General features: G+C 45.8%; 2 protein-coding genes across 5 annotated transcripts; one reads left to right on the top strand and one right to left on the bottom strand.

Moving 5' to 3' along the window:
* Positions 1–11,168: 11,168 nt before the first annotated feature.
* LOC100193666 (uncharacterized) lies at positions 11,169–17,544 on the bottom strand. 3 transcript variants are annotated; one of them, XM_020538798.3, is made up of 8 exons: positions 17,228–17,530; positions 15,639–15,741; positions 15,394–15,507; positions 13,276–13,537; positions 12,928–13,149; positions 12,651–12,799; positions 12,257–12,530; positions 11,169–11,750 (listed from the first exon to the last, which is right to left on the bottom strand). In XM_020538798.3, exons 1-8 carry the CDS (start codon positions 17,356–17,358, stop codon positions 11,524–11,526), a joined length of 1,482 nt encoding a protein of 493 aa, XP_020394387.1. In that variant the 5' UTR covers positions 17,359–17,530; the 3' UTR covers positions 11,169–11,523. The 3 variants fall into 3 exon arrangements, with proteins under 3 accessions (XP_020394387.1, NP_001132231.1, XP_008647410.2); XM_008649188.4 differs by having other exon boundaries at positions 11,274–12,101; positions 17,228–17,544; NM_001138759.1 differs by lacking the exons at positions 15,394–15,507; positions 15,639–15,741; positions 17,228–17,530 and having other exon boundaries at positions 11,263–11,750; positions 13,276–13,561.
* Positions 17,545–56,332: 38,788 nt separating this feature from the next.
* LOC103629849 (uncharacterized) lies at positions 56,333–59,285 on the top strand. Of its 2 annotated transcripts, none has more exons than XR_002263170.3 (2): positions 56,333–56,883; positions 59,089–59,285. XR_002263170.3 is itself a non-coding variant. In XM_008650942.4 (2 exons), the coding sequence occupies exons 1-2, from the start codon at positions 56,600–56,602 to the stop codon at positions 58,102–58,104; spliced, it is 303 nt and encodes a 100-aa protein (XP_008649164.1). In that variant the 5' UTR covers positions 56,395–56,599; the 3' UTR covers positions 58,105–58,146. The 2 variants fall into 2 exon arrangements, 1 of the variants encoding a protein (XP_008649164.1); XM_008650942.4 differs by lacking the exon at positions 59,089–59,285 and adding an exon at positions 58,086–58,146 and having other exon boundaries at positions 56,395–56,883.
* The last annotated feature ends 12,564 nt before the right edge of the window (positions 59,286–71,849 follow it).

Below are 71,849 nucleotides of genomic sequence, written 5' to 3'. Positions count from 1 at the left end.
TATAAAACCCTAGGTCCGCCAGTGGAGTTCGAGTTCACACGTGAGACGACTATGGGCCTATTTTTCAACGGCGACGTGAGGACGCCATGTTTTCTGTTAGGATTTATGGGCTTGGCCCAATTAAGATATTCAAATAAATCACAGAAAATCTCAAAAGCCCATACAAGAGGTTGGCTAGAGGATAGGTGGAACCATTAGCACCATATTGCTAGCTCTAGTGGAGTAGAGCTAGCTTAAATATGGAAGCCACACTCACTCACCAAATCATGGATGAGAGGAGAGAGTGTGGAGAGCCACACGCGCGCGCGCTCGCTCGCCTGGCCGGGCCAGGGCGGGGTGAAGGGCACGGGCGCACGACATGCGCGTGAATGGTCCGCCGAAATCCGGCCCCTCGCCTTGCGGGGGCGCGGCTACCTTTTGCCGTTTGATTTTTTGGTTTCTTGGCTGTTACGCTTATCCTAACCGATCGCTATAAAATCTCAACTGATTGCGAGATTTTCGTGGGCGGATAAGCACGGGGGGTCGCGGACTTGGCCCTATAAAAGGAGCCCGGCAGCCAGCCTCCAAATCATCCCAGATCCCAGTTCGCTTTCGCCTCTCTTCATATCTGAGCCGCCTTTTAGTTCCCTTCGTCCCGACCGCAGAGGTGCATCTGCGATCAGGAGAGCAGGTCTCCGGAACCCTTCGTCTTCTAGATCCTGCACCGGGAGAGGGCGAATAAGGTTTTTGGGAAGCGTCTTCACGCGACTGCTCGTGATCTGCTGACCTCGTCGACCCTGCTGATTTCGCTACTTCGACATCGTCGACCCTGCTGATTCCGGCGCGTGCCATCTATCAGTAAGTCTAATCAGTACGCATCATCTGATTTGGCTTGTTATTTCAGTTCTTCTGATTTGGTCATGATTTATATTCGGAATTTAAACTGGAATTTGTCTAATTATTCAACAATCCAAAAACCTTATTGTAGACAATTTCCTAGTTTTTCTATGGCTGCTTTTGTCGATGCGCTCAAGCCAGAAAAGTTCAATGGTATGCACTTTAAGAGATGGCAAGTCAAGGCCACGCTCTGGCTTACTGCTATGAATGTCTTCCATGTTAGTAAAGGCAGACCTGAGGGTCCACTGACTCCTGAACAGGAGAAAGAGTACGACCATGCCAATACTATGTTCATGGGAGCCGTTCTTAGCGCCCTTGTTGACCGTCTGGTTGATGCGAATATGCAGTATACAGACGAGAAAGAGTTGTGGGATGCACTTACTACTAAGTATGGTGCATCAGATGCTGGCAGTGACCTGTATATCATGGAGAGCTTTCATGATTATAAGATGGTTGATAATCGCTCTATTGTAGAGCAAGCTCATGAAATACAGTGTATAGCCAAGGAGCTCGACCACCTTAAGATAGTCCTTCCTGACCGATTTGTGGCTGGGTGCATTATTGCAAAGTTGCCTTCTACATGGAGGAACTTCGCCACAGCTCTGAAACATAAGAGACAGGAGATATCAGTTGAAAATTTGATAGCGTCTCTGGATGTTGAGGAGAAAGCTCGGGCTAAGGACACGGGATCTAAAGGAGGCGAGGGCCACTCCAGCGCCAACATGGTTCAGAAGAACCACAACAAGGGCAAAGGAAAGCCAAAATCTAACAAGCCCAACAAAACTACCAACTTCAAGAAGAAGAAGAACAAGGTTGAATTGACATGTTTCGCATGTGGCGAGACGGGTCATTTTGCCAAGGATTGTCCTGATCGAGCGGATCGCCGTGGCAAAAAGGGCAATGTCAACACAGTGGTCGCTAGCAATGAGGAAGACAAAGGGTATGGTAATTTACCTTTTATCTTCTCAGTATTTCAATCACCTAGCTGGTGGCTTGATACTGGTGCTAATGTTCATGTGTGTTCTGACATTAACTTGTTCTCTTCTTATCAGGGCGCCCGGGATTCTTCCGTGCTAATGGGGAATGGGTCACATGCTTCTGTTCATGGCACTGGCACGGTGGATCTGAAGTTTACTTCGGGAAAGATCGTGCAGCTGAAGAACGTGCATCATGTCCCTTCTATACACAAGAATCTCGTTAGCGGAACCCTTCTATGTAGAGATGGGTTCAAGGTAGTTTTGGAGTCCAATAAATTAGTTGTGTCCAAGTCTGGACAATTTATTGGTAAAGGCTATGATTGCGGAGGCTTGTTCCGCTTTTCTTTGTTAGATTTCAATAATAAGTCTGTGAACCATATTTGTGCTAATGTTGATGATCTTGCGAGTATTTGGCATTCTCGTTTGTGTCATATTAATTTTGGCTCTATGTCTCGACTTGCAACCATGAGTTTAATTCCGAATATCACCATAGTCAAAGGTTCTAAGTGCCATAGTTGTGTGCAGTCGAAGCAACCTCGAAATCCTCATAAGGCTGCTGAGGAGAGACACCTGGCACCACTAGAACTCATACATTCTGATCTTTGTGAGATGAATGGTGTGTTGACAAAAGGTGGTAAGAGATACTTCATGACATTGATTGATGATGCGTCTAGATTTTGCTATGTATACTTGCTAAAAACAAAAGATGAGGTTTTAGACTACTTTAAAATCTATAAGGCTGAAGTTGAAAACCAACTAGAGAGAAAGATCAAACGTCTTAGATCAGATCGTGGTGGCGAGTTCTTTCCCAAAGTCTTTGATGATTTCTGTGCAGAACATGGCATTATTCATGAGAGGACTCCTCCCTATTCACCCGAGTCAAACGGGATTGCTGAAAGGAAAAACCGTACCTTGACTGACCTAGTGAATGTCATGTTAGACACTTGTGGTTTATCTAAGGCATGGTGGGGGGAGGCAGTCCTGACTTCATGTCATGTTCTGAATAGAATTCCTATGGGCAAAGAAGAGAAAACCCCTTATGAGAAGTGGGTTGGGAGAAAACCATCACTTTCATACTTGCGCACTTGGGGGTGCATGGCGAAAGTCAATGTACCAATTAATAAAAAGCGCAAGCTTGGTCCAAGGACAGTGGATTGTGTCTTTCTTGGATATGCTTCGTGTAGCATAGCATATAGATTTTTAGTAGTTAAATCTTAAGTTCCTGATGTGTATGTTGATACTATTATGGAATCACGTGATGCTACTTTCTTTGAACATATATTTCCAATGAAAGACATTCATAGCAATTCTAGATACTCTTCTGAGATAACTCCTGAACATAGTACACCTATTGAGAGTTTTGAACAGCCACATGAAATTGTCCTAGAGGAGGATGACAATGATGCTCCTAAAAGGAGCAAGAGACAAAGGGTTGAAAAATCCTTTGGTAATGATTTCATTGTGTACCTTGTGGACGATACTCCTACTACCATTGCAGAAGCATTTGCATCTCCAGATGCAGATGATTGGAAAGAAGCAGTTCATAATGAGATGGACTCCATTCTTTCAAATGGTACGTGGGAAGTCACTGATCGACCCTATGGATGCAAACCTGTGGGTTGTAAGTGGGTGTTTAAAAAGAAGCTCAAGCCTGATGGTACAACTGAAAAGTACAAGGCTAGGCTTGTGGCTAAAGGCTATACTCAGAAAGAAGGAGAAGACTTCTTTGATACTTACCTGTTGCTAGAATGACCACTATTCGAGTACTACTTTCTTTGGCTGCCTCGTATGGTCTCCTTGTTCATCAGATGGATGTAAAGACAGCTTTTCTTAATGGAGAGCTGGACGAGGAAATCTATATGGAACAGCCTGATGGATTTGTAGTAAAGGGTCAAGAAAGCAAGGTGTGCAAGTTATTGAAATCTTTGTATGGTCTGAAGCAAGCACCAAAGCAGTGGCATGAGAAGTTTGACACGACTCTAACGTCTGCAGGCTTTGCCATCAATGAGGTAGATAGGTGTGTATATTATCGCTGTGGTGGGGGCGAAGGAGTTATATTGTGCTTATATGTTGATGATATATTGATATTTGGCACAAACATTGATGTGATCAATGAAGTCAAGTCTTTTCTATCAAAGAGTTTTGATATGAAAGATCTGGGAGAAGCTGATGTGATTCTAAACATCAAGCTGATTAAGGCAGATGGTGGGATTACTCTCTCGCAATCTCACTATGTTGAAAAGGTTTTGAAGCGATTTGGCTTCTCTGAGTGCAAACCTTCTCCAACACCTTATGATCCCAGTGTGACACTGCGAAAGATCAAGAGAATTGGTTTAGACCAATTGAGATACTCTCAGATTGTCGGTTCACTCATGTATCTTGCTGGTGCAACAAGGCCCGATATCTCGTTTGTTGTGAGCAAATTGAGCAGGTTCATGTCAAACCCCGGGACTGATCATTGGCATGCACTTGAGCGGGTTATGCGCTACCTGCAAGGTACAATGAGTTATGGAATTCACTATTCTGGTCAGCATGCAGTACTTGAAGGATATAGTGATTCGAACTGGATATCTGATGCAGACGAGCTTTATGCCACCAGTGGTTATGTCTTTACTATTGGTGGAGGTGCGGTATCATGGAGGTCATGCAAGCAGACCATTTTGACGAGGTCAACCATGGAAGCCGAGCTAGCTGCACTTGACACAGCAACCGTTGAGGCAGAATGGTTGCGTGAACTCTTGATGGACTTGCCGGTGGTTGAGAAACCAATACCAGCTATCCTTATGAACTGTGACAATCAGACAGTGATTGCTAAAGTGACGAGTTCTAAGGATAATGGAAAGTCATCAAGACATGTCAAAAGACGATTGAAGTCTGTCAGAAAGTTGAGAAACTCCGGAGTTATAAGTGTGACTTATATTTCAACAGATAAAAAATTGGTAGATCCTTTTACCAAGGGACTACCACGTAATGTGATAGAAATCGCATCGAGAGAGATGGGTATGAGACCCGAATAAAGTTGCCATGGTGGAAACCCAGTCTATGTGATCGGAGATCCCGTGAATTAGGTCCTGGGAAGAACAAGCCATTGGTGAACTGAGGAGAGTAGCCTTTGACCCTCTCTAAGTAAAGATGCAATACTCTCAAATGCTGTAAGGCAGGTTGGCTTTGTGCCTTAATGTGTTCTGTTGGCTTGTATTAGCGAAGATGTTGTCCTGCAGAACATTCTTTGAAAGAACACACCTATATGAGTTAGACTGTCTAACGTCGCAGTCTATGAGATCTGGGTGATCTCTAGTAAACTCATGAAGAGACCTTGGAGTACGACGTATATGCTCCACCCGAGAAGGGGACTACTGGTAGCCAAGTACTGGTCATGACTTCAAGTGAAACCCATTCACGCAAAACTTGCAATTCAAGGCATAGTCCATTGTCCAAGTTGTGGGTTGGTGTAGCTTGGAGTTCTAGGCGGAAGTTCAACTTAACAGTCTCTGCTGAAAAAACTAGTATATTAAACAGTAGTGAACAGTGGCGAAAACTGCAGATGAGCATTTGAGATCTGGTGGGGGATTGTTAGGATTTATGGGCTTGGCCCAATTAAGATATTCAAATAAATCCCAGAAAATCTCAAAAGCCCATACAAGAGGTTGGCTAGAGGATAGGTGGAACCATTAGGACCATATTGCTATCTCTAGTGGAGTAGAGCTAGCTTAAATATGGAAGCCACACTCACTCACCAAGTCATGGATGAGAGGAGAGAGTGTGGAGAGCCACACGCGCGCGCGCTCGCCTCGCCTGGCCGGGCCGGGCCAGGGCGAAGGGCGCGGGCGCACGACATGCGCGTGAATGGTCCGCCGAAATCCGGCCCCTCGCCTTGCGGGGGCGCGGCTACCTTTTGCCGTTTGATTTTTTGGTTTCTTGGCTGTTACGCTTATCCTAACCGATCGCTATAAAATCTCAACTGATTGCGAGATTTTCGTGGGCGGATAAGCACGGGGGTCGCGGACTTGGCCCTATAAAAGGAGCCCGACAGCCAGCCTCCAAATCATCCCAGATCCCAGTTCGCTTTCGCCTCTCTTCATATCTGAGCCGCCTTTTAGTTCCCTTCGTCCCGACCGCAGAGGTGCATCTGCGATCAGGAGAGCAGGTCTCCGGAACCCTTCGTCTTCTAGATCCTGCACCGGGAGAGGGCGAATAAGGTTTTTGGGAAGCGTCTTCACGCGACTGCTCGTGGTCTGCTGACCTCGTCGACCCTGCTGATTTCGCTACTTCGACATCGTCGACCCTGCTGATTCCGGCGCGTGCCATCTATCAGTAAGTCTAATCAGTACGCATCATCTGATTTGGCTTGTTATTTCAGTTCTTCTGATTTGGTCATGATTTATATTCGGAATTTAAACTGGAATTTGTCTAATTATTCAACAATCCAAAAACCTTATTGTAGACAATTTCCTAGTTTTTCTATGGCTGCTTTTGCCGATGCGCTCAAGCCAGAAAAGTTCAATGGTATGCACTTTAAGAGATGGCAAGTCAAGGCCACACCCTATATAAAACCCTAGGTCCGCCAGTGGAGTTCGAGTTCACACGTGAGACGACTATGGGCCTATTTTTCAACGGCGACGTGAGGACGCCATGTTTTCTTGGTCCACCTCGCTGGTGACTACACGTGCTCTTGCTTGTTGCTGGCGGTCGCGCTCTCTCTTCCTCTTCACCAACGGCCACGTGCTCGTGCTTGTCGTCGGCGGTCGTGCGCTCTACTGCTCCTCACACACATGTGTCGTCCTCCCCAGCAGATAGAGGATGAACAACAAACTACCAAATGTAGCGGTCGTAGGACAAGCTCTAAGTTTTACCGGACATCATAGCACACATTGTTGAACGGCTAGCGAACGATACGAGGCGCTAAATATACAGTTATGGACCGTTTATAGTCTTTTGTTGGAGACAGTCTAAGTCTCCACGAGTGCGCAGTGTGTGTATCTATTTTTATTCCCCACATCTCGCCTAACGACCAGATAAGATAAGTCTTAGGTGATGTTTGATTCACGAAATGTAACGTAAATGGCAACAGTAACGATTCACGCTCGAGTACCAGCATTAATAAATTTGAATAGGCCGGGTGTGCTATTTGATTATGGTTGGACTTACACAAAAATGGTTTAATGTTATTAATTACACATCACATTACAAATATGTAAACCAAACAACACCTTATTGCTTGCATGCGCAACCAACCATGCATCCAACACAAGCGCGTGAAGCACATATATCTATTTTTATCCCCACGTCTCGTCTAACAACCAGACAAGATAAGCACTATCTCTTGCATGCGTAATCAATCATGCAACCACCTTGTGCGCTAACATTTTATCGAATATTTACGTGTCGTCGCACGCCCGTACATTGTACTAGTTTATTTTTATGAAAGATCGACACAGAGTTAATTCCTGCGATTTGTTTTCTTGTTTTATTAGTAAAGTTGCCACACGACTACAGGCTTGCAGTGTGGGATATGTGTGTACCAAAACAACATAGCAGAGTATGAAGCCATGATCCTTAGGCTAAATTGAGATCTTTGGGAGTCAAAACATGCATCATAAAAACAACTCTAAGATTGTGGTAGGCCAAGTAGAAAAAAGATTGCATCGCTAGGGGACCAAGACTGGTCAAGCATCTCTTTGTTGTGTGAAGCCTAGAAAACACTCTCGAGGCTTTACCGTATAATTCAAAAACAATGGCACAAGGTGGAGTCTTTACCCTATGACTTTTTTACTAGGTGTTAGAAACTCCTTCAGTGAAACACCTCAATTATCAACGACATTCAGTCTGAAGACTAGAGACCTCTAATCATATCTTATCTGTGTGGCCACTACATCCCAAAAGATGAGGCAGAAGCTACCAAACTAAAACATAGAACCAGAGGATACATTATAATCGAAGGCGGGATGCACAAAAAGGGAGTCGTGCAATCCCTCATCAAGTGCATCATACCAAACGAAGGCAAACAAGTACTACTCGAAGTCCAGAAGGATTGTTGCGAGAATCACATTGGAGCTAGAGCCCTAGCAGTGAAGCCATAAGGCAGGGATTTTTCTGGTCCAATATCATCAAAGATGCTCACAATGTTACGCAAACCTACAAAGTCTACCAGAAGTTTTCTCCAAAAAAGAGCCCTCTCTCCCAATAGATAAAGTTGATAGTACCCACATGGTTTCTATATCGATGGGGCATCAACATTGTTAGACCATTTCCAACAGTCCAAGGAAACCTGATGCCCAAGTGGCAGTCGAGTACTTCACCATGTGGATGAAAGAGAAGACACCCACCAACATCACATCGAAGATAGTCCAAAAAATATTCTTACAAAATATAATATGTTGCTTTGGAGTCCCTATAGAAATCATCGTAGACAATGACAAACAATTTGATAACCAAAAATTGAGAGAATTCTGCCTCCCAGCCGCACAAAAGTTAATTTCACCTTTGTTTATCACTCTTGGTCAAAAAGGGCTATCAAAAGAGCTAACGGAATTGTATTTAGTACCATTAAGAAAAGACTTATCAACAACAAAATGGGAAATGGGCCAAACAACTGCTTGAAGCCCTATAGGGATTTAACACAACGAAGTCATATCAATAGGCTTCACTCCATTCAAAGCTCATGTATGGCGCGAAGGCTATGACTCAATAAGAACTGAAGGATGAAGCTCAAATGGCAAACCTAGAATCTATCTAGGAACCAGACAAAAGAAGATATGCTCGAAGTCCATAGAGCTGAAGCACGGAACAACTCAACAAAATACTAGCAAGAGACAAGATAGTAGTCTCCAAAAAAACTCCGCGTGGGCGATTTAGTCCTACTCATAACAATGAAAACAGAGGGCCAAGGCAAGCTTGAGCTAAAGTGGGAAGGCTCATTCATCATCTCCAAAAAAGACCTCGCCAAGATCATATGCCCCGATGACCCAAACAAGGAGCGAGCATGAGCACAGCTGTAACATCGACAATCTCAAGAGATTTTATATTTGATCAATTATTAGTTATTCAAGGCCTTCAAGGCCTTTAGTAGCCCTTTACTTTTCAATTTTCAAACAATAATTTGGGCCCACATTTTTTTCCTCATGGGGGAGTCTTAATGTGCGTGAGCTTTTTAATGAGGTGGAGCTATGAATATTTCAACTCTTCACTTTTTAAAAAATCCCTCACATCACCAAAACTTTTCGAGGTCAAAAGGCTCAAATACGAGCCTAACATTCGACACTTACGCCATTTAGTCACCACACCCGTAGTCTTGCAGGTTTGCGCTAGACCCCCAAAGCTGTCTAAGGGGACAATCGAATCAAAGACCGGTTCAAAATAAAGTCGCTTAAGGGCGTAATAAAATCGAAGATTGATTCAAACTAAGTCGACTAAAGGTGCAAACGAATCGTAGACCGATTAGACCTAAGTTGCCTAAGAACGCAAACGAGTCGAAGATCAATTCAAATCAAGCCGCCTAAGAGCACAAATGAATCGAAGATTGATTCACCTATTAGCATCACACTATCACTCATTCACATGTTACGGCCGGCACGCATAGGGATGGCAATCGGGCGGTTAGTACACGGATATATAGTTCGCGAATCCATACCCGCGAGACAAAATTCAACCCATAACTGTACCTATAAATGTTTGTGGGTATGGGTCTATATCCATCCATACCCGTACCCGCCGGGTATCCGCTATCCGGTGGATACCGTTACCCGCCCACCCACTACAATTTTAGTATTCAACACCACAACAATTTTATCACATTTCAAAATACTTATCGTTCCAGTAGCATCAAATGATCATTTCAGCACCAAACAATATGTCATGGATAAAAATTGAAAAATAAGAATTTATAATAATATATTAAATCCGGATGACCCATGTGTCAAATATCCATTGGGTAACGGGTATGGATACATGATATCAATACACACGAAAAAATTATTCGTGGATATTATATCTATAATCGTACATGCGGATACCAAATTTCACTGTACCCATATCCAATGGATAATTATCCACAGTTATTTACCACATACTCAGTTATTTACCACATACTCGTACCCACTGTCATCCCTAGGCACGCATTACCACCGAAACCTCGTACCCACTGTCATCCCTAGGCACGCATTACCACCGAAACCGATACAGGTATATTGATTATATATCAATGATGCCACATCTCATGTCATATAATATAATAATCTACCGCAATAGTTGGCGTGCATGTATGGTTGTCCACGGGTGCTCAGCTAGGTTGTCCGTGTGCATTGCACGAGCTTATGTTTATGTTTGGTAGCTTGAATGCGGAGGGCGTGGACTGCATCATTGGGGCTAAAAAAAGACACTTTAGCTGCATGCGTGGAGAAGCTTCAGTCCGAACCAATCAATATGTCCCAGTGTTTTGGTCTTCTGCTAACTCACGGCAGTGTTAGCATATACTTAGGAGTGCATTAGAAAATGCCAAGTCAAACTTACGAAATCCCCACCACTGATCCGTGAAAACAAAAGGGCTGTTGCTGTTACTAGATTTTTTAAATAAAAATATAGCATTCAAATTTTATTATGAATGTCCAAGACTTAGCGTTACTGTGGCAGGATATATAGCACATCACGAATGCGTTGTGTTAAGCAAATTGTAAACTGTCAGGGCATCACGTCACGTGTCGCATATGACAAACTTCTGTGCAACTAATGACCAAGCGAAAGACCATGCTAGTCTGCAGTTGAAGGCTTGAAGCTTCTTGTGTCCCCCACTCACTTGGAGCTGTTCCAACATAATATGGCATGCAAGCATGGAACATAATAATAAAGAGACCAATTTCAACTTTCAACGGGACGGCAACCCCGTTGAAGACGCCGCTAATTTTATTTTCTCAGATCAGAAGATTCCGCACGAATCATGCATGTTTACGGAGCTGATACGGCCCTCTTTCTCGTCAGCTTGTTCGATGCGGCTTGCTAGGACTTTTTAATTTGACTACAGAGTATTTTGTCTCTATGGATTACAACTGCAGAACAAACTACATATAATCATACCTACTATCAACAACAACCTGTATTATCGATTGTAAATTATGCAGTGATAATATTTTATAAATAATCTCTTGCTTTAAGTGCATCAGTGTAAATATTTTTCTTTTTCTGTTTATGGCTAGTTTAGGGTTTAGGATTGTTTGGAAACTTAAAACCCGTTCGGGATTCCTGAGGATTGCACTCAATTCCCCGAAATCCCAAATAGGGTTTTAAGTTTCCAAGGCAGCCCTTATTACCGGATTGTGTCGATTGCATGACATACATGGTTGTACATGATATGTCCTATATATATAAAAAATATATAAATAGATACAAAAGTTAGATACAGAAGTTGGAGCAAGCTAACCACCATAGTGATTTCTAACTGGTACTCATATGAATTGTTTTGTGCATTACATTGTACTTATACCACCATCCTGAATGAAAGGAATCAAGCTTTAATTAATAGACCTATCTCAGCTCTTTACCCGACTGCACTGGAACTACTACTACCTTACCTTATCGGATCCAGTTTGGTGTCACGCACGGTGTGTGCTATTGTGGCACACTCACTCTAGAGGTGCAAGAACAGCAGGGAGGAGAGGCTGGGTGTACTGTACTCAACTCAAGATGCTTGTACAACAGGCTGGTCTGCGAACGGTCCATGAAGCCAGCCTCTGGCAATGTGCAGATACGCGGCTTCTGTCAAGTGAATACCATCCCAGCTCCAGTGCGTCTTAGGATCAGCGCAAGCCGAGGCACCAGGCTCACCGCACTTCGCTGTCAGGTTGAAATTGTAAGGACCCCTCCCAGGCGCGCCACAACATGCCCTTGGTGGTTGTTTGTAAAACCCTGCGTCGTTGTGTGGGAGAACTTTTAGGTTCACTTGGGATATAATCATGTGATCATGTCAGTCGCTTGATGTCAATCTTGTTTGCCAGTGGCCACACAAGCTCTATGATCTATGATAGATAGAAAATAATACAGGGATGGCCACGCAGCTCTTGCACCCCCATCATGCACAGATGACAAGGATGGAAGAATTTATACCCATCTCTTGATGATGTCCGGGAGAAAACCAATGCATAGCATGGAAGGAAGATTCTCCTTCTGACACAGATGTTTCAGCAATGCAGTCCCATGCTTCTCTATTTGATTGGTCAGAATGTTGCTAAAAGAGTTATGGGTCCCAGGATGCGATGCCTGAATGAATGGTGGTTAACAGAGTAGAAATAAACAAGACATGTGATCGGCTGCAGTTCTTTCCACGTATGTTCTGTTTAAGATGGCATTTTTGTTTTGTCAGCCGTTCTAGAATAGTGTTCAATGCAATGCAAACAAGAAACCGAGGAGCTCACCGAATTTCTTGGGCTGGAGTATGAACTGGATGATTGGCGTGAAGTAATCGCCATAGATGATCCTCGCGCCAGGGTGCTTCGCTCGGAGCTTCACGAGCGCGCGCTTCAGCATCGCATTGTGCACCCAAGAGAAAGTGTTGAACCGCTTGAGGCAGCCGGTGCGCGAGCCATGCCCTTCCTTGGGGTCAGCGTACATGGTCAGGTAGACCGGAAAGCACCCTGATGGCATCACACCGGGCACGATCAAATCCTTTGCCCCCTCGGCGATCAGTTGCTGCAAGCAGGCCAGGAGCAGAGCAGGGCACATACAATACAAGGGATCGGTGAACAAAATCCCACGGAGCAAGCACGCCGAGCTAGCTAGCTAGTAGCAGAGCGAAGGCGCAGTTCTTACTTCGACTCCATCGGAGATGGCTCGGATCACGTGGGACGTCAGCTTGTATGCCTCCCTGAGGTCCTTGCCGGCGAACAGCGGGGCGTTGTAGTCGTTCCCACCGAATTCGCCTACGACGAACAGGCACTCGGCGAAGAACTCCTTGCATCCTTCACGACCCAAGGATAGCAGCGGGGACAAAAAGGATAGCAGCGTCAACGAAATTGAATTTTTACTTTAAGAAAGAAAGAAAGAGATGGTAAAGGATCGGCGAAAATTTGCGTTCTTGGGTGTGTACGTGTGCCTTGCGCGGAGCTGCAGAGCGATGGCTTGAGGTCTCGCAGCCACTGGATTTGCGTGCGGAGGGAGCCGGAGTTCCACACGGTGCTGCCGAGCCCTCGCTTCCGGAAGAAGTCGGTGTCGAGCGCGGTGGCGCCGGTGATGGCGAAGTTGGCGCCCTGCGCGAAGCTGGCGTTCTTGGCCTTGGACGGCGGCGGCAGCGGGAGGCCCAACTCCTGCGCTGCAGGAGGAGAAGGCCAGAAAGAATCAGACCCATCGAATTCCGTCCGAACAGAGGCGACTCCCAAGAACGCACGCACGCACGCACGCGAAAAGGTTAGGGGAGCCTGGAATCGGCGAAATTTACCGATGAAATCGACGACGAGGCGGCCGTCGGAGCACCTGCCGGTGGGGTAGCCGAAGTAGGTCTGGCCGTAGGGCGGGCGCGCGGTGGCGAGGTAGTCCGGGATGCCCTCCGTGACCAGGTTGCCGGCGTCCACCAGCGAGTCCCCGAAACTGAACACCGCGCGGTACCTTCCCTGGGCCGCCGCCGCTAGAAGCGGGAACACCGAAAGGACCGCGCAAACCCACCTCGCGCTTCCAGCTGCTCCCCCGTCTCCCGGCATGGCCTGTTTCCCGAAATTGGCGCGAGGAGTCAAGCGAGGCATGAGGAGCCAGGAGGAGAAGGGCGGTTTGGCTTGGCCGTGCTTGGGTTCTTGGCCGGGCTCGTGAACTGGCTTGGCATGCCCGTGGCGCTGGCGCTTGTCCGCTCGCTCTTGTAGTTGTAGGCCAGGCAGGCATGGCAGCCACAGGCACAGGCGACCTGCTGCAGTGCAGCGAGTGACGAGCCGGACTGCTATGGACTGTGGAGTTCATTCACTGGTTCGGGTGGGAGAGTTTGGATTCTTCTAGTTCTAGCGCCCACCACCCCAAGCCGTAGCGTAGCTGCGCGTGGACGACCGTCGACCGATTGGACGCCTGCTCTCGGTGCGGCCCGCGCGCGCGGAGGTGGTGCTGCTGCCGGCTGCCGCTGGAGATGGCCTGATGGACGCGTGGAGACGGGGAACACGCGGACGCGAGCTGTGCATTGACTGCGGCCGTGGCCTGGAGGTATTGAATGCGGTTGACTGGGATATGGCGAGGGAGACGCGTCGGGGATGACTGGGATATTTCGCCTCCGATTCGGGAGAGATCATCGCACTTGAGCACACACACAGCAGCAGAGCAGCTGTCCTTGATCTCGGACAGATTGGGCATGGCAAATTGCCGTCATGTCTTAAGCAGCGATGGTGGCTGCGTCGCCTTCTCATCGCCAACTTCTTTTTCTGGCGCGTTTCAGCTATAAAAAAATCCTTTCAGTGAACCGACTAAATAGCTTTACCTTACCATACCCATCACTAGTGCTAGGAATATGGGTCGGTCTTTTAGCACGAGCACGACCCGAAAACAGGAGCCTAAAGCAAAAACACGGCCCGAAGGCGGGTCTGTACCAGCCCTCAAATTCCGTCGCGCCGAGCCCCTGACACGGCCCACACAGACGAGCCAGGCTTAGGCCGGCACGACCCAATTTATTTAATTTCTTTAATTTAGTAAGATAACGAATTTATATTGTTGTGATATTTAGAGTTTATGTAGTCAAATGATGCTAGAATTGTTTAGTATATTTCATTTAGTACGTTGTAGACTTTATGTGGTTATAATATTTTGATTTTATATGGTCAAATATACGGGTCGAGCTTGGGCCGACACGGCCCAACGAAGGCACAACGTGGTTTAGGACTAGGTTGGACCATTATTTTGCACTTCGGACTGGTACGACATGACCTAAAAATTTTTTCGGCTTTTCTGGTCCGAACTTATCTGACACAAAGCACGATAGATTTAGACCAGTCTAGTCCGGTCTGGCTCAATTCCCAACACTACTCCCACGTACTCTCCAGCCGCATCAGCAGCTGCGAGCTGCGGTGTTGCAATGCTACATACAGTTTGGTCGATCATCTCTCTGTCCTACGACTACGACCTGAGCAGGGCGTTGAGCCAGCCGTCGGCGACCTTCCTGTACGCGGCTTGGGTCATGTGGATGCCGTCCCAGCGCACGTACGCCGCCGGGTCGGAGCACACGCTCGCGCCCTGCTCGCCGCACTTCTTCTTCAGGCTATCCGCACTCATACTACTCTAAATTTCTACCCTAAAAAGAATATTCTGTCCTGATCAGCACTCTATACCACAATCCTCCGTACTCATATTTACTCTATATTTCAACCATATACCAACTACCGTATATTATATTATATTTTTTCCCACTCCGAGTGCATGCATGTGCTGTGAACGGCCGCGTGCATGCATGTGGGCCCGCCTCCCCACCTCCGCGTGCATGCATGCATCTGCCTCCGCCGGCTGCTTGCTTGCATGCCTCGTTTAGCGCATGTGCGTCCGAACTCTACATTTGCAGCTCGATCACGCGTAGAGTCTAGCACCCAGTTACCTGCTGCACGTGTTTCTTTACGCTATATGGGATAGAGTCCAGCACCCAGTCCTCCACTGCGGGCAGCCTCAGGTTGAAGTTGTAGCCGCCCTGCCCTCCCGAGCCGCAGCACACCTGCACATCACGGCGTCGTCGATTCAGATCACAGGCAAAAAAGATGGGTTTTCTGAAACACGTTGGGATCCACGAAGGTTTTCATGCAGCAGAGAGAAGAGAAAGGGGAGGGAGGAACCAGAACCACGCACCGAACTTTCCAGGGCTGACGACGAACTGCATCGCGGCCTTGAAGTACTCCTTGCAGTCTGCGGCCAACAGTTGAGTGTCTCGATCGATCCGCCGAAGTACTCCCTGCAATGCTGCTCGGTGAGGAACATGTTCCGATCGAAAGGTGCTTTTACCGGCAGTTTTCTACCGCTCGTTTTCATCCCTTTTTTTTAATAAAGAAAGGTCGAAAAAAAATCACCCCTTTTGTTTTGACCTCACCCTCGTCTGATTAGCATCACAGAGAAATGAGAACTAGGAGCAAAGAAACAACACTTCTACAACTAATTACTTTTTTTCCCAATCACCCCTTTGCTCCACCGATCTTTTTCCTTATTCTTTTTTTTAAGAAGAAGAAGAGAAGAATAGGGGAACGGAGCAAGGGAAACTGAATACTGAACAGGTCAATTTCATCTTGACCACCGAAGCTAGCAGGCCACGGTCTCTCTTGACACTAGAGTCCACGCAAATGCAAAGTTTTTTTTAATGTCGTTGGTAATGGTATGTAAAGTTTGTCAGACTGATAAAAAATGGTTATCAATATTTTTTACACCAAAATAGATACAATATATGGGAGTAATCTAATTGAACATTGATATTTTTTACAAGCTTAGTTAAAGGATTTGAGTCAGTAGTCGTTATATTAGAAAAAATAGCTGTTACAAGTATTATATTCTTGAAAGAGTATACCGAAAGCAACTGAAGGCTAAATTCAAAGCCGGTTTGTGCTGTCGATGTCCGTTGGAAGATTTTTGCATCTTGTCTCAGTCAGTAGTGTTCTTATCGTCCGGCGACGGACCTGAATCACACACAGGTTGTTTGCAATCGCAATTCACTCTAGCCGTGCTGTCAATGTCTGTTAGACCCCAGTTCGTCACAAAGACACTTTCACAAAAACACTTGTTCGCAAAATAAAGTTTAAATATATGTATAGAGATAAGTAAGCTGCTGAAGATAACATAAGATAACATTAGCGGACATAACCATCGACAACTACCAATAGAAAATATCCTAGCACAACTATAGATATTTCGATAGCATAATATATACACAAGAAAAAACAATTCGTGGAAATGGTGGCATAGCTATCTGTATGTCGAAACTACTCGGCAGCCGGTACATGGCATATCCTGGCCGGAATCCACGCGCGCGGGACTAAACCGGCGGCAGCGGCGACGACGACGGATGCACAAGCACAAGCGGCTCGGGCGGTTGTTTGCCGGGCTTGTGCGGCACTACGAGGGACCTGCACACCGGGCACGTCGCGTGCGAGTCGAGCCACATGTCGACGCAGCCGGCGTGGAACGCGTGCGAGCACGCGGGCAGCCGCCGCGCCGCCTCCCCGTCTCTCAACCCCTCGAGGCACACGGCGCACTGCGCGGGCTCGCCGAGCGCGGCCACGTACCGGAACGCCGGCGCGACCGCCGCGATGGCCGCCGCCGAGAGCCCGCCGCGGCTGACCCGCGCCGCCTCTGCGCCGGCGGCGCCGGCAGGCTGGGCGGCGAGGGCGCGAGCGGCGCACGAGAGCACGAACAGGAGCGCGCAGTACATGGCGAGCGCGATCCACAGGTACCTGACGAACGCGGCCAGGACGACGAGGAGCAGCAGCAGCGGGTACGACGCGAGCACCAGCGCGCTGCGCTGCGCGGCCACGGCCTCGCCGAAGACCAGCGAGCGCCACCGGTGCTCCTCCGCTGCCGACATGTCGATGGCGGTTGCGGCTTGTGGGCTGGTGTGGTGGCTTCCGTGCGAGTATTTTGGCTTGGCGCCATCTAGCTGCGAGGGATTTTTAAGCTGTGTCTGGGACAATGGATAAACGGCGTCCAATTCTTGGACAGCGTATGCAGCAGGCAGCTGCAACTAGACAGGCCGCATTCGAGAGACCTTGGAGAGTGGCTTATCCGGGCAGGCAGTTCTGGATTTGTCGTAGCAGTTGTTGACGGAGGATTATGATATTGGTCACTATTATGTGATCCATTCGATGTGATTAGTTTACGCCGAAACATATCTGAAATGATTTTTTGCTGAAGTAAACATGGGGCAATAGATTTCAGAAAACATGCTGTTTGTCCAAACACGACGTCGCTCGGTACCATATGTTAATTCGACGGCATATCCAGACGACGATGCGACGTAAAGAAAGAGTCGTAACAATGTGGGCGGCTGAGAGCATTATTTCAAAGTCTTTTAAGGACATGCTTGTTGAGTTTCGGGTCAGCTTCTCATTGTAACAAGTAACAACTACTTTTTCGGTTTAGCTTCTGGCAAGACAGAAGCTTAGTAAACACTAGTACATAGAAGTTTTATAGTGACGGCTGTAAACATATTTGCACCGGCAATTTGTTTAAACCGTCAGTGCTAGGGGTCATTAAAAACAATCTTTTTTACCGGTGAGCTAAGAACCGTGTTATAAATAAATGCGACACAAATAGGATCAATCACAGAGTAGACACGGATTTAACGTGGAAAACCCCTCCAAAGTGAAGGGGAAAAAACCACGGGCGCCGGCCGGCAACTTCTCACTATTTTTTGGGTGGTTACAGATCGCAGGAGATTTACCATAGAGATAGATATCTCCTGCGGCTTACAAAGATATTTATAGAGGTGAAACCCTAAAACGATCCGTACCGGGGGGGGCTCCGCCCCCCGCACCCCCCCAGGCGTCCCTGGGCCGCGGGAAGGCCAGTTGGCCTCGCTGCGCTCCGGCCCAAGCCTCCCGGCGACGGGCCTCCGCTTCGCTCGCCAACTTGGCCGCCTTCTTCAGAATTTGGATCACAAACTCAACAAACCGTCAGTGGAAATCGATTTTTACAGGTGATTCCTTAAGAAAACCGTCACTGAAAATCATGAGTTTTTAGTGGCAGTTTTCTTAACGAACCACGTATAGAAATATGATTTTTATAGACGCCACAATAGACTTAGAGCTTTTTTCTACTAGTGAAAACTAAGTTTATATCAAAAGCTTAGAAGCATGGTTTTATAGGTTTCATGTAGCTTCCTGATGTTAGAAAGCTAAATAACATCACCAAAAAAGTTATAATTGACTTCTCATGATTAAAAGTCCAGCAACAAATTTTTTTCATAAAAACTCTAAAAGTTACAGCTCAAACAAATAGAGCCTAAATCATTATTCGAAGAGCTATCCACATAAACCTCGTTTTCTGTATCTTTTTTGTTCTCTATCAGTTTTAAGGACATTTTTGTTGAGTTTCCGGTCAGCTTCTCATTGTAACAAGTAACAACTAGTTTTTCGGTTTAGCTTCTGGCAAGACAGAAGCTTAGTAAACACTAGTACACACTAGTACATAGAAGTTTTATAGTGACGGCTGTAAACATATTTGCACTGGTAACTTTTCAGAACCGTCAGCGTTAGGGGTCACTAAAAACAATCTTTTTTTTACATGCGAGCTAAGAACCGTCAGTGGAAATCGATTTCTACAGGTGGTTCTTTAAGAAAACCGCCACTAGAAATCATGGGTTTCTAATGTCGGTTTTCTTAGCGAACCACCTATAGAAATATGATTTTTAATGACGCCACAATAGACTTATAACTTTTTTCTACTAGTGAAAACTAAGTTTATATCAACAGCTTAGAAGCATGGTTTTATAGGTTTCATGTAGCTTCCTCATGTTAGAAAGCTAAATAAAATCACCAAACTGATTTAGCAAGATCTAGTACTGATCCTTGTAAAAAACGAGTCATGACCATATCAGAAAACAGCACCCAGTTCCACTGTCACGAGCCAGGTGGAAGATCTTGTCTTGTCTTGTCGCAACGAAGGATGAACCACGTACAACTCAAAGAACATTTCACGGTGATCACGCCGAAGACGATGATTAGAGCTATCAAGCTTAGGGAACTCCAACTTTGGAAATGGGTGCGAACACAAAACCGAATGAGACACCGAATCACACAAGTTGAGATCCATCCAACACGGGTTCAGTGGGGGCGGATGTGGTGTCGTACGCCTGGTGCAGCTCCTTCGTCTGGGGAGATGACAGTGGTGGCAGCGGCGGCGGTGATGGTGGCGGCCACGCGCCCACGCTGTCGAGCCACGATGAAGCCCGGTCCACCATCCACGTGATCACTGGTCACCACCTCTGTCCGATGAATCAAAAGTGCCGAGCGCCAGGGGTGGACCCAACTCCCAAGTAGGGCCGAGTGAGGGCACAACTCCCGCTCATTTCTTTGTTCTAAGTATTAAAGTCTAGATTTTTACCTCTGCTCAGTTCAATTTAGATGCCCCTGCTCTCCTTACAAGTATGCACTCAGTCATATTTTATCCTAGGTCTGTCCTGCCGAGCGCCTCATCCGAGGCCGTCCTCCATGACTGGACAATAGTGCTCATCTTGTCAAGAATCTCACGCAACACGCATCATGGATGGAAACCCAACGAACTTCTTGGTCGTGTTCTCGAATTGAGCATAGAGTTCTTCAAACGACGTCGCCATGTCATACTGTGACTCCGCTGGTCTCCGCTTCGGTGATCATTGAGCATAGAGTTCTTCAAATCCGTGAGAAAAAAAATTCACACAAATTCAACATTGATCTGATAACCAATGGTCAATTATCAGATTTCGGATCAGAACTCAATGCAAACTGAGTGGAGAAGATGGAGATCTATTTCGTAACCGACAGCTGGTTAAGCATAGTTGTATTTATACAATGGCCTCAGGCCCTAGATGAAGCCGACGTGGCCCAATACTCCACAACCCATTACCCACTGGACTTGTATTATTGGTCCACACACAGTGCTCTCCTTCATGCGATCAGCGTAATGCAAAGTTACTGTGATGGCAACTAAGGGCCTCTTCATAGAACAGGCAAGGTATAAATTCTAGCTGGATATAAATTATTGAAGGCTGTAAAAAAGATAAAAAAAGGTTTCTAATGGGTGGGTGTATCCAACAAACTCTCTAAATTTTGGTGATGACCTGTAAATCTCAACTACCGAACACATCTCGTTCCTTTACGGCGCATGAATTTTCAGTAGTTGCTCTAAGCTGTGGTTGACTTGCACTAGAGAACGACTGCACTGCAAGCGCTGATCTCAATTAGATAGCTAGCTCTAGCTGTTGTTGTGCTGCAGCAGCCAACCATCAACATCTGCAACCCAAACAGCGGCAGCGATAGCATGTTACAAAATTAACAGGTCCTAAGATTAATTTGGTAATACAATATAAAGCGTAATAATCATATCTACTGATAGATAATATCCATAGCGTTAGAACAGAACATATCTGAACTAACTAAACAATATTAACGCAATAAAGAAAATTTGACAACGATCTAGCCATAAGACCGTCATCGCAATAACCTGAAAATGCATATTTACTTACAGTGATTTCTACGAGTGACAGCAAGGAACACAAGCGGACGTGCGTGAAGCACTTTCCAGAAACTTGATTCGCCAGCACCCGTGCATGTCGTCAAGTCATCGGCGTTGGTTCAAAGACACCACTCTCCCTTGATTTGTTGTACGGCAGACGCAAGGACAACAAGGTAGTGAAGCGGCAACGCAGAGTTGAAAAGGCAAGTATGAGATGTGTGCGTGTTATCCCTCGTGCACTGGACATCTGAGAGCACCTAGAGGGGGATGAATAGGTGATTCTGCAAATTTTGCTCAAAACAACACAAACTTTGTCTATAATATGGGATAGAGTAAATAAAAACCAAGTTAAAGAGTAGAGAGAAGAGAGAAGAGAGACGAGAGTCTTCACTTGATTGCTCTCTTGAAATGAGTATTAAAATAGGAGCATTATTCAAGTGAACATGAGAACTCAAGAAGAAAATAATCGCAATAAAGAAAAGAGACAAGAGACACAATGATATTTACCGTGGTTCGGCTAATACCTACTTCACGTTGAGGTGACCTCCTTTGGTCAAGGGTTGCACTCAACCCCTCTCAAGCAGTGCCGGTCCTGATATTTTAGAGGCATAGGACAAGACTTATAAAGGAGGCCCTTTATAATAATAATTATTACACATAAATATAGTGTGTGTATATATACATATATCTGTACTAACTATTAAGACGACAGTGTAGACTGCCCCCGCCAATCCACCTTCGCCGCAAACGCCCGCGCGCGATTCGCGCAAACCCCAACAGCCACCAACCGCAAGCTGCGACCCGTACGCCACGAACCCCGCCCGCCATCCCGCCGCCAACCGCAAGGCGCGACCCCGTTAGCCATCCCGCGGCCAACCGCAAGGCACGACCGCCGCGAACCGCGCCAGCCCGCACTCGTGCCGCGAACGCGAACCCCGGCCGCCGCCGCGAACCCCGCCCAGCGCTATCCGCCCGACCCATACGCCGCGAACCCCGCCATCCGCTGTGAACTCCACCTGCCGCCACGAACCCCGCACGACCGTCGCGATACGCTAGCCACGAACCACACCGCGAATCGCCGCAACCCACCGAAAACCCCGCCGTGAAGTGTGATGAAGAGAGAGGAGAAGAGGAAGAAGCTGGAAGAGGAGCAGAGGCTCAACGAGGAAGAGAAGATGAACAAGGTGAGGAACCCCTACCCTATGCACACCATCTCACGCACCCTCCCCACAACTGACGAGTTTCTCTATGCGTCCGTGCACCTCTCCCCCTCTTCTCCGCCGCGCGTCCTGCACCACATGCCCTCCGTGCAGGCCACCGTCCTCCAGTCCTCATCGACGAGCCGTACGGGCTAGATGGAACCCCAACTCGCTCAACCGAATGTCGTCCATCTTCACCACCGCTGTGCTCACTCACTCCGGCACCACCACCGCCAAGGGCCCCACTGACGTGTTGTTGCACGATTTCCAGTTCGAGCTAGAGCAGGGAGTTTCTGTGCGATAAGAACTGCGTCACCGGTAGCAGCACCCCATTGTTAGGACACTTCGTCATCCGTGGGGCGAGGCCACCGATGCCTTCTACTTGGGCTAGGAGGACGGTTCGTCTGAGTTAGAGGCAGGAGGACGGTTCTAAATCATGACTTCAAAGGGCCATCATATTTGCCTTCATTTCTTGTTGACTCGATGTTACTAAAGCAATAAGCAGCCTTTGCATCTCTGATTCTGTTGTTTTTATTTTAGACTGGTCTTCGGAAAGGTTCTAAATCTTTTGATGAAGCCCAAGCAGCAGGATTCACCAAAGAGAGTTGAACTTTGGGTGATATATGGGAGATTGTACCAAGCAGTGATCCTATTTTGCTACTGAAAGTCGCCTAGAGGGGGGGGGTGAATAGGGCAAAACTGAAATTCTCAAAAATAATCACAACTACAAGCCGGGTTAGCGTTAGAAATATAATAGAGTTCGCGAGAGAGGGTGCAAAACAAATCGCAAACGAATAATGAAGTGAGACACGCGGATTTGTTTTACCGAGGTTCGGTTCTTTCAAACCTACTCCCCGTTGAGGAGGCCACAAAGGCCGGGTCTCTTTCAACCCTTACCCTCTCTCAAACGGACCCTCGGACCGAGTGAGCTTTCTCTTCTCAATCACTTGGAACACAAAGTTCCCACAAGGACCACCACAAGTTTGGTGTCTCTTGCCTCAATTACAAGTGAGTTTTGATCGCAAGAAAGAAATCAAGAAAGAAGAAAGCAATCCAAGCGCAAGAGCTCGAAAGAACACAAGCAAATCTCTCTCTCTAATCGCTAGGGCGTTGTGTGGAATTTGGAGAGGATTTGATCTCTTTGGTGTGTCTAGAATTGAATGCTAGAGCTCTTGTAAGTAGTTGGGAAGTGGAAAACTTGGATGCAATGAATGGTGGGTGGTTGGGGGTATTTATAGCCCCAACCACCAAACTAGCTGTTTGGTGAGGCTGTCTGCTCGATGGCGCACCGGACAGTCCGGTGCACACCGGACATGTCCGGTGCGACCGCCACGTCACCAAAGCCGTTGGATTCCGACCATTGGAGCTTCTGTCTTCTGGGCCTGCCTGGGTGTCCGGTGCACACCAGACATGTACTGTTCAATGTCTGGTGCGCCAGTATGGGCGTGCCTGACTTCTGCGCGCTTCTGGCGCGCATTGAATGCGCCTGCAGGTGTCCGTTGGCGCGAAGTAGCCGTTGCTCCGTGGATGCACCGGACAGTCCGGTGAACACCGGACATGTCCGGTGAATTATAGCGGAGCAGACGTTCCGATTTCCCGAGGCTGACGAGTTCCTGAGGCAGCTCTTCTTTGGAGCACCGGACATGTCCGGTGTACACCGGACAGTCCGGTGAATTATAGCGGAGTCGCCTCTGGAATTTCCCGAAGGTGACGAGTGTGAAGTCGGAGTCCTCTGGTGCACCGGACATGTCCGGTGGCACACCGGACAGTCCGGTGCGCCAGGCCAGAGGTGCCTTCGGTTGTCCCTTTGCTCTTTGGTTGAACCCAATACTTTGTCTTTTTATTGGCTAAGTGTGAACCTTTAGCACCTGTATATCTTATGCACTAGAGTAAACTAGTTAGTCCAAATATTTGTGTTGGGCAATTCAACCACCAAAATAAATTAGGGACTAGGTGTAAGCCTAATTCCCTTTCAATCTCCCCCTTTTTGGTGATTGATGCCAACACAAACCAAAGCAAATGTAAAAGTGCATAATTGAACTAGTTTGCATAATGTAAGTGCAAAGGTTGCTTGGAATTGAGCCAATATAAATACTTACAAGATATGCATGGATTGTTTCTTTATTTTTAACATTTTGGACCACGCTTGCACCACAAGTTTTGTTTTTGCAAATTCTTTTGTAAATTCTTTTCAAGGTCCTTTTGCAAGATAGTCAAAGGTAAATGAATAAGATTTTGAGAAGCATTTTCAAGATTTGAAATTCTCTCCCCTTGTTCCAAATGCTTTTCCTTTGACTAAACAAAACTCCCCCTAAATGAGATCCTCCTCTTAGTGTTCAAGAGGGTTTTGATTTATCATTTTTGAAATACTACTTTCTCCCCCTTTAGAACATAATAAGATACCAATTTGAAATTGACCAATTGAAGATCTCCAAATTTTAAAAATTAGGTGGTGGTGGTGGTGCGGTCCTTTTGCTTTGGGCTCATATTTTCTCCCCCTTTGGCATGAATCGCCAAAAACGGAATCATTAGAGCCCAACGAGTACTTTCTCCTCCTTTGGTCATAAAATAAATGAGTGAAGATTATACCAAAGTTGGAGAGATGCTCGGAGTGATGGCGAAGGATGAGTAGTAGAGTGGAGTGGAAGCCTTTGTCTTCGCCGAAGACTCCAATTCCCTTTCAATAAACCTATGACTTGGTTTGAAATACACTTGAAAACATATTAGTCATAGCATATATAAAAGAGATATGATCAAAGGTATACTTGTGTGCTATGAGTGCAAATTAGCAAAAGAAATTTCTAGAATCAAGAATATTTAGCTCATGCCTAAGTTTGGTAAAAGATTGTTCATCAAGTGGCTTGGTAAAGATATCGGCTAATTGATCTTTAGTGTTAATGTATGAAATCTCGATATCCCCCTTTTGCTGGTGATCCCTAAGAAAATGATACCGAATGGCTATGTGTTTAGTGCGGCTATGCTCAACGGGATTATCCGCCATGCGGATTGCACTCTCATTATCACATAGAAGAGGAACTTTGGTTAGTTTGTAACCGTAGTCCCGCAGGGTTTGCCTCATCCAAAGCAATTGCGCGCAACAATGGCCTGCGGCAATATACTCGGCTTCGGCGGTAGAAAGAGCAACCGAATTTTGCTTCTTTGAAGCCCAAGACACCAAGGATCTTCCCAAGAACTGGCAAGTCCCCGATGTGCTCTTCCTATTAATCTTACACCCCGCCCAATCGGCATCTGAATAACCAATCAAATCAAATGTGGATCCCCGAGGGTACCAAAGCCCAAACTTAGGTGTATAAGCCAAATATCTCAAGATTCGTTTTACGGCCGTTAGGTGTGATTCCTTAGGGTCGGCTTGGAATCTTGCACACATGCATACGGAAAGCATAATGTCCGGTCGAGATGCACATAAATAAAGCAATGAACCAATCATCGACCGGTATACCTTTTGATCGACGGATTTACCTCCCGTATCGAGGTCGAGATGCCCATTGGTTCCCATGGGTGTTTTGATGGGCTTGGCATCCCTCATTCCAAACTTGGTTAGAATGTCTTGAGTGTACTTCGTTTGGCAAACGAAGGTGCCCTCTTGGAGTTGCTTGACTTGGAATCCTAGAAAATACTTCAACTCCCCCATCATCGACATCTCGAATTTGTGTGTCATGATCCTACTAAATTCTTCACATGTAGATTCGTTAGTAGACCCAAATATGATATCATCAACATAAATTTGGCATACAAACAAATCATTGTCAAGAGTTTTAGTGAATAAAGTAGGATCGGCCTTGCCGACTTTGAAGCCATTAGCAATAAGGAAATCTCTAAGGCATTCATACCATGCTCTTGGGGCTTGCTTGAGCCCATAAAGCGCCTTGGAGAGCCTATAAACATGGTTAGGGTACTCACTATCTTCAAAGCCGGGAGGTTGCTCAACATAGACCTCCTCCTTGATTGGTCCATTGAGGAAGGCACTCTTCACGTCCATTTGGTAAAGCTTGAAGCCATGGTAAGTAGCATAGGCTAATAATATGCGAATGGACTCAAGCCTAGCTACGGGTGCATAGGTTTCACCAAAATCCAAACCTTCGACTTGTGAATACCCTTTGGCCACGAGTCGAGCTTTGTTCCTTGTCACCACACCATGCTCGTCTTGTTTGTTGCGGAAGACCCACTTGGTTCCTACAACATTTTGGTTAGGACGTGGAACTAAATGCCATACCTCGTTCCTCGTGAAGTTGTTGAGCTCCTCTTGCATCGCCATCACCCAATCCGAATCTTGGAGTGCTTCCTCTACCCTGTGTGGCTCAATAGAGGAAACAAAAGAGTAATGCTCACAGAAATGTGCAACACGAGATCGAGTGGTTACCCCCTTATGAATGTCGCCGAGGATGGTGTCGACGGGGTGATCTCGTTGTATTGCTTGGTGGACTCTTGGGTGTGGCGGCTTTGGTTGTTCATCCTCCTTGTCTTGATCATTTGCATCTCCCCCTTGATTGTTGCCGTCATCTTGAGGGGGCTCATCTCTTTGATCTTCTCCTTCATCAACTTGAGCCTCGTCCTCATTTTGGGTTGGCGGAGATGCTTGCGTGGAGGAGGATGGTTGATCTTGTGCATGTGGAGGCTCTTCGGATTCCTTAGGACACACATCCCCAATGGACATGTTCCTTAGCGCTATGCATGGAGCCTGTTCTTCACTTATCTCATCAAGATCAACTTGCTCTACTTGAGAGCCGTTAGTCTCATCAAACACAACGTCACAAGAAACTTCAACTAGCCCTGAGGACTTGTTAAAGACTCTATATGCCCTTGTGTTTGAGTCATATCCTAGTAAAAAGCCTTCTACAGTTTTAGGAGCAAATTTAGATTTTCTACCTCTTTTAACAAGAATAAAGCATTTGCTACCAAAAACTCTAAAATATGAAATATTGGGCTTTTTACCGGTTAGGAGTTCATAGGATGTCTTCTTGAGGATTCGGTGTAGATATAACCGGTTGATGGCGTAGCAAGCGGTGTTGACCGCCTCGGCCCAAAACCGATCCGGTGTCTTGTACTCATCAAGCATGGTTCTTGCCATGTCCAATAGAGTTCGATTCTTCCTCTCCACTACACCATTTTGTTGTGGGGTGTAGGGAGAAGAGAACTCATGCTTGATGCCCTCCTCCTCAAGAAAGCTTTCTATTTGTGAGTTCTTGAACTCCGTCCCATTATCGCTTCTAATTTTCTTGATCCTTAAGCCGAACTCATTTTGAACTCGTCTCAAGAATCCCTTTAAGGTCTCTTGGGTATGGGATTTTTCCTGCAAAAAGAACACCCAAGTGAAGCGAGAATAGTCATCCACAATAACTAGACAATACTTACTCCCGCCGATGCTTATGTAAGCGATCGGGCCGAATAAATCCATGTGTAGGAGCTCCAGTGGCTTGTCACTAGTCATGATGTTCTTGTGTGGATGATGGGTGCCAACTTGCTTCCCGGCTTGGCATGCGCTACAAATCCTGTCTTTCTCAAAATGAACATTTGTTAGTCCTAAAATGTGCTCTCCCTTTAGAAGCTTATGAAGATTCTTCATTCCAACATGGGCTAGTCGGCGATGCCAGAGCCAACCCAAGTTAGTCTTAGCAATTAAGCAAGTGTCAAGTTCAGCTCTATCAAAATCTACCAAGTATAGCTGACCCTCTAACACTCCCTTAAATGCTATTGAATCATCACTTCTTCTAAAGACAGTAACACCTACATCAGTAAATAGACAGTTGTAGCCCATTTGACATAATTGGGATACGAAAAGCAAATTGTAATTTAAAGAATCTACAAGAAAAACATTGGAAATAGTATGGTCAGGTGATATAGCAATTTTACCCAATCCTTTGACCAAACCTTGATTTCCATCCCCGAATGTGATAGCTCGTTGGGGATCTTGGTTTTTCTCATATGAGGAGAACATCTTCTTCTCCCCTGTCATGTGGTTTGTGCACCCGCTGTCGAGTATCCAACTTGAGCCCCCGGATGCATAAACCTACAAAACAATTTTAGTTCTTGACTTTAGGTACCCAAACGGTTTTGGGTCCTTTGGCATTAGAAACAAGAACTTTGGGTACCCAAACACAAGTCTTGGAGCCCTTGTGTTTGCCCCCAACAAACTTGGCAACTACCTTGCCGGATTTGTTAGTTAAAACATATGATGCATCAAAAGTTTTAAAAGAAATGTCATGCTCATTTGATGCACTAGGAGTTTTCTTCTTAGGCAACTTAGCACGGGTTGGTTGCCTAGAGCTAGATGTCTCACCCTTATACATAAAAGCATGGTTAGGGCCAGAGTGAGACTTCCTAGAGTGAATTTTCCTAATTTTGCTCTCAGGATAACCGGCAGGGTATAAAATGTAACCCTCGTTATCCTGAGGCATGGGAGCCTTGCCCTTAACAAAATTTGACAATCTTTTAGGAGGGGCACTAAGTTTGACATCGTCTCCCCTTTGGTAGCCAATGCCATCCTTAATGCCAGGGTGTCTCCCATTATAGAGCATACTTCTAGCAAATTTAAACTTTTCATTTTCTAAGTTATGCTCGGCAATTTTTGCATCTAATATTGCTATATGATCATTTTGTTGTTTAATCAAAGTCATGTGATCATGAATAGCATTAATATCAACATCTCTACATCTAGTACAAATGGAAACATGCTCAACACTAGATGTAGAGGGTTTGCATGAATTAAGTTCAACGATCTTAGCACGCAAGATATCATTATTATCTCTAAGATCGGAAATTGTAACATTGCAAACATCTAGTTCTTTAGCCTTAGCAATTAAATTTTCATTTTCTACTCTAAGGCTAGCAAGAGAAATGTTTAATTCTTCAATCTTAGCAAGCAAATCATCATTATCATTTCTAAGATTGGGAATTGAAACATTACAAACATGTGAGTCAACCTTAGCATTTAAACTAGCATTTTCATTTCTAAGGTTGGTAATAGTATCATGGCAAGTACTTAGCTCACTAGATAATCTCTCACATTTTTCTACCTCTAGAGCATAAGCATTTTTAACCTTAACATGCTTTTTATTTTCCTTGATTAGGAAGTCCTCTTGGGAGTCCAAGAGGTCATCCTTTTCATGGATGGCACTAATTAGCTCATTTAGTTTTTCCTTTTGTTCCATGTTAAGGTTGGCAAAAAGAACGCGCAAGTTATCCTCCTCATTGCTAGCATCATCCTCATCACTAGAGGTTTCATATTTAGTGGAGGATCTTGATTTTACCTTCTTACTTTTGCCGTCCTTTGCCATGAGACACTTGTGGCCGACGTTTGGGAAGAGGAGTCCCTTGGTGACGGCGATGTTGGCAGCGTCCTCGTCGGAGGAGGAGTCGGTGGAGCTCTCGTTGGAGTCCCACTCGCGGCACACGTGGGCATCGCCGCCCCTCTTCTTGTGGTACCTCTTCTTTTCTTTCCTCTTTCCCTTCTTGTCGTTATCCCTGTCACTGTCACTTGATAATGGACATTTAGCGATAAAGTGACCGGGCTTACCACACTTGTAGCAAACCTTCTTGGAACGGGATTTGTAATCCTTCCCCTTCCGTTGCTTGAGGATTTGGCGAAAGCTTTTGATGATTAAAGCCATCTCCTCATTGTCGAGCTTGGAGGCGTCAATTGGTTGTCTACTCGGTGTAGACTCCTCCTTCTTCTCCTCCGTTGCCTTAAATGCCACCGGTTGTGCTTCGGACGTGGAGGGTTCATCAAGCTCGTTGATCTTCTTGGAGCCCTTGATCATACATTCAAAGCTCACAAAATTCCCGATAACTTCCTCGGGGGTCATTTGAGTATATCTAGGATTACCACGAATTAATTGAACTTGAGTGGGGTTAAGGAAAATGAGTGATCTAAGAATAACCTTAACCACCTCGTGGTCATCCCACTTCTTGCTCCCGAGGTTGCGCACTTGGTTCACCAAAGTCTTGAGCCGGTTGTACATGTCTTGTGGCTCTTCCCCTTGGCGAAGTCGAAAGCGACCGAGCTCCCCCTCGATCGTTTCCCGCTTGGTGATCTTTGTTAGTTCATCACCCTCGTGCGCGGTCTTGAGGAGGTCCCAAATTTCCTTTGCATTCTTCAACCCTTGCACCTTGTTGTATTCCTCTCTATTTAGAGAGGCCAAGAGTATGGTTGTAGCTTGGGAGTTGAAATGCTCGATTTGGGCCACCTCGTCCTCATCATAATCCTCATCCCCTACGGATGGTACCTGTGCTCCAAACTCAACAACATTCCATATACTTTTGTGGAGTGAGGTTAGATGAAATTTCATTAAATCACTCCACCTAGCATAATCTTCACTGTCAAAGGTTGGCGGTTTGCCTAATGGAATGGAATGTAATGGAGTATGTCTAGATGTACGAGGATAGTGTAAGGGGATCTAACTAAACTTCTTACGCTCTTGGCGTTTAGAAGTTACGGAGGGCGCATCGGAGCCGGAGGTCGATGTTGATGAAGTGTCGGTCTCGTAGTAGACCACTTTCCTCATCCTCTTGTGCTTGTCCCCACTCCGATGTGGCTTGTGAGAGGAAGATCTCTCCTTCTTCTCTTTGTGGTGAGAAGAAGATTTCTTCTCCTTCCCTTTGTTGGAGGAGCTCTTCTTCTTCTCCTTCCTCTTGGTGCGGGACTCTTCCGATGAAGTGCTCCCGTGGCTTGTAGTGGGCTTTTCGCCGGTCTCCATTTCCATCTTGGCGTGATCTCCCGACATCACTTCGAGCGGTTAGGCTCTAATGAAGCATCGGGCTCTGATACCAATTGAAAGTCGCCTAGAGGGGGGGTGAATAGGGCGAAACTGAAATTCTCAAAAATAATCACAACTACAAGCCGGGTTAGCGTTAGAAATATAATAGAGTTCGCGAGAGAGGGTGCAAAACAAATCGCAAACGAATAATGAAGTGAGACACGCGGATTTGTTTTACCGAGGTTCGGTTCTTTCAAACCTACTCCCCGTTGAGGAGGCCACAAAGGCCGGGTCTCTTTCAACCCTTACCCTCTCTCAAACGGACCCTCGGACCGAGTGAGCTTTCTCTTCTCAATCACTTGGAACACAAAGTTCCCACAAGGACCACCACAAGTTTGGTGTCTCTTGCCTCAATTACAAGTGAGTTTTGATCGCAAGAAAGAAATCAAGAACGAAGAAAGCAATCCAAGCGCAAGAGCTCGAAAGAACACAAGCAAATCTCTCTCTCTAATCGCTAGGGCGTTGTGTGGAATTTGGAGAGGATTTGATCTCTTTGGTGTGTCTAGAATTGAATGCTAGAGCTCTTGTAAGTAGTTGGGAAGTGGAAAACTTGGATGCAATGAATGGTGGGTGGTTGGGGGTATTTATAGCCCCAACCACCAAACTAGCTGTTTGGTGAGGCTGTCTGCTCGATGGCGCACCGGACAGTCCGGTGCACACCGGACATGTCCGGTGCGACAGCCACGTCACCAAAGCCGTTGGATTCCGACCGTTGGAGCTTCTGTCTTCTGGGCCCGCCTGGGTGTCCGGTGCACACCAGACATGTACTGTTCAATGTCTGGTGCGCCAGTATGGGCGTGCCTGACTTCTGCGCGCTTTTGGCGCGCATTGAATGCGCCTGCAGGTGTCCGTTGGCGCGAAGTAGCCGTTGCTCCGTGGATGCACCGGACAGTCCGGTGAACACCGGACATGTCCGGTGAATTATAGCGGAGCAGACGTTCCGATTTCCCGAGGCTGACGAGTTCCTGAGGCAGCTCTTCTTTGGAGCACCGGACATGTCCGGTGTACACCGGACAGTCCGGTGAATTATAGCGGAGCCGCCTCTGGAATTTCCCGAAGGTGACGAGTTTGAAGTCGGAGTCCTCTAGTGCACCGGACATGTCCGGTGGCACACCGGACAGTCCGGTGCGCCAGGCCAGAGGTGCCTTCGGTTGTCCCTTTGCTCTTTGGTTGAACCCAATACTTTGTCTTTTTATTGGCTAAGTGTGAACCTTTAGCACCTGTATATCTTATGCACTAGAGTAAACTAGTTAGTCCAAATATTTGTGTTGGGCAATTCAACCACCAAAATAAATTAGGGACTAGGTGTAAGCCTAATTCCCTTTCAGCTACTAATATCTGATTCTGCTCAGGTTTGCTTCTTCATTGATCTATATATGTGTTCATAAGCTTTGCACTTTCTATTGATCATTCCTGTCAAATCCGAGTGAGAAACTTATTTTCATTAAACGAGTCACTTAGCTGTGTAAAGCAAATACAATTTTTCGTTAGGATCAAACTGCAGTGTGTGGTACAGTCCTAAGCATGGGCAGTAAATTCAAGATCTTTAAGATCAGGACGAACTAAAACATATGCATGGTTGAGAAATTCCTGTGAGAAATTAAAATTGCCAATTTTTAAATTCTTGCATCCAAACCAAGCCTAACTAAAACTACTACTTGCTGAAAACATTATCCCTTGTTCTCTTAAGGGATTTTGGATGTTTTTGCTTGTAGGTAAATGCTCATTGTTCCAGTTTGTATGCTTTTAAGTTTCTTCACTTGAATGAGCTAGAGTATACCTTGTTAATTGCTTTTATAGCCTGCTTAAGGAAAAACTATGCAAAGAAAATGCACAAATCTTAAAGCATAAATAATAACCATCACTTACTTTTAGTACGAAGTTGTTACATAATTCCTATAGAATCATAATTCTCTGGTACAAGGCTGAGAATAGTGATCATGTAAGAATCTAAATTCTAAAAGCATTGGAATCCTTATGCCTTGGTTTTATTCTCCCTACTTGTTTGTAACTTGTAATTTTTCTCGATATAATCTCTGTAGCTGAATTGAAGTATCTGTTTTCACCATGCCTAAGCTATTCCTGATCAGTGACCATGCTTTATTTATTGTAGTTGGACGGCCATCACCCAGCTAGCGCACCATGGAATGCTTTTCGTCCCAATTGGCTACACCTTTGGTTCAGGCATGTTCGACATGGATGGTATCAGAGGAGGCAACCCCTATGGCGCGGGGGTATTTGCCGGCGATGGCAGCAGACAACCCAGTGAGACTGAACTTGCCCTCGCAGAGCACCAGGGGCAAGTACATGGCCTCCATAGTGAAAAAGCTAGCTCTCCATGCTTGAGACAGCCACCCCTGTGCAGTAGAAGTCACATGGTCACCTTCCTCTGGTGCTCGGCTTCTCCTATTGTTTCTGGATACATCCGTCCCGTCGTATATGTGCACAGCTTGCCCTATCATTTGTGACAATAGCCACCCCTAAATTAAGGTTCATTTGTACATTGTCGACATATTCATATTGTTGTCCATTTGAGCAATAAGAGTGTCATAATAAACATCATATGCCATATTGGTTTTGGTGTTTGTTTTGTTGCACGGAACTGTTCTTATACTATAAAAGAAGAGTAATTTTGTTCTGATGTTTTTCTTGTCTGCTTCAATCTACCTATGGGTGTGTGAAGCTGCTATATTAGAGTTACTTTTTGTCTAAAGTCTGAACAATTTTAAAGAATCTGAATATCTAAACATTTGAATATCTAAAGTTTCATGTATAGGGTAGAACATTGCTTGGTTATACCCATAATTTTGATCTGATTTGTTTTTTTTTTTTGAGATAAAAAAGTGAAGCAGTCTGTTGATATTTGATGGTTTGATCTCTGCTCTGGCAATCAGTCCTGGTTTTATTGTCAGGAACAAAGTAGTAGAATTGAGTTTAGCTTGTTTGCTCTTGCTAGGTGAAAAACAAGAAGATGGAAAATACAAGCACACTATGGATCTCCCGAAAACAGCATTTGAGCTGAGAGCAAATTCTGTACAGCGGGAGCTAGAGCTCCAAAAATCATGGGACGATAATCAGGTTTTGAAAAGGGTTTCTGAAAGGAACACTGGGGTGAGTTGATATATTCAAGTATGTAACTTTAAATTATTATACACTAACATTTTATTAAATAATTCGTATGCCGTCGCAACGCGTGGGTACGAGACTTTATGCATATGTTTTTTGCATTGAAAATATATTTTCTTCAAGTTTGCGATTGTGCTACATTTTTCTGCTTTTACTTCGACTATATGTCAATGTGCCACCAAAAAAAATTGTGTTTCATCGACTTATGATGAGTCCGCTCAATTGTTTCTTGAATATACTTTTTTTAAAACCAAATTGAATTTTACAAGGTGGAATATTGATTAGAAAAAGGTGGGATGCTGACCGGGAAAGCGCTACTCGCTTGTATGAACTAGCTGGTCGATGATTTTGTTTCCCATCCTTTTTGATTTCTTGACATCCGTTTGTTCATTGGGGAGCACATATGTAGAATGATGATTAATGTTTCTGCATATTAGTGGATTTTATTATAATATGTTGCCGCCGTAACAACGTACGGGCATACAGCTAGTATATATATTGTCAATAAAGTATTTATACATATAAAAAAATTATTCATATTAAATAAAAGTAATTAAAATACAGCCTAATATCTCATAGAAAAATGTGACATATATGTGTCCAGATGACTCAAAGAAGGTTACTTCGAACATCGATTAAATGGATGCAATGTGTTGTCAGATCAGCCAATCGTTTATCTGTCTACAACTGTGCGAGGGATAGAGATCAAACGTCAAACGTTGTTGTCTCGTTGCACGCTAAGAGCCTAGACAGCTAGTCCTGAGACTATGAAGTACTACTACTAGAATATAGAAATCAAAATTGATAGACTATGCCTAATTCTTCTTGCTTGTTATTGTCGTGTTGTTGACTTATAATTAGACCTTTAAAAATTTTATAGAGCTAACAGACAGACTTATATAATATATGCTATATGCATATATATATATATGATATTTAGTACATTTTGTGAGGCCCCACTGATCTAGGGCCCGACCTGCTCGACCCCGCTAGGGCCGACACTGCTCTCAAGTGATCCAAAGATCAAACTTTAGTGCCATGTATGTCTTATAACTCAATCTCGTTTGTGAGGAATATCCACACGTTGGAGTCTCTCACGCCTTACATAAGTGATCTCAATCAAAACGAAGTAAAGAACGGAGGTAAGGCCTAAAATGTGTATAAGAAAAAAAATATAAATAATAAAATAAATATATGAAGGAATAAAAATAGTAAATTTAGATATCTCAAATTATACTTGAGTATTGAAAATTGAGGATAGAATCTTGAAAACCAAGAACTATTTTAGAAAAGGAGTAATAGAAAATTTTTCTATTCAACTAAATGATCATGCATTTCATGAAATGATGCGCGATAAGCAATCACGTTCATGAATATTTAATTTTTAATTAATTTTAAACTCATGTCCCGTAATGAAAAATACCATTTTCCTAAAAAGAAAGGAACCATATGAGTGTGACTCATATTTCAAACATTTATCAAACAAATAAATCAATTAAAATAAATAAATATCTATTGCTCCATAATTGATTGTGAGTATGTATTCAGTTTGAATTCTTAAACTATATCCTAAATTAGAATTTGGAATTGAAAATAGGGAATAAAAAAGAAAGCAATTCCAGCCATGTGGGCCTCATTCCCCTCCTTTCGGCCCATCTCCCTACTCCCTCCCGCCTGGCCCAGATCGCATTTCCCCGTGCGGCCCAACTTGGCCGTCCGCGCGCACTAGGTGGCGTGCCGACACGTGGGGCCCGTGTGCCAGTCAAACCAGCGTGTGGGTTCTTTGGGCTGTGGCGATGACGGGTGGGACCCGCTCGTCAGGAGCTTCTTCATCACCGTAGCATGTGCGTGGGCGAACCTAACAGCCTCCGCGAGATCCTTACCGCGACCCCAAACTCCCTAGCTATGCGCTAACTGAATACTCGTGCCCACGCACCATGCCATCGACCTGTGGGACCCTCGCTCAGCAGGCACCTTTGTCGCCCCGTAAACCTTCTCCGCGCGTGTGTGGGCATGCCGCTGGAATCGTCGGAGCTGTTATGGCCGCCTGCTCTACTTCAACGGGCGTAACTGCCGAGCGAAATCCACATGTTGCATGCCTCCTCGGGGGAATATGTAGGCCTGTTCCTTCCCTCCTCCTTCCCATTCACCACCAAAGCCGTAGGACAACAACTGAGGAACCGCCGGTGTCGTGGACAAGTTTTGGTGCCATGGATCGCTAGTGGAGAACCTCCCTGATGTTCGCCGGGCCGAGTAGAAGCTAGGAAGACCACCAATTCTGCGGTTGCCACTTGGGGGAGACCGGAATTCGCCGTGGGCGGCCAACCACCACGGCGGAGCTTCGGTGCGCCGTGGGCCAGGGTCCCTACCTCACCCCCGTAGGTAATTCGTCTCCCAGGATGTTCTCCATACCTCCCTCATCGCGCAACACCAATTTAATCTAGGATTAATGCTCGGTGGCAGTGAACCTTCTGCTCGCAGGCGAGCTCTGCTGTGGGGGAGGCCAGCCGCGCTGCCTAGGGTGCTCGGGTGGGAGAAGGCCTTGGTGCCATTGATTTAGATATGGATGGGTGAGATTAGATCGAGGAATACCCTTTCACCGGTTGCATTTGAGTTGTTGGATCGCGGGTGTGTGGCCGGGATCGGATCTGGTCATCGTGAGTTTTGGGTCGTGGATCCTAGATCTAGCGGCCTCAGTTTAGTACCTATTGGTAGCCTAATCAGGACTGTTGGATCTAATCTGGGTGGCTCGTAACAAAGAATACCCCTTCGCTGGTCCTTTTTTACACATGAGCCCTCGGGGTCTTGGTGATTTAATCCGCCATCCACCGCGGGGTAAATCTGTGTCTTGGGACTTTTTGCGCATTAACCCCTGGACTTTCCTGTAATTGAGGCCCAGTCCAGAGAATTATAAAATCCAGAAAAAGGAATTAGAAAATGATTTTTAATGCAAAAATGAATGCTAGAATTTGTTTAATTCATAGAAAATGCATACTTAGTCCAAATTAATCCATTCCAATTCCTATAGTTTTGTGCTATTATTATTTATCATTTAGTATCACTGTTTTAACATGAATGTCACAATAAAATCTATATCCTATTTAATCTTGTACAAAACACATAAAACCTTTAGAAATTCATAACTTAAAATCTATAACTCTGATTTGATCCGTTCAAGTTGCGTTAGTCTCGTATAAGTATTTACTATGCAATAAAAACATTTATTATACCATGTCTCTTTTTTATAATTAGATCTTTATTTAACTTATGTTGGTTAGTCTCGCTAAACTGCTTATCATTATAATCTGCTAAAATATGATCTATGGTCAATTTATAACTTAGATTAAAGTTGAGATAATTATTTATAGAGTAACCTCTTATATTATTTATACTAACCAATTTATAATATAGTTTAACATTTTAATCACATAAATCCTCTATAAAATCATAACTCTTTAGCTATAACTCCGATTTTAGTGGTTCTCGTTCCCACGATCTCGTAGCTTTGTGTAGATCATTATTATGCAGTTTGTTCTTATGTATGGCGTGATGTTAATTTTGTCTATACCATGTTTGTTTGTATTGCTACGACTAGCGTGAGGTCACGAGGATCTGAAGAATCATCCTGGTAACTGGAATCTCAAGTGCCAGGCAAGTTATGCCCTTGATCGCTTTTGTTACCCAATAATGTTCTTTATTATCACTATTCAATGCATAGGTTTAATTTTTATGGGACCCAATAGGTCACTCTAGTCTATTTATCCTGTTTACCTTGTTTACCCCTGATTCACTTGGGTAGTTCTGCTATTGCTTTCTATGGTTTTGGGTTAATATTTCATTATATCCATGTTCCAATTATTCTGGTATTTTATTTATGTTCATGTCAAGATCATTATTATCTTTAATTGGAACATGGATCTTAACTTGAGAAACACGTGCCACCACAAGGGAGGAATGGGACCCCTTGGCTAACTAATTAGGAAAGCTAGTGGAAGACTACCTTACCCGAAAGGGACAGGGGCGGTAGGGGAGTTGCATGCAAGTGAGAGCACCTAGAGGGGGGGTGAATAGGTGATCCTGTAAAAACTTAAAACTCAAGGCGACAAACTTGATTAAGTGTTAGAACAATAAAGCCAAGTGGCTAGAGAGGAGTTCTTGCTAAACACGATAACCACAAGGAAATCAACACAGAGAGGCACAGTGGTTTATCCCATGGTTCGGCCAAGTCCAACACTTGCCTACTCCACGTTGTGGCGTCCCAACGGACGAGGGTTGCACTCAACCCCTTTCAAGCGGTCCAAAGACCCACTTGAATACCACAGTGTTTCTCTTTGTTTCACTATATCCCGCTTACGAGGAATCTCCACAACTTGGAGCCTCTCGCCCTTACAACTTGATTATCACAAAGAAGCACGGAAGTAAGGGTGGGAAAAGCAACGCACACAAGACACAAAATCAGAGAACAAACACGCACACTAGTCACAACTTGAGCTCGCAACACAACTCGAAGAGTTCTCTACTCAAATGGAGCTCTAGTTGCTATCACAAAGAATCAAAAGCGTGGAAATGGAGTCTTGGTGCTTAGGGATGCTCAAAGAATGCTTGGTGTACTCCTCCATGCGCCTAGGGGTCCCTTTTATAGCCCCAAGGCAGCTAGGAGCCGTTGGAAGCAATCCAGGAAGGCAAATCTTGCCTTCTGTCGGGTGGCGCACCGGACAGTCCGGTGCACCACCGGACATACCCTGTTCACTGTCCGGTGCAGATTGCTTTCCTAATTTGGCGCAGCCAATCGTTGAAGATTTGGAGCCGTTGGCGCACCGGACACTGTCCGGTGCCCCCATCCGACCGTTGGCTCGGCCACGCGTCACGCGCAGATTGCGCGGCTGACCGTTGGCTCACCGGACAGTCTGGTGTCTCACCGGACAGTCCGGTGAATTTTAGCCGAACGCTGTTGACTTGGTTCCCAAGAGCGGCGACTTCGCCGCAGACGACTCACCGGACAGTCCGGTGCACCACCGGACAGTCCAGTGATTTATAGCCGTACGCCGCCGTCGAGACCCGAGAGCAGGCTGTTCATCTGGACTGATCTTGGCACACCGAACACTGTCCGGTGCACCACCGGACACTGTCCGGTGCACCCAGACCGAGTAGCCTTTTGGCTGAACACAGCCAACTTTTCTCCAAAGTGATTTCTCCTGTTTCTAGCACTTAGACACAATACATTAGTCTTCAAACAATGTACTAAGTCTTAGAAACATACCTTTAATCTTGATTTGCACTTCTTGAGTCTTTGGCACACATATTACTCAACGCATTTGTGTTTAGCACTTAATCACCAAAATCTTATAGAAATGGCCCAAGGGCACATTTCCCTTTCAATCTCCCCCTTTTTGGTGATTAATGCCAACACAACAAAAAGCAACTAAAAGAAGTGCAACATCAATGCAAATGAGAACAAAAATGTTGTTGATTCAAATTTGGCATATATGGATCACTCTTTGCCACCACTTGGTTTGTTTCTGCAAATGAAACTCAATTTCCTATCTCTAAGTCAAAATCACTTGTTGAGGCAAAGAGAGAGGTACTCCAAGAGAAATTGATCAAAGATTCAAAAACTCCCCCTTTTTCCATAATCAACCATTCTCCCCACAAGAGACCAACTTTTGACAATAAGAGACACTAAGAGTGTTTTCGGCAAAACAAAAACTCTAACTCTACTATTTTCAAAATTCTCAAGTGGTAGCTGATCCATTTCTTGCTATGGCCTTAATTTCTCCTCCTTTGGCATCAAGCACCAAAACGGGATCATTTTTGGCCCTTTAACCCCATTGCCTCACCAAAATCTTCAATTAAGAGTAAAAGGCAATAAGAGCATGGAGATGAACTTGGAGTTAGTTACCCTCCCATCGGAGTGCAGTGGAAGTCTTGCATGGTCCAAGTTCACCTTTTCCCTTTCAATCCTCCTTTGAGACTAAATTAAGAAAACTCAAGCACACAATTAGTTTCAAAGGGTCAAGTTGTAGCATTTCTCCCCTAGATATGTGCATCATTCACACATGGACTTGTGAGGTCCGGGGATCATGAGTACAACTTGAGCACCACAAATAAACAATGATATGCATAAAGGAACATGATAAAAAGCATAAAACACATGTATGCTCTATATCAATCCAAGTTACGCGAATCTAAGACATTTAGCTCACTACGCAGCCTGCAAAAGGTCTTCTCATCTAAAGGCTTGGTAAAGATATCGGCTAGCTGGTTCTCGGTGCTTACATAAAACACTTCGATATCTCCCTTTTGCTGGTGGTCTCTCAAAAAGTGATGCCGGATGTCTATGTGCTTTGTGCGGCTGTGTTCAACAGGATTGTCCGCCATGCGGATTGCACTCTCATTGTCACATAGGAGTGGGACTTTGCTCAGATTGTAGCCAAAGTCCCTGAAGGTTTGCCTCATCCAAAGTAGTTGCGCGCAACACTGTCCTGCGGCAACGTACTCGGCCTCAGCGGTGGATAGGGCAACGGAAGTTTGTTTCTTAGAACTCCACGACACCAGAGACCTTCCTAGGAATTGGCACGTCCTTGATGTACTCTTCCTATCGACCTTACATCCAGCATAGTCGGAGTCTGAATATCCAATTAAGTCAAAGGTAGACCCCTTTGGATACCAGATCCCGAAGCAAGGCGTAGCAACTAAATATCTAAGGATTCGCTTGACGGCCACAAGGTGACACTCCCTTGGGTCGGATTGAAATCTAGCACACATGCATACGCTAAGCATACACTAGCACACAAATAAAGTAAAGACCCTATCATAGACCGGTATGCTTTTTGATCAACGGACTTACCTCCTTTGTTGAGGTCGACATGTCCGTCGGTTCCCATTGGAGTCTTTGCGGGCTTGGCGTCCTTCATCCCAAACCGCTTGAGAAAGTCTTGCGTATACTTCGTTTGAGAGATGAAAGTGCCATCCTTGAGTTTCTTCACTTGGAACCCAAGGAAGTAGTTCAACTCATCCATCATCGACATCTCGAATTTCTGTGTCATCACCCTGCTAAACTCTTCACAAGACTTTTGGTTAGTAGAACCAAATATTATGTCATCGACATAAATTTGGCACACAAATAGATCACCGTCACAAGTCTTAGTGAAAAGAGTTGGATCGGCTTTCCCAACCTTGAAATCATTAGCAATTAAAAAGTCTCTAAGGCATTCATACCATGCTCTTGGGGCTTGCTTAAGTCCATAGAGCGCCTTAGAGAGCTTACACACGTGGTCGGGGTACCGTTCATCCTCAAAGCCAGGGGGTTGCTCCACGTACACCTCCTCCTTGATTGGCCCGTTGAGGAAAGCGCTCTTCACGTCCATTTTGAACAACCTGAAAGAATGGTGAGCGGCATAGGCTAACAAAATACGAATTGACTCTAGCCTAGCCACAGGAGCAAAAGTCTCCTCAAAGTCCAAACCTGCGACTTGGGCATAACCTTTTACCACAAGTCGAGCCTTGTTCCTTGTCACCACCCCGTGCTCGTCCTGTTTGTTGCGGAACACCCACTTGGTTCCCACAACGTTTTGCTTGGGACATGGCACCAGTGTCCAAACTTCATTTCGCTTGAAGTTGTTGAGCTCTTCCTGCATGGCCAACACCCAGTCCGGATCTAGCAAGGCCTCTTCTACCCTGAAAGGCTCAATAGAAGAGACAAAAGAGTAATGCTCACAAAAATTGGCTAATCTAGAGCGAGTGGTTACTCCCTTGCTAATGTCACCCAAAATCTGGTCGATGGGATGATTCCTTTGAATCATTGCTTGAACTTGAGTTGGAGGGGCCTGTGGTGCTTCTTCCTCCTCATCTTGGACATCCTGTGCTCCCCCTTGATCACATGCCTCCTCTTGAGGAACCTGTTCATCATCTTGAGTTGGGGGTGCATGATCATTGATGAAGAAGGTTGATCTTGCTCATTGTGTTCCTGTGGTCGCACATCTCCAATCGCCATGGTGCGAATTGCGTCCGTTGGAACATCATCCTCATCTACATCATCAAGATCAACTTGCTCTCTCGGAGAGCCATTAGTTTCATCAAATACAACGTCGCTAGAGACTTCAACCAAACCCGATGATTTGTTGAAGACTCTATACGCCTTTGTATTTGAGTCATAACCTAACAAAAACCCTTCTACAGCTTTGGGAGCAAATTTTGAATTTCTACCTTTCTTCACCAGAATGTAGCATTTACTCCCAAAAACTAGAAAAAACGAAACATTGGGTTTGTTACCGGTTAGTAGCTCGTATGACGTCTTCTTGAGGAGGCGATGAAGGTAGACCCGGTTTATGGCGTGGCAAGCCGTGTTCACAGCTTCCGACCAAAACCGCTCGGGCGTCTTGAATTCTCCAAGCATCGTTCTCGCCATGTCTATAAGCGTCCTGTTCTTCCTCTCTACCACACTGTTTTGCTTTGGTGTGTAGGGAGCGGAGAACTCGTGCTTGATTCCTTCCTCCTCAAGAAACTCCTCCACTTGCAGGTTCTTGAACTCAGCCCCGTTGTCGCTTCTAATCTTTTTCACCTTGAGCTCAAATTCGTTTTGAGCTCGCCTTAGAAAGTGCTTGAGGGTCCCTTGGGTTTCTGATTTATCCTGCAAAAAGAATACCCAAGTGAAGCGAGAAAAATCATCAACAATAACAAGACCATACTTACTTCCCCCGATGCTGAGGTAGGCGACGGGTCCGAAGAGGTCCATATGCAATAGCTCCAGTGGTCTTGATGTAGTCATCACATTCTTGATGTGATGAGAATTTCCCACTTGTTTACCTGCTTGACAAGTTGCACAAGGTCTATCTTTTTCGAAAGTTACATTTGTTAGACCTAACACATGTTCTCCCTTTAGAAGCTTGTGAAGGTTCTTCATCCCCACATGTGCTAGACGGTGATGCCACAGCCAGCCCATGCTAGTCTTAGCGATTAAACATGCATCTAGATCGGCCTCCTCCTTCGAAAAATCAACTAAATAGAGTTTGCCATCTAGTACACCCTTAAAAGCTAATGAACCATCGCTTCTTCTAAAGACAGACACATCTACGTTTGTGAATAAACAATTGTAACCCATATTACATAATTGACTAATGGACAACAAGTTATATCCGAGCGATTCTACTAAAAACACATTCGAAATGGAATGCTCAGAAGAAATAGCTATTTTTCCTAGTCCCTTAACCTTGCCTTGATTCCCGTCACCGAATATGATTGAGTCTTGGGAATCTTTGTTCTTGACGTAGGAGGTGAACATCTTCTTCTCCCCCGTCATGTGGTTTGTGCATCCGCTGTCAATAATCCAGCTTGAGCCCCCGGATGCATAAACCTGCAAGGCAAATTAGGCTTGGGTTTTAGGTACCCAACTCTTGTTGGGTCCTACAAGGTTAGTTACAATAGCCTTAGGGACCCAAATGCAAGTCTTGTCTCCCTTGCATTTGGCTCCCACCTTTTTAGCAATCACCTTTTTATTTTTACATGAAAGAATAAATTTAGCATTGCAAGCATGAAAGATAGTGGTAGATCCATTAAACACTTTCCTAGAAGCATGAGACACAAAATTCTTTCTAGATCTACCATTAAAGTTTGAACTTGAAGCAATCATGGTATGAGAGTCAAAGGCATTATAACTTCTATCATAATGAACATTTCTAGAATATTTCCTATCATGATACAAGAAAGCATGATTTTTATGAACACTATTAGCCATAGGGGCCTTCCCTTTCTCCTTGGTGGAGATGGGAGCCTTATGACTTGTTAAGTTCTTAGCTTCCCTTCGAAAGCCAAGCCCATCCTTAATAGAGGGGTGTCTACCACTAGTGTAGGCATCCCTTGCAAATTTTAGTTTATCAAAATCATTTTTGCTAGTCTTAAGTTGGGCATTAAGACTAGCTACTTCATCATTTAATTTAGAAATGGAAATTAAATGTTCATTGCAAGCATCAACATTAAAATCCTTACACCTATTGCAAATTACTACATGCTCAATACAAGAATTAGATTTATTTGCAACTTCTAGCTTAGCATTTAAATCATCATTCAAAATCTTCAAGCTAGAAATAGATTCATTGCAAATAGACAATTCAGAAGATAGTAATTCATTCCTTTTAATCTCTAAGGCAAGAGACTTTTGAACATTAACAAATTTATCATGTTCCTCATACAAGATGTCCTCTTGCCTCTCTAAAAGTCTATCCTTTTCGTTTAGAGCATCAATCAATTCATTATCTTTTCTACTTTTGCTCTTTCTAATCCTTTAAACAAGCTAGTGTAATCAATCTCATCATCACTAGAGTCCTCATCACTAGAAGTAGAGTACTTAGGAGTTTCTCTAGTGATTACCTTCTTTTCCTTCGCCATTAGGCAAGTGTGGCGCTCGTTGGGGAAGAGTGACGATTTGTTGAAGGCGGTGGCGGCGAGCCCCTCGTCGTCAGAGTCAGACGAAGAACAATCTGAGTCCCACTCTTTGCCGAGATGTGCCTCGCCCTTCGCCTTCTTGTAGGCCTTCTTCTTTTCCTTCTTCCCACCTTTCTCTTGCTCCTGGTCATTAGTATTGTCGGGACAATTTGCTATAAAATGACCATACTTACCACACTTGAAGCAGGAGCGCTTTCCCTTTATCTTGCTCTTGTTTGGGTGCTCCTTTCTTCCTTTAAGCGCCGTCTTAAAGCGCTTGATGATGAGGGCCATTTCTTCCTCGTTAAGCCCGGCCGCCTCAACTTGCGCCACCTTGCTAGGTAGCGCCTCCCTGCTACTTGTTGCTTTGAGAGCAATGGTTTGAGGCTCATGGATTGGGCCATTTAGCGCCTCATCAACATATCTCGCCTCCTTGATCATCATTCGCCCGCTCACAAACTTCCCAAGTATTTCCTCGGGCGTCATCTTGGTATACCTAGGATTTTCACGAATAGAGTTAACAAGATGAGGATCAAGGACAGTGAAGGACCTTAGCATTAGGCGGACGACATCATGGTCCGTCCATCTCATGCTTCCATAGCTCCTTATTTTGTTAACCAGGGTCTTGAGCCTGTTGTATGTTTGGGTTGGCTCCTCCCCCTGATCATTGCGAACCTCCCTAGTTCTCCCTCCACCAACTCCATCTTGGTGAGCATGGTGACATCATTTCTCTCATGCGAGATCCTGAGGGTGTCCCAAATCTGCTTGGCATTATCCAAGCCGCTCACCTTATGGTACTCTTCCCTACACAAAGATGCTAAAAGAACAGTGGTAGCTTGTGCATTTTTGTGAATTTGTTCATTAATAAACATGGGATTATCAGAACTATCAAAATGCATTCCATTCTCTACTATCTCCCATATACTTGGATGAAGAGAGAACAAGTGACTACGCATTTTGTGACTCCAAAATCTGTAGTCCTCTCCATCAAAGTGTGGAGGTTTACTAAGAGGAATGGAGAGCAAATGTGCATTTGAATTATGAGGAATACGAGAGTAATCAAAAGAAAAGTTTGAGTTGACCGTTTTCTTTTTCTCGTAGTCGTCGTCGTCGTCCTTTTGGGAAGAAGAAGACTCGTTGCTGTCGTCGTAGTAGACGATCTTCTTGATACGTCTCTTCTTCTTCCTGTCCTTCTTCTTATGACTTGAGCCCGAGTCAGTGGGCTTGTCGTCTTTTGGCTCATTGATGAAGGACTCCTTCTCCTTGTCGTTGATCACCATCCCCTTTCCCTTAGGATCCATCCCTTCGAGCGATTAGTCCCTTTCTTGAAGAGAACAACCCCGATACCAATTGAGAGCACCTAGAGGGGGGGGTGAATAGGTGATCCTGTAAAAACTTAAAACTCAAGGCCACAAACTTGATTAAGTGTTAGAACAATAAAGCCAAGTGGCTAGAGAGGAGTTCTTTCTAAACACGATAACCACAAGGAAATCAACACAGAGAGGCACAGTGGGTTATCCTGTGGTTCGGCCAAGTCCAACACTTGCCTACTCCATGTTGTGGCGTCCCAACGGACGAGGGTTGCACTCAACCCCTTTCAAGCGGTCCAAAGACCCACTTGAATACCACGGTGTTTCTCTTTGTTTCACTATATCCCGCTTGCGAGGAATCTCCACAACTTGGAGCCTCTCGCCCTTACAACTTGATTATCACAAAGAAGCACGGAAGTAAGGGTGGGAAAAGCAACGCACACAAGACATAAAATCAGAGCACAAACACGCACAGTAGTCACAACTTGAGCTCGCAACACAACTCGAAGAGTTCTCTACTCAAATGGAGCTCTAGTTGCTATCACAAAGAATCAAAAGCGTGGAAATGGAGTCTTGGTGCTTAGGGATGCTCAAAGAATGCTTGGTGTACTCCTCCATGCGCCTAGGGGTCCCTTTTATAGCCCCAAGGCAGCTAGGAGCCGTTGGAAGCAATCCAGGAAGGCAAATCTTGCCTTCTGTCGGGTGGCGCACCGGACAGTCCGGTGCACCACCGGACATACCCTGTTCACTGTCCGGTGCAGATTGCTTTCCTAGTTTGGCGCAGCCGACCGTTGAAGATTTGGAGCCGTTGGCGCACCGGACACTGTCCAGTGCACACCGGACAGTCCGGTGCCCCCATCCGACCGTTGGCTCGGCCACGCGTCACGCGCGGATTGCGCGGCCGACCGTTGGCGCGCCCGACCGCTGGCTCACCGTATAGTCCGGTGAATTTTAGCCGAACGCTGTTGACTTGGTTCCCGAGAGCGGTGACTTCGCCGCAGACGACTCACCGGACAGTCCGGTGCACCACCGGACAGTCCGATGATTTATAGTCGTACACCGCCGTCGAGACCCGAGAGCAGGCTGTTCATCTGGACTGATCTTGGCACACCGGACACTGTCCGGTGCACCACCGGACACTGTCCGGTGCACCCAGACCGAGTAGCCTTTTGGCTGAACACAACCAACTTTTCTCCAAAGCGATTTCTCCTATTTCTAGCACTTAGACACAATACATTAGTCTTCAAACAATGTACTAAGTCTTAGAAACATACCTTTAATCTTGATTTGCACTTCTTGAGTCTTTGGCACACATATTACTCAACGCATTTGTGTTTAGCACTTAATCACCAAAATCTTAGAGAAATGGCCCAAGGGCACATTTCCCTTTCAGCAAGGAGGTTCTCGGGTTGATTTTGCTGCGATGGCGGTCAGACGGGGGATTCTTGCAAGTGCTTTTCCCATAAATTGTAGCGGGTTTTCGGAAGCTAGTGGAACTTTGTAAAGGCCTCGTAGTGGATCCCTAGCCATTCACCTCGGTAGTGTCTAAGGGCCTTGCAAACCCTGGTGACATAGGAAACACGACTTGTGGGTACATGGTACTACCTCTGCATAGTGTAAAACTGGTATACTAGCCGAGCTCACAGTCAAGAGCAGCTCAGGACTCTCGCATGATTAATTTATGTAACTTAAATTCAATTTATCATATGCATTGCATGGGATTTGTTATTAATTTTGTTCTATTATTTATTATGGTTTGGTATTTACTTACATTAGTAATTGCTATTAAAATTTGACCAACTTATTAAAAGCAATGCTCAGCTTTAACCCCTATTGTTGATGAGCCTTACAGATCACATGATTTCCCACCTTTGATGAGTTCATACACGTTATTCCCCACAACTTGTTGAGCAATGAACATGTGTGAGCTCACCCTTGCTGTCTCACACCCCCCACAGGAGAAGAACCAGTGGTTCAAGAGGAGCCACACAACGAGGAGTTCGATTCGATCTAGGTGGCGTCTCCCAGTTGACTTTCTAGCGCCAAAGATGGATTTTAGTTCGATCTATATTTATATTTTATTTTGTAAGACTTCCACTATGTAATAATTACTCTGATTATATTATGACATTTGTCTCTATACACTCTGTTATTATATATGTTGTCTTCTTTGGCGCATATATGAGATGCACCTGGCTTTGTCCCTTAAACCCGGGTGTGACAAGGGAGTAGAGTACACACGCAAGAGCACAATTGTAGCAACAACATGCACGCAAGCCAAAGAGAGAGCGCAAGAACAAGAATGACAGAGTTGTAGCTTAGAAACACACTCAAATCTCTCAAACACTTCGAACAGCGTGGTCGCGGAGTCTTAGAGTTGTAGTGTGCTCTAGGAATGCTTGGTGTTCTTGTAGAGGCACCTAGGGGCCTCATTTATAGCCCCAAGGGGCCAAGGAGCCATTGCTCCTTCATTTAGAAGACATAGATTGTTTTCTGTCCAGGGGTGCACCGGTCTGTCCGATGGCGCACCGGATATGTGAAAGGGAAATGTGTCCTTGGGCCATTTCTAAGTGTTTTGGTGATTAAATGCCCAACACATCACCTTGAACTAACATGCAACTATGAGCTCAGAGTCAAAGAGAAGCAAATTGAGAGTTGTACGAACAAATTGCAAACTCTACAATATTGGAGAAACAAATGTATGATTCTAGCACTTAGTAAATTGTTTTTTGGTACTAACTATGTTCTACTAAGTGCTAGTGAACTTCTCAAATAGAGAGAAATTCAAATGGAGAAGTTTGGCTAAGTCTAGCCAAACTTGCACCAGCCTGCGGTGCACCGGACTGTTCGGTGCCAGGCTGGCGCACCTGGTGAACAAGCCGCTCTCGGAAAAATAGAAGGGTGTCGCAGCTATAATTCACCGGACTATCCGATATTCATCGGACTGTCCAATGTGCCATGGGATCAGAGGCTGGTGACGGTCGGCTTCGCCAAACAAGGAAGGGAATCACTCACTGTTCACTGTCCGGTGGTGCACCAGACTGTCCGGTGCGTCCACAGACAGAAGGCAATCAGAGCCTTCCTAATAGAGCTCCAACGGCTCTTAGGTCCTTTGGAGCTATAAAAGGTACCCCTAGGCACATGGAGCACAACACCAAGATCTCATTGAACATCCTATAATGCTGAGACATCACATTCAAGCATTTGCTTTAGTAGATAGAGATTTGAGCACTTGTTTTGAGCTGTGATTCCACTGTGCTGTTTTTGTGCTCTTCTCTCTCGACTTGTGTGCGTGAGTTGCTGCAAGTTTGTCTCATGTGTTTTCTTCTACTCCCCCCTTACTCTTGTGGTTTATTTGAGATCAATTGTGTAAGGGTGAGAGACTATAAATTGTGGAGATTCCCCACATCGAGAAAAAATTGAGACAAGAAAGAGAACCATGGTTCTAAAGTTGATCAGTGGATCACTTGAGAGTGGTTGAGTGCAACTCTCGTCCATTAGGACCCCACAACGTGGATTAGGCAAGCATTTTACGATTGACTGAACCACGGGATAAAAATCGATGTGTCACTTGTCTCTCTACCTTTCGCTTCACTTACAAATTTGCTCTAAGTTTAATACTCACCTTGTGAGAGCAATTAAGTGAAGAAGTTCTCTCCTCTCATCCTCTTCATTCGGACTTGGCTTTTGATCTCACTAATCCAATATTAGTCCAAATTTGTTTCGTTTAGCTATTTTTACAGAATCGCCTATTCACCTCCCTCTAGGTGCTCTCAATATGTCTGGTGCCGCTTCCCGCCCGTTGCTTGGTGATGTGGCTGATGGTGATCGCGACGTCGACCGTTGGCGCGAGAAGGAGCTGTTGGCCGCCTGACGCACTGGACATGTTTGGTGCTCACCAGACTATCCGGTGATTTTTAACCAGCAGGCCCTGGCGATTTGCCGAGAGCGGCCATTTGGCCAGCTAACCAGGCCGTCCGGTGCACACTGAAGTGTCCGGTGAGCCCCGTCTGGCCCAACTTTGCCCTTTTTATCCCAACTTTGTCCGGTGAAGCAAAAGTGTCGAGCGCCTCATCCATGATCGTCCTCCATGCATACACAGTGCTCATCTTGTCAAGAGTCTCACACATCATGGATGGAAACCCAACGAACTGCTTGGTCGTGTTCTCGAATTGAGCAGAGAGTTCTTCCAACGACGTCGCCATATCTTATTGGGAGACTCCGCTGGTCTCCGCTTCAGTGCCGACTAGGAGGAGAGGAATCCGTTAGAAAAAATTTCATGCAAATTCAACCTTGATCTGATAACCAATGGTTAATTATCAGGTTCCGGATCAAAACTCAATGCAAACTGAGTGGAGAAGACGGAGATCTATTTCATACCGATGCCTGCTATCTTCAGCAATGTCCTCTAAAGTTCATCATCTAAAGAAATATTCTCTATTAATTACAACACACTTTAAAAATGTTATGTTCTCTATATCTTCTCATCTCCTACAATGTTTCCTAAATTCAGTCCTCTATATCTACAATATTACTTGATTTTATAATCTACATTTCATTTTTTACCAACCTTGTATTTAAAAATTTACTGTGTATTTCCTGAAATTTAAATATTTGAATTTTAGCGAGGAATTTCTCATCTCTTCTAATAAGCAAAATAGTATACCAGAAATGTGTATTATAAATTGTTTCACGCAAAAAAAAAAAAACGATCTGACGGTGGAAAAGGTACACACATGTCCAACAAGATGTACTAGTACACAAAAAACGTAAACAATAAGTAATACACCGTTTACCGGGCGATAGAAAGGCGCTAGATTTAGCAGACGACACACGCACGCTATAATTTACAAGGCGCGATACCAAACACTGTTGGACCCATATATACCTCTTTCAACCCAAAAATTTGACGTACATGAGCTTATACAGTCAGCATAGTTGCATTTATACAATAGCCTCAGGCCCAAGACGAAGCTGACACGACCCAATACTCCACAACCCATTACCCACTCGGCTTATTATTGGTTCGCACGCAGTGCTCTCCTTCCTGCGATCAACATAATGCAAAATTACCGTGATGGCAACTAAGAGTATCTCGAACATTTCCTTATTTCCAGTCCCAAAATCACGTTTTAGAGCATCTCCAATAGTTCTAAAAAACTCTTAAACTCCTAATTAGCAAGTTGCTAAATGGCTATTTGGAGAAAAAAATTGTCAGGGTCTCCAACAGTTTCTAATATGTAGGGAGTAATTTGTTTTTGTGGACCCGTTTTCTGTTAGCACACATCAGGATCTGGGCATTGCCTTGGTGGCGGTGTTGTTCCCCTGTTTTCTGGCGGCGTCATTCTTCCCCTCTGTTTCTGGTGACAGCGGCAGGTCCTGGAAGCAGACAAGTTCTGAGTGCTGTCGTTGCCTTAATCAATTCATTCGATACGTCTCTCGTCCCATACCAATCTATATCCGTACTGTCCATCTGCCAAATCCAAAATTGCAAAAGCTCCATCGTTCGCAGATTTTGGCTGAAGCACGTGTGTTGTTGCATGGTACAATCTCACGTGATACAAAAACTTGGCGCATATGAGATTATGGAAAGGCTTCACATTATGTTTTGTTCAATTTATCCGAAATGTCTATTGTAAATTCAGGTGATGGGTTCAAATAGATTGTTGCTGTCACAATTACTTGATGAATCATCATCTGATGACGACGAGGATTTCATACTTTCTGCCGCGCAAATCATTCATACTGTTTCACAAGTTCGTACAAAGCGAGGAGGCTTTGTTCTAGGTCGTGCATATATTTATCGAGATAGAGAAGCGGGACACGCGAGATTGTACCAAGATTACCTAGCTGACATTCCTACTTATAGCCCAAACTTGTTTCGGCGGAGGTAACAATATATTTAATTTCTATGGTTAGTTTGTGTGTACTTTTTCTTATAGATGCCTTATTATTTTCCTTGCAACAGGTTTAGGATGCATCGATCCCTGTTTATTCACATAATGAATGTTGTTGAACAACATGAAGATTATTTCGAGCAAAAAAGAAACACAGCTCAACAACAAGGTTTAAGTTGTTTGCAGAAGGTTAATGCAGTTTTTCGTATGCTAACTTATGGAGTGGCAACAGATGCTACAGATGAATATGTACGCATTGGAGAAAGTACTGCGCTGCAAAGTCTAAGAAGGTTCGTTAAAGTTGTAATTGACATTTTTGGTGAAGAGTATTTAAGAGCACCCAATGAAAGCGATATACATCGGTTACTTGCACTTGGCGATGAAAGAGGATTTCCTGGTATGCTGGGTTGACTTGATTGCATGCATTGGAGGTGGAAGAATTGTCCATCATCTTTACAAGGCCAATTTTTGGGCCATCATCACATGCCTACTATAATTTTAGAAGCAGTTGCTTCGCAAGATTTATGGATTTGACATGTTTTTTTGATTACCTGGCTCTCTCGATGACATCAATGTTCTTCATCGATCTCCCCTCTTCGCAAAATTATCAAATGGAGAAAGTCCACAAGTGAATTATAGAATAAATAACCATGACTATTCAATGGGATACTACCTTGCAGATGGCATATACCCTTCTTAGGCAACATTGGTTAAGACCATGCCAGAACCATGGGGCAATAAAAGGATCTATATGCCAAGGCACAAGAAGCGGCACGGAAGGACGTAGAACGAGCCTTTGGGGTCCTTCAATCCCATTTTGCCATTGTTCGGGGTCCAGCTCGTTGATGGGACGAGGAGACACTAAGCAACATAATGATAGCATGTATAATTATGCACAACATGATTATTGAAGATGAGGGAAGAGTCGATCCAGATGAACGTTTTGAGCACGGAGGAGAAAATGTGGAGCCCTCCCATGAGATGACAGCAGATTTTGATGAATTTCTTAAGAATCACAAGAAATTAGGAACCACGAAACACATTATCAACTTCGAGAAGATCTAGTTGAGCACTTGTGGCAACACCACCCAGATTTATATCCTTAAGTTCATTTGTTAAATTTGTTTCTATTTCCTGCAAGGTGAAAACAATAGATTATGCAAAGGACTAGATAAATTAATGCATCAGCTCTTTCTGTGTGTATCACACACCTTTACTCTTTAGACTAGATAATCTACTACAAGGTTAAAACAATGAGTTGATATTGCTACTATCAGCCTTGAAGGGCAAATAGTTCATAACTAGGCTCCATTGAATGAGAGAGCACAACCTACATTCATATTTAACTAGATACAATAGGTTTATTTGGCAACCACACAACACTACCTCCATTGATATGAAAATGAAATGTCACAAGACATAATCCAACAATAATAAGAAAATGAAACTGTTGAAGGCACATAGTCCAGAATATAAAATCCTACAAGTATTTTTTAAAAGAAAACTAGATCATTATCTAATTCATGCGACGAGTAATAATTTCAGACTGAAGGTTCATGTAATATTGTTGTTGCATCTCATTTAAAGAACTAAGGTCGATGTTCATAATTCTCTCTTCTTCACCAAATCTCGTCAAGTAAGTATTGTTGGCTTCATTGCTAAGCTTCTCCCTCTCTAGTGCAATTCTCTCTTTGTCAAGCTCAAGCCTTTCTTTGTCAAGAGCATATGACTTGGCATACCTTTCCTCTCATTTCATCTCTTTCCCTTGGTCAGCTTCAACCTTCTTTGCCCAAAGAAAGTCCAATGCTTCTTTGCAGACATCACTTCCACCATGATGTTTTGCTTCTTTTGCCTTCTTCCCTAGTGGTCTCTCTAGTGCTGCTAGCTCTGGAATGCAAATTTCTGCAAGGATAACAACATTTGTATCCTGAGATGCAGCATCAACATTTGTTGGACTTGATTTCTTTGATGTATTCTGTTTTTTGTTGCTAGTTTTCACTGCTACTAATTATTGCAGCTTATCATTCCATTTTGGTTGATTTCTCAATAACAGCCAACAATGTCTAAACTAAAAGGACTTGTTCTAGGGATCTTGAGATTTAAAAAGCTTCTCGGCCTGCTCCACCTAAAAGAGAACAATAAACTCAGTCAACAACAAATTTTAGAATTGACAAATTACATCTACTTTGTATGATGTTGTACCCTCTCATGAATTTTCATCCCACTTTGATTTCTAGTTTCAATACTGTTGATACATCCACAAAATTTGCTCACTGCATCTTGGATAGAACTCCAACGATGCAACAATGATCCCTCACTACGTTCTGTAAAATGTCCTCGGTTATCCTCAAAGAATAAGTAGGCCCTTCTCCAAAATGTGCCTCTACTTTGATTTGTCCCTTGAGTAGATCTGTACTAACATTCAACCAAGCTGCAACAAGAAGTCTATCTTCATCTTGGGTAAAGTTTTTACCCTTTTGCTTTAGGTTTGACTTCGATGACTTGTTGATATCCTTTATTGGGGCAGTAGATTGCAAGTCAACTGGTGTTTTAGAGACATCTTCTAAATTTTTCAAAAGCTCCATTAACAAGATTGGTAAAGTAACAGCCATCCCCTTCCATACCTGCAAAGAGTAAAACATATGTAAAACACATGTTACTAGATACATAAAAACTAAGTCCATGGATCCGTCTCTACTATGAAGACAAGCAGAAGTAGATAGCAGCAATGTCTTCATTAAAGTTCAGCTGCTTTCGACATTCTATTTGTAGTTTTATCCTGTTGGAGCAACACAATGTAGTAGTAGACACAAATGGAAATCATAATATATTGGCACATGATGTCATTCGGTGACTCAAATTACATGAACAAGAATACATATGTACACATAAATAGAAGCATAGAGGTACAAGTGCTACTTTCACTAGAATAAACAGAATGGAGAATCAGTGAAACTGAAAGGGAAATAGGGTCAAACCTTTTCCTAAATGATTTTGGTGGTTGAATTGGCCAACACAAATAATTGGACTAACTAATTTGCTCTAGATTATAAGTTCTACAGGTGCCAAAGGTTCAACACAAACCAATAAAAAGTCCAAGAAAGGGTTCAAATAAAAAGGAGCAAAACCAACCCAAGGCTGCCCTGGTCTGGCGCATCGGACTATCCGGTGTGCCACCGGACAGTGTCCGGTGCACCAGGGAGAATCACTCTGAACTTGCCACCTTCGAGTTTTTGGAAATCACTCCCCGCTATAATTCATCGGACTGTCCGGTGTAGCATCGGACTGTCCGGTGTGCCAGTGGGAGCAACGGCTACTGCACCAACGGTCGACTGCAAAAGTGAATAGTGAACAGTGAACAGTGCGGACTGCGCGCGTAGAGTCAGAGCAGGCGCTACAAGGCGCACCGGACAGTGAACAGTGACAGTCCGGTGCACCACCAGACTGTTCGGTGGCCCAGCTGTCAGAAGCTCCAACGGTCGAACCCTAACGGTTGGGTGACGTGGCTGGCGCACCGGATAGTGTCCGGTGGCGCACCGGATTGTCCGGTGCGCCCATCGACAGCAGAGTTCCCCAACGGCCACTTTGGTGGTTGGGGCTATAAATACCCCCCAACCACCACACTTCAAGGCATCCAAGTTTTCAGCCATTGCATTCAATACAAGAGCTTTAGACTTCACTCCAAGACATAAACAAGAGATCAAATCCTCTCCCAAGTCCAAAGATCACTCCAAACATTTAGTGACTAGTGAGAGAGAGATTTGTGTTCATTTGAGTTCTTGTCGCTTGGATCGCTTTTCTTCCCCCCCATTCTTGTTCTCAACACCTTTGTAATCAAAGCAAGAGACACTGTAATACCTAATTTGTAAGAGATAATATAAAAGGAAAATTATTTCATTTATATATGTGCCCTCTATTTACCATCACATGAGAACACCTCATTTAAAAAACAAATAATTAATAAAAGACATGCCACTAAATCATGTATCATGCTGGATTTTATTTTGTGTGCATTTTGTGATAGTATAAAAATAATGTAAAAGAAAAATGTTAATGCTCAAATTAGAATTTAAGTTCCAATGGAAACTCTGGAAATTAAGGAAAGAGGAGGAATACTATGCAAATGAGATAAAATAAATATATAAATGGGGATATACTTACCTTCCATTAATAAATGAATTAATACATTCTTGATTAAGGGTGAATTAATATCTATAAATATCAACTAAAATATAAAAAACATACTAGAACTTGTTTTCTGGAATTTTGTTTGTGCATTTAATTTGGAGTTCAAAACTCTATTTGAATTTAGGTTTTAAATGGAATATGTATCTATAAAAATAGAATAGAAATACAAAATAGAAAAAAACAAATGAAAAGAGAAACAGAAAGAGGACATACGTACCTAGTTTGGCCTAGCCAAAACACTCGACCGACCAGGCTACAAAATCACCGGCCCAGCTTTTATCCAAGCCACAAAGCCCATGCCGCTTCCTGGATGTTTTCTTTTTTTATTCCCTTGCCGGAGATTACATCACCATGAGGTCATGGATAATGTCAACAAGCTAGCTTGCAAACCGCATCACCTGGAGCCAAATCGAGTCGTGCAGGTGAGTAGTCACGGGCATGCGGGCCCCTTCACCCAGAAGCTTCTCCCACTAGCAATCAAAGCAGACCCGGCCTCGTGTAAAATAACCAAACAGTAACATCAAAAACACCGGATCCGTAACAAATTGATATGGGATCGCAACGAACTCCAAAAAAATAATAGCCGTGATTCTCTCCCTGCCAGCCGAGCACCCTTGTCATAGTATTTATACATGCCCATGCACCAAAAAGGCCGTCAAGTAGAGCTAGGGCTCGCCATTGCCAACAGCAGGAGAGAGAACCATGAGTGCCATACCAGGATCCGATCCCTGTGAACAGAGAGAAGGGGTAGTCACCACTGAAGAATTACGATTGTCAGGTGTTGCCGGGAGGACAAAGTCACCATGGGCACTTCCTGGCATTGATGACTGCATGCGCGGGCGCCATCGTCCGGCTGGGTCGTGGACCTGGGCACCGTCGTCCGGCTGGGTCGCGGACCTGGGCGTGCTCGAAGAGATGTTGAATCGCTTGGACCTGTGCCTCGCTGCGCACCGCGTTTCGTCGTCGGCCGGCTCCGCCTTCAAACGGTGAGGTCCTCCTCTCCCATGCCTTGGTTGCCACTGTGCGGTATCTACGGTAGAGGCCGGTATGGCGTGCGTATTGAGAAATGGTAGCAGCTATGGGAGAAGATGATGTACGAGCCGTCGGATTTGAATAGAGGGTCAGGATTAGATGGGTACTGGTTCATCTGTTGCAAGCGTGAACCGTCCGATGGCGTTAGTGGGCTTTGGCTGGTATCCACGTTGATTGAATCTGGTCGGTTGAACTGGAATCCTAGGGCTGAAATTGTGTACCGTTTCGTTGTTTATATAATTTAATCTGGATCGCCGAATTGGGATCGTGTGGATGTGAGCGCAGGATACCCCGTTGTGAGCCCCTTTTTCAAATAAATCCCTGTACTTAATAGAAATAAATCCGCAGTACAAACGAGTGTGAAAATAATGACGCAGAGGCCCTAAAATTTATAATTTGAACCTCGAGCTTCTCAGTATTAGTGCGCGCAGTCCAGAGCGATGAGAAAATAGGTAAATAAATATAGAAAATGGATATTTAGTATAAAAACAATTTCAAAACCTAGTTTAATTCATAGAAAACTCATTTCAACTCCTTTTTAGTCCATTCCAGTTCCCATAATTTTGTATTAATATTGTCTACTACTTGGTAACACTATTTTAACATGAAACCTATACTAAAATTGATTACTCAATTAATTTTGTAGCAAGCACATACGAACTTCGGAAATTCATAACTTCTTCGTTTTAATTCCGATTTGACCCGTTCCAGTTGCGTTACCTACGTATAAATATTTACTACTCAGTAACAAGATTTGTTATATGATATCCCCTACTTTTATAATTAGGTAACTAATTGGATTAATCTATGTCTATTGGATTAACTTCTTTAATATTAATATAGTATTCTGATCTTATGGTTATAATTTTCCTAGATTATCTTTAATCAAATAATGACTTAGATTAAAGTTGAGATAATTATTTATAGAATAATCTCTCATATAATTTACACTGATCAATTTATAATATAGTTTGATATTTAAACCACATAGGTATTTTATAAACCATAACTCCTTAACCGTAACTCCGATTTTAGTGGTTCTCGATCCCACAATCTCGTAGTGACGCGTATATTATTATTATTCAGTTTGTACTTATGTTTGGTGTGATGTTAATTTTATCTATACCATGTTTGTTTATATTGCTACGACTAGCAGTGAGGTCATAAGGATCTGAAGAATCATCCTGGTACCTAGAATCTCAAGTGTCAGGCAAGTTGTGCGCTTGATCACTTTTTGTTACCCAATAATATTCTCTAATATCACATGTTCATGCATAGGTTTAATTTTGATGGGACCCGATAGGTCACCCTAGACTATTTATCTCTTTACCTTGTTATCCCTGAATCACATGGGTAGTTTTGCTATTGTTTTACGTGGTTTGGGTAATATTTCATTATATCCATGTTCCAATTATTTTGTTATTCTATTTATGTTCATGTCAAGATCATTAATATTAATTAGAACATGGAGCTTAACTTGAGAAACACGTGCCACCACAAGGGAGGAATGGGACCCCTTGGCTAACTAATTAGGAAAGCTAGTGGAAGACTACCTTACCTGAAAGGGGCAAGGGCAGTAGGGGAGTTGCATGCAAGGAGGTTCTCGGGCTGATTTGCTGCGATAGCGGTCAGACGGGGGATTCTTGCAAGTGCTCTTCCCATAAACTGTAGCGGGTTTTCGGAAGCTAGTGGAACTTTGTAAAGGCCTCGTAGTGGATCCCTAGCCATTCACCTTGGTAGTGTCTAAGGGCCTAGCTAACCCTGGCGACATGGGAAACACGACTTGTCGGTAAAGGGTACAACCTCTGCAGAGTGTAAAACAGGTATACTAGCCGAGCTCACGGTCAAGAGCAGCTCAGGACTCTCCAATGATTAATTTATGGAACTTAAATTTAATTTGTCATTTGCATTGCATGGGATTATTATTAATTTTGTTCTATTATTTTTATTAAGGTTTGGTATATACTTACATCTAGTAACTGCTAATAAAATTTTGACCAATTACTTAAAAGCAATGCTCAACTTTAACCCCTGTTGTTGACTAGCCTTACACATCACATGAACTCCCCACCTTTGTGAGTTCATGTCCACTGGTTCCCACAACTTGTTGAGCTATGATCATGTGTGAGCTCACCCTTGCTGTCTCACACCCCACACAGGAGAAGAACAGGTGGTTCAGGAGGAGCCACAAAGCGAGGAGTTTGATCTGATCTAGGTGGCGTTTTCCCAGTTGACTTCTACGCCAAGGACGATCCTTATTTCGTTTTATATTTATCTTTTATTTTGTAAGTCTTCCGCTATGTAATAAATACTCTGATTATTGTGACATTTATCTCTATACACTCTGTTATTATATATGTTGTCTTCTTTGGCGCATGTATGAGATGCACCCGGCTTTGTTCCTTAAAACCTGGTGTGACAGACACCAAGTTGTGGTGGTCCTTGTAGGGGACTAAGTGTCCCATTTGATTGAGGAGAAAAGCTCACTCGGTCTAGGTGACCGTCTGAGAGAGGGAAAGGGTTGAAAGAGACCCGGTCTTTGTGACCACCTCAACAGTGAGTAGGTTTGCAAGAACCGAACCTCGGTAAAACAAATCACCGTGTCACTCTCTTTATTTGCTTGTGATTTGTTTTCACCCTCTCTTTCGGACTCGACTTTATTTCTAACGCTAACCTCGGCTTGTAGTGTGTGCTTAAGTTTATAATTTTCAGATTCCGCCTATTCACCCCCCTCTAGGCGACTTTCAATTGGTATCAAAGCCCGGTACTTCATTAGAGCCTAACCGCTCGAAGTGATGTCGGGAGATCATGCCAAGAAGGAGGTTGTGACCGGCGAGAAGCCCGCCACAAGCCACGGGAAGACTCCATCGGGAGAGTCCAGCAACAAGGGGAAGGGATCCCCTGCACACACCAAGTTGCATCGGAGCGGCGACAAGAAAACGAAGATGAAGAAAGTGGTCTATTACGAGATCGACTCTTTATCGCCATCTACCTCAGGCTCTGACGCGCCGTCCGTCACTTCTAAGCGCCATGAGCGCAAGAAGTTTAGTAAGATCCCCTTACGCTACCCTCGCATTTCTAAACGTACTCCTTTACTTTCCGTCCTATTAGGCAAACCACCCGTTTTTATGGTGAAGATTATTGTATGTGGAGTGATAAAATGAGGCACCATATAATCTCACTCCACACTAGCATTTGGGATGTTGTTGAGTTTGGAGTACAGGTACCATCCGTAGGGGATGAAGATTATGATTCGGACGAGGTTGCCCAAATCCGGCACTTCAACTCCCAAGCCACTACTATACTCCTCGCCTCTCTAAGTCGAGAGGAGTATAATAAGGTGCAAGGATTGAAGAGTGCCAAAGAGATTTGGGACATGCTCAAGACCGCGCACGAGGGAGACGAGGTGACCAAGATCACCAAGCGGGAAACGATCGAGGGGGAGCTCGGTCGTTTCATGCTCAACCAAGGAGAGGAGCCACAAGCCATGTACAACCGGCTCAAGGCCTTGGTGAACCAAGTGCACAACCTCGGGAGCACAAAATGGGATGACCATGAAATGGTCAAGGTTATTCGTTTTTCTTAATCCTACACAAGTTCAATTAATCCGTGGTGATCCTAGATACAAGCTAATGTCTCCCGAGGAGGTTATAGGAAAGTTTGTGAGCTTTGAATTGATGATGAAAGGCTCCAAATAAATCATCGAGCGAGGCGCCACCTCAACACCCGAGGTGCAACCTGTTGCCTTCAAAGCAACGGAGGAGAAGAAAGAAGAGTCTACATCAAGTTGGCTCCCCATCGACGCCTCCAAGCTCGACAATGAGGAGATGGCGCTCATCATCAAGAGCTTCTATCAAATCCTCAAGCAACGGAAGGGGAAATATTTCAAGCCCCGTTCCAAGAAGGTTTGCTACAAGTGTGGTAAGCCCGGTCACTTTATAGCAAAATGTCCTATTTCTAGTGACAGTGATAGGGGCAACGACAAGAAGGGAATGAGGAAAGAAAAGAAGAAGTACTACAAGAAGAAGGTAGGTGATGCCCACGTGTGTCGGGAGTGGGACTCCGATGAGAGCTCCACCGACTCCTCCGACGACGAGGACGCCGCCAACATCGCCGTTAACAAAGGCCTCCTCTTCCCCAACGTCGGCCACAAGTGCCTCATGGCAAGGGACGACAAAAAGAATGTAAAATCTAGAGCCTCCACTAAATATGCAACATCTAGTGATGAGGACAACTCTAGTGATGATGAAGATGATTTGCTTACACTTTTTGCCAACATAAACATGCAACAAAAACAAAAATTGAATGAACTAATTAGTGCTATTCATGAGAAGGATGAACTCTTGAATAGCCAAGAGGACTTCCTTATTAAAGAAAACAAGAAGCATGTTAAGGTTAAAAATGCTTATGCTCAGGAAGTAGAAAAATGTGAAAAATTAACTAATGAGCTTAGCACTTGCCATGACACTATCTCCAACCTTAGAAATGAAAATGCCAAATTAATTGCTAAGGTTGAGAAATTAAATGTTTGTGATGATTCTCTTGTCAACCTTAAAAATGATAATGCTAGTTTGATTGCTAAAATTGACAAGTTGAATGAATCAATTGCTAGCCTTAAGATTGAGAATGATAAACTAATTGCTAAGGCTAAGGAATTAGATGTTTGCAATGTTTCTATTTCCAATCTTAGAAATGAGAATGCTATTTTACATGCTAAGATTGATGAATTAAATACATGCAAACCCTCTACATCCACTTTCGATCATGTTTCTATTTGTACTAGATGTAGAGATATTAATGTTGATGCTATCCATGATCACCTAGCCTTAATTAAACAACAAAATGATCACATATCTCAACTTAGTGCTAAAATTAATGAGCATGACTTAGAAAATGAAAATTTTAAATTTGCTAGAAGCATGCTCTATAGTGGGAGATGCCCTGTCATTAAGGATGGCATTGGCTTCCAATAGGGAGGCAATGTCAAGCTTAATGCCCCTAAGAAATTATCTAACTTTGTTAAGGGTAAGGCTCCCATGGTTCAGGATAACGAGGGCTATATATTATGTCCTGCTGGTTATCCCGAACATAAAATTAGGAGAATTCATTCTAGGAAGTCTCACTCTGGCTCTCATCATGCTTTTATGTATAAGAGTGAGGCATCTAGTTCTAGGCAATCCACTCATGCTAAATTGCCTAAGAAGAAAACTCCTACTGCATCAAATGAGCCAATTATTTCATTTAAGACTTTTGATGCTTCATATGTTTCAACTAACAAATCATGCAAAGTAGTTGCCAAATATGTTGGGGCCAAGCACAAGGGCTCAAAGACTTGTGTCTAGGTACCCAAGGTGCTTGTTTCTAATGTGAAAGGACCCAAGACCGTTTGGGTACCTAAGAACAAGGCCTAAACTTGTTTTGTAGGTTTATGCATCCGGGGCTCAAGTTGGATCATTGATAGCGGGTGCACAAACCACATGACTGGTGAGAAAAGGATGTTCTCCTCCTATGAGAAAAACCAAGATTCCCAAAGAGCTATCACATTTGGGGATGGAAATCAAGGTTTGGTCAAAGGACTTGGTAAAATTGCTATATCACCTGACCATTCTATTTCCAATGTTTTTCTTGTAGATTCATTAGATTATAACTTGCTTTTAGTTTCTCAATTATGCAAAATGGGTTACAATTGTCTTTTTACGGATTTAGGTGTTACTGTCTTTAGAAGAAGTGATGATTCAGTCGCATTTAAGGGAGTGTTAGAGGGTCAGCTATACTTAGTTGATTTCAATAGAGCTGAACTCGATACTTGCTTAATTGCTAAGACTAATATGGGTTGGTTCTGGCATCGCTGACTAGCCCATGTTGGGATGAGGAATCTTCACAAGCTTCTAAAGGGAGAGCACATTTTGGGACTAACCAATGTTCATTTTGAGAAAGACAGGATTTGTAGCGCATGTCAAGCAGGAAAGCAAGTTGGTACTCATCATCCACACAAGAACATCATGACGACCGACATGCCGCTTGAGCTACTCCACATGGATCTATTCGACCCGATAGCTTACATAAGCATCGGCGGGAGTAAGTATTGTCTTGTAATTGTGGATGACTATTCTCGCTTCACTTGGGTGTTCTTTTTGCAGGATAAATCTCAAACCCAAGAGAGCTTAAAAGGATTCTTGAGACGGGCTCAAAATGAGTTCGGCTTAAGGATCAAAAATATTAGAAGCGACAATGAAACGGAGTTCAAGAACTCACAAATAGAAGGCTTCCTTGAGGAGGAGGGCATCAAGCATGAGTTCTCTTCTCCCTACACGCCACAACAAAATGGTGTAGTGGAGAGGAAGAATAGAACTCTACTTGACATGGTGAGGACCATTCTTGATGAGTACAAGACATCGGACCGGTTTTGGGCCGAGGCGATTAACACTGCCTGCTACTCCATCAACCGGCTCTACCTTCACCGAATCCTCAAGAAGACATTATATGAACTCCTCACCAGTAAAAAGCCCAATGTTTCATATTTTAGAGTCTTTGGTAGCAAATGCTTTATTCTTGTTAAAAGAGGTAGAAAATCTATATTTACTCCTATGGCTGTAGAAGGCTTTTTACTAGGATATGATTCAAACACAAGGGCATATAGAGTCTTTAACAAGTCCATGGACTAGTTGAAGTTTCTTGTGACATTATGTTTAATGAGACTAACGGCTCTCAAGTAGAGCAAGTTGATCTTGATGAGCTAGATGATGAAGAGGCTCCGTGCGTCGCGCTAAGGAACATGTCCATTGGGGATGTGTGTCCTAAGGAATCCGAAGAGCCTCCACAAGCACAAGATCAACCTTCATCTTCCATACAAGCATCTCCACCAACTCAAGATGAGGATCAAGCTCAAGATGATGAAAATGAAGATCAAGAAGATGAGCCACCTCAAGAGGAGGACAATGATCAAGGGGGAGATGCCAATGATCAAGACAAGGAAGATGAACAAGATCAAAGGCAGCCGCACCCAAGAGTCCACCAGGTGATTCAAAGAGATCACCCCGTGAACACCATCCTCGGTGATATTCATAAGGGGGTAACTACTCGATCTCGAGTCGCTCATTTTTGTGAACATTACTCTTTTGTTTCCTCTATTGAGCCACACAGGGTAGAGGATGCACTTAAAGATTCGGATTGGGTGCCGGCGATGCAAGAGGAGCTCAACAACTTCATGAGGAATGAGGTATGGCATTTGGTTCCACGTCCTAATCAAAATGTTGTAGGAACCAAGTGGGTATTCCGCAACAAGCAAGATGACCATGGTGTGGTGACAAGGAACAAAGCACGACTTGTGGCCAAGGGATATTCACAAGTCGAAGGTTTGGATTTTGGTGAAACCTATGCACCCATAGCTAGGCTTAAGTCAATTCGTATATTACTTGCCTATGCTACTTACCATGGCTTTAAGCTCTATCAAATGGACGTGAAGAGTGCCTTCCTCAATGGACCAATCAAGGAAGAGGTCTATGTTGAGCAACCTCCGGGCTTTGAAGATAGTGAGTACCCTAACCATGTCTGTAAACTCTCTAAGGCGCTTTATGGGCTCAAGCAAGCCCCAAGAGCATGGTATGAATGCCTAAGAGATTTTCTTATCACTAACGGCTTCAAAGTCGATAAAGCCGATCCTACTCTCTTTACAAAAACTATTGCAAAAGATTTGTTTGTATGCCAAATTTACGTTGATGATATCATATTTGGGTCTACTAACAAATCTACTTGTGAAGAGTTTAGTAGGATCATGGTCCAAAAATTCGAGATGTCGATGATGGGGGAGTTAAAGTATTTTCTAGGATTTCAAGTTAAGCAACTCCAAGAGGGCACCTTCATCAGCCAAACAAAGTACATTCAAGACATACTCACCAAGTTTGGAATGAAGGATGCCAAGCCCATCAAGACACCCATGGGAACCAATGGGCATCTCGACCTCGACACGGGAGGTAAATCCGTAGATCAAAAGGTATACCGGTCGATGATAGGATCTCTACTCTATTTATGTGCATCTCGACCGGATATTATGCTTTTCGTATGCATGTGTGCAAGATTCCTAAGGCCACTTTGGTGGTTGGGGCTATAAATAGCCCCCAACCACAACACTTCAAGGCATCCAAGTTTTCAGCCATTGCATTCAATACAAGAGCTCTAGACTTCACTCCAAGACACAAACAAGAGATCAAATCCTCTCCCAAGTCCAAAGATCACTCCAAACATTTAGTGACTAGTGAGAGAGAGATTTGTGTTCATTTGAGTTCTTGTCGCTTGGATCGCTTTTCTTCCTCCCCCATTCTTGTTCTCAACACCTTTGTAATCATAGCAAGAGACACCAAGTTGTGGTGGTCCTTGTAGGGGACTAAGTGTCCCATTTGATTGAGGAGAAAAGCTCACTCGGTCTAGGTGACCGTCTGAGAGAGGGAAAGGGTTGAAAGAGACCCGGTCTTTGTGACCACCTCAACAGGGAGTAGGTTTGCAAGAACCGAACCTCGGTAAATCAAACCACCGTGTCACTCTCTTTATTTGCTTGTGATTTGTTTTCACCCTCTCTTTCGAACTCGACTTTATTTCTAACGCTAACCTGGCTTGTAGTGTGTGCTTAAGTTTATAATTTTCAGATTCCACCTATTCAACCCCCCTCTAGGCGACTTTTAGAAACCACCATTTGGATTAAAGCATATTTGTTTAAAATCATCCTGGGGATGCCACATCAATTCCATTATCATGTATATGGATTCCAAAAACACGATGAACACTATATATGAATGTTTCGTTTTAAGAGTATGATCCCCACACCTTTTGGATGATTTGCAAAATACACGAGTCACTAACAAATGGATAAAACTATGGCAACCAAATCTGTCGGTGTTTCGAAACCCGGGGGGTCCCTGGACCGACGAGTGAATTGTCGCCGCGTGCCCCAGCCTAGATGGGTCGACGCGAGGCGGAACGCGAAGGGGGGAAAGGAGGCAGCCGAAGGGAGGCAGGCGTGAGAGAGTGGATCCAGCGGCCTTCGTGTTAGCCCCGCGCCTGAGTCGGGTGCGCTTGCAGTAGGGGGATACAAGCGTCCACGCGGGAGGGGGAGCGAGCGGCCTTGCGTGAGCGTCGTCTCGTCCTTCTCCGCGCGGGCCAACCCTCTGTAAGAGGGCCCTGGTCCTCCCTTTTATAGGCGTAAGGAGAGGATCCAGGTGTACAATGGGGAGTGTAGCGATGTGCTAACGTGTCTAGCGGTGGTGAGCTAGCGCCCTAAGTACATGCCATCGTGGCAGCCGGAGAGGTCTTGGCGCCCAGTTCGCGTGGTGTCGTGGCCGTCGGAGGAGTGCTGGAGCCTGGCGAGAGGACAGCTGTTGGGGCTGTCGAGTCCTTGCTGACGTCCTCTTGCTTCCGTAAGGGGGCTGAGAGCCGCCGTCGTCACAGGGCATGCAGGGCGCCATCATTACTCGCATGGTGGAGCGAGCCAGATGGGACGCCGGTCTGGTTCCCCGTAGCTCGAGTCAGCTCGGGGTAGGGTAATGATGGCGCTTCCTGTTGACGTGGTCGGTCTGTGCCCTAGGCTGGGCGAGGTGGAGGCTCCTCCGAGGTCGAGGTCGAGGTCGAGCCCCCGGATCGAGCGAGGCGGAGTTCGTCGTCTTCCGGGGTTGAGCCCATGTCCGAGCCCTGGGGTCGGGCGAGGCAGAGTTCGTCGTCTTCCAGGGTTGAGCCCATGTCCGAGCCCTGGGGTCGGGCGAGGCGGAGTTCGCCGTCTTCCGGGGCTGAGCCCGAGTCCGAGCCCTGGGTCGGGCGGAGCGGTGTTCGCCGTCTTCCGGGGCTGAGCCCGAGTCCGAGTCCTGGGTCGGGCGGAGCGGAGTTCGCTGTCTTCCGAGGCTGAGCCCGAGTCCGAGCCCTGGGTCGGGCGGAGCGGAGTTCGCCGTCTTCCGGGGCTGAGCCCGAGTCTGAGCCCTGGGTCGGGCGGAGCGGAGTTCGCCGTCTTCCGGGGCTGAGCCCGAGTCCGAGCCCTAGGGTCGGGCGAGGCGGAGTTTCCTATGACGCCCGAGGCCGGCCTTGGCTGCTGTCAGCCTCACTCTGTCGGGTGGCTCAGCAGTCGGAGCGGCGCAGGCGGCGCTGTCCTCTTGTCAGACCGGTCAGTAGAGCGGCGAAGTGACTGCGGTCACTTCGGCTCTGTCGACTGGAGGGCGTGCGTCAGGATAAAGGTGTCAGGCCACCTTTGTATTAAATGCCCCTGCGATTTGGTCGGTCGGCGTGGCGATGTGGCCAAGGTTGCTTCTCGGTGAAGACTGGGCCTCGGGCGAGCCGATAGTGTGCCTGTTGCTGGAGGGGGGTCCTCGGGCGAGACGTAGGTTCTCCGGGGTCGGCTTCCCTTGCCTGAGGCTAGGCTCGGGCGAGGCATGATCGTGTCCCTTGAATGGACCGATCCTTGACTTAATCGCACCCATCAGGCCTTTGCAGCTTTGTGCTGATGGGGGTTACCAGCTGAGATTTAGGGGTCTTGAGGGTACCCCTAATTATGGTCCCCGACAGTAGCCCCCGAGCCTCCAAGGGAGTACTAATACTCACTTGGAGGCTTTTGCCGCACTTTTTTGCAAGGGGACCATACTTTTTCGGTTGCATTCTGTTCCGGTGGGTGCGCGCGAGCGCACCCGCCGGGTGTAGCCCCCGAGGCCTCGGAGGAGTAGTTTTACTCCTTCGAGGTCTTAATGCGTTTCGCAACACTTCGGCTGGTCTAGTTGTTCCCTCATGCGAGCTGGTCGTAGCCCGAGTGCACGGTCGGGTCCCAAGTTCTCGGGCTGGTATGTTGACGTTGTCAACGGTTTGGCCGGAGCCGGGTTTGCGAGAGCAGCCCCCGAGCCTCTGCACAGGGCGAGAGGACGGTCAAGGACAGACTCGTCTTTTTTACATACGCCCCTGCATCGCCTTTCCGCAAGGAGGAGGGGGAAAGCGCCATGTTGCCCTCGGAGGGCGCCGAACATGGTGTTTCCGGTGAGCTGCTGGCGGGTAATCCGAGCGGACGCCTGTGCCCCATTTGCTAGGGGTCAGCTAGAGGCCCGGAGGCGCGCTCCAAAAGTACCTGCGGGTGATCTGCCGGACCCGGTCCCCTTTGACGGGGTCCGAGGGCTCGATGCCTCCCTCTGATGGGATTCCGTTACAAGATCGCTCCCGCTGGTCTCGGAAATGTCCTAGGGTACCTTAGGAGCGTAGCCCGAGCCTTGGTTATGTATCGAACGTACCCAGGGTCATCCCTCGCTCTGTGTCTGAGCCGACTGTGAACCCTTTGAGGGCCAGCCTACGAACCCCTGATCAGTAGTGGGCGCGGAGCCCGAGTGGCCTGAGGCGACCGTTGAACCCTTCGAGGGGCCGGCCATCGAACCTCTGACCAGTAGCGGGCGCAGAACCCAATCGATCTGAGGCGGCCGTTGAACCCCTCCGAGTGGCCGGCCTTCGAACCTCTGATCAGTAGGGAGGCTCAGAGCCTGTTTCCTTCACGGAGAAGGGTCCTTTTCGGGGTATCCCCCTTTCCCGGTCCCTGTTGTAAGAGAGAGAAAGAGAAAAAAGGAAAAGGATACGAAGTCGAATGACGTGGCGTACCTTTTTCGACGCGGTCATTATGGCGAAGGCGAAGCGTCGCTTGCTTCTCCCGCCTAAGGCGCCGCCTGTCCTGCCGTGGAGTTGATGCGATGGGGCGAGCGGTTCGCGAGGCGGTCGTTGCGCGTGTGCGAACCGTTCGAGGAACGGATCACGGGCACACCGTCTTCACGCCGTGGGAGAGAGCTCCCTCGCTGCCCCTGGATGGGACGTAAGCTTGTCTGGCGACGTGACCGCTGCTCCTGCCCGCCTGTCACCACCATTACTGCTGGCCCATTTTTGACTGCATTTGACCGTCGCGCTTGGCTAGCACTGCAGGGTTGCCTCGAGTCGCGGTATTGACTCCGCAGTCGAGGAGGAGCGGTAGTGGCGTGAGTGGCGGTGCAGTTGCTCGCTCGTAGCAACCGGCGTGCCGGTTGCATGACGCGTGGGCCTGGACCTCCGTGCTGGGCGTGTTGGAGTCGAAGGGGCGCGCCCACTTGGCATGGTTGCATGCCGCCTGCATGGCTGTCTGCCCTTTCGCCCGCTGGTCTGGGCGAAAGTGGAGGAGTGCTTGTAACCATCGGGTGGTTGCATGCACCGCGCGCGTGGCGGGTTGGCTTCTTCTCCCCTCGACCGGCTTGCATGACGTGTGGGACCCGGCCCCCGCGCCGTGGGGGGGGGAGAATCTTGGAGCGTGTTGGAGAAGACTCAACCCGCAACGGTTGAGGACGCAAGTGGGGAGAGTCTCCTTTAAAAGGGGGGGGCGACCCCCTTGGAGGACAACCATGTCTTCGCGCTCCCCTCATGCATCGTGCCTTTCCACCTTCCGAGCCCCCGGATGGGGGACGCTCGCAATCCTTCCGCCTTGTCGTCGGAGGAACGCAACTTCGTGGAAGTTGGTACCTTTCGGCCATCGTTCGGCTTCAAGGATTTTCATCGTGCAGCCCGGCTGCATCCCCTCGCCGGTGGTCACCCAAGACGGTGACCTCCAGCTTGATGGCGGGGAGAAGCGAGCCGGGCTGCGGCCTCTACCCCTCCCTCAGCTTCAAGGATGTTCATCATCAGTGCTGGGGAGGGGGTGTGCCGAGTTGGGGTCGGTCCCTGTGCGGGCGGCGGCCCGCTCCTTCCCTCAGTGATCGGGGGGAAGGGCGTCCGCCGTTCATGGCATGGGCAGCTGCCGCGTGCCCGGCTCTCTGAGCCGAGCAGCTTCGGAGCCGCTCTCAGTGCCGCCTTCCACCACGGCAGCTGGAAGAGGTTCCGCCGCCGACGAGCTAGCCGGCGCCACCCACGGACTGACCTCCAACTCTTCGGCCTTCTGCCCATCCTTGCCTCTCGAGTTGGGGGCATGGGCGAGGGCCTCATGGCAGCAGCATCCGCCCTGAGGTCATCGCTGCTGCTGTTCGGCCCTCCGGGGCAGAAGTCGTCGTCGTTGCCGCTGCTGGGGCGGGCGACGGCGAGCCGTTCGTCGGTCTTCTGTTGCTCCGCAGGCCCCCCAGTCGCGTGGGGTTGTTCGTACCAGCGGAGGTGGAACCGGAGTTCCGTTTGTAAAGGCACCTTAAGTGCTGGTGTTTTGTTCAATGCGGCTGTCGAGGCCTGAACGTGTATCTATTTTCGGCACGGAGCCGTGTTTTTTCTTCATTTCGATCACTGAGACTCGCCTTGTCGATTATCTGAACCGCTTCACCGAGCGTGAGTTGCCTCGTGCAAAGGTGACGAGTGAGGTATCCGTATCCTAGAGGAGTAGGAGTCCCTCGGCTCGGTCGGCCTTGCTGTCCGAGGCCCCTCTTGCTTAGTTAAAGGAACCCCTCGGCCGCCCTTCGATGAGCCAAAGCCGGAGGTAGCGGTGTCAGCACGGACGGAGGCAGAGTTGGCTTCGAAAAGGAGGTGTAGTTGGCCAGAGCCTGGCCGGGTCGTCCACTGGCGGAACCGACGCCGGAGTTGAGCTGCCGAGGCCACAAGCCGAGCTGATGTCTTTGGGGGTCAGCTGGCCGAGGCCTCGGGGTGGCCGGCCGAGCCGCCTGCTCGGGCCGGATTCTCGAAGAAGACCCTGGCGGCGATGGCCCGGGTGTGGTGCTGATGTCGTCCTTCAGAGTGGGGGCCCTCCGACCGCGTCGCCGTCCGAGGCTAGGTCAGACCCCGCCAAAGGTGTAGTTGATGCCGAGGGTGCTGCTGCCCCCTTCGGCTGTCGACGTTCGAGCCTGCAGGATCAGGTTGTCTTATAGTGTGTGTATGTTTTCTGCGGCCGCCGAGGCCTAAACACACCGTCGTCGTGTTGTAAAGCTGCGTTTCTTTTCCTCTTGTTCTGAGTATCCGGACTCATTTGTCGGTAACAGAATTGTTTGTGCGGGCGAGAGTTGCTTTTCACGGAAGGCGATGAGTGAGGTATCCGTATCCCGGAGGCGTAGGAATCCCTCGGCTCGGTCGGCCTTGCCGCTTACGCGCGCTCTTACCCGTCCATAGGGTTCTGTTACCGACGCAGTCAAGAAGGCCCGAAAAATCATTTCGGCAGAGGAGCTCTCGAGCATGAAGACTTGTTCGGTCCACGGAGTCACTTATCCGAGCGCGAGTTACTTATCGCAGAAGGTGATGAGTGAGGTATCCGTATCCCGGAGGCATAGGAGTCCCTCGGCTCGGTCAGCCTTGGCTGCTTACGTGTACTTCGTCGTTTTCAGGATCCACTTTTGAAGTAGTCGAAGAGCACGAAAGGCATTCTGGTAGAAAAGATTTTTTTCTTTTTTCGAGGAAAATTTCGACGCAGAGGGGGTTGCCCCCTTCTAGCCCCCGAGGGAGGGTCGGGCTTTGCCGAGGCAAGGCTGACCCTTCCTTGACGACCAGACTTGGTGTGTGAACGAGGTATACGAGCAACTTGAAAGCATCTTAAGGGTAGAAGCGACGTAGCTGTTGGATGTTCCAAGCGTTGCTATAGACCTCGCCTTGGCTGTTGGCCAGCTTGTACGTTCCGGGCTTCAGGACCTTGGCGATGACGAACGGCCCTTCCCAGGGAGGCGTGAGTTTGTGCCGCCCTCGGGCGTCTTGTCGCAGCCGAAGCACCAGGTCGCCCACCTGGAGGTCTCGGGACCTAACCCCTCGGGCGTGGTAGAGTCGCAGGGACTGCTGGTACCGCGCCGAGTGTAGTAAGGCCACGTCCCGAGCCTCCTCCAGCTGGTCCAGTGAGTCTTCTCGATTGCTTTGGTCTGTGTAGGCCCTCGCCCTCGGGGAACCGTATTCCAAGTCTGTGGGCAAGATGGCCTTGGCCCCATAGACTAGAAAGAACGGTGTGAAGCCCGTGGCTCGGCTCGGCGTTGTTCTCAGACTCCAGACCACCGAGGGGAGT

Source organism: Zea mays, chromosome 6, assembly GCF_902167145.1.
Source record: "Zea mays cultivar B73 chromosome 6, Zm-B73-REFERENCE-NAM-5.0, whole genome shotgun sequence".
In the NCBI taxonomy this organism is placed as follows: Eukaryota; Viridiplantae; Streptophyta; class Magnoliopsida; order Poales; family Poaceae; genus Zea; species Zea mays.
This window is presented reverse-complemented; position numbering and strand designations above follow the sequence as displayed.

What these genes read in the sequence shown, in the direction of transcription:
- LOC103629849 (XM_008650942.4), top strand. Translation starts at nt 56,600, where the DNA reads ATGAGTGCCATACCAGGATCCGATCCCTGTGAACAGAGAGAAGGGGTA.
- LOC100193666 (XM_020538798.3), bottom strand. Translation starts at nt 17,358, where the DNA reads ATGTCGGCAGCGGAGGAGCACCGGTGGCGCTCGCTGGTCTTCGGCGAG. An exon ending in CGTCAGCCCTGGAAAGTTCG is followed by an intron (nt 15,508 to 15,638) that starts GTGCGTGGTTCT and finishes CGTGATGTGCAG; the next exon opens with GTGTGCTGCGGCTCGGGAGG. An exon ending in TAAAGAAACACGTGCAGCAG is followed by an intron (nt 13,538 to 15,393) that starts GTAACTGGGTGC and finishes TTCGGGAAACAG; the next exon opens with GCCATGCCGGGAGACGGGGG.